General features: G+C 36.0%; 1 protein-coding gene, 2 long non-coding RNA genes and 1 other non-coding gene across 6 annotated transcripts; 2 read left to right on the plus strand and 2 right to left on the minus strand.

The window, feature by feature from the left end:
• The first annotated feature begins 16,063 nt into the window (after window positions 1-16,063).
• On the plus strand, window positions 16,064-16,531 carry LOC110943649 (extensin-like). Its single transcript, XM_022185385.1, has one exon. It carries the CDS (start codon window positions 16,064-16,066, stop codon window positions 16,529-16,531), a length of 468 nt encoding a protein of 155 aa, XP_022041077.1.
• Window positions 16,532-20,293: 3,762 nt separating this feature from the next.
• On the minus strand, window positions 20,294-20,400 carry LOC118492779. Its single transcript, XR_004894781.1, has one exon. It is a non-coding gene; the product is annotated as a small nucleolar RNA R71 (small nucleolar RNA).
• Window positions 20,401-30,062: 9,662 nt separating this feature from the next.
• On the minus strand, window positions 30,063-34,018 carry LOC110939198. Of its 3 annotated transcripts, none has more exons than XR_004893281.1 (7): window positions 33,779-34,018; window positions 33,107-33,404; window positions 32,825-32,889; window positions 32,531-32,601; window positions 31,823-31,946; window positions 30,864-31,676; window positions 30,063-30,448 (listed from the first exon to the last, which is right to left on the minus strand). It is a non-coding gene; the product is annotated as an uncharacterized LOC110939198 (long non-coding RNA). The 3 variants fall into 3 exon arrangements; XR_002592055.2 differs by having other exon boundaries at window positions 30,064-30,448; window positions 32,531-32,593; window positions 33,779-34,016; XR_004893280.1 differs by lacking the exon at window positions 32,531-32,601 and having other exon boundaries at window positions 30,064-30,448; window positions 33,779-34,016.
• Window positions 34,019-41,794: 7,776 nt separating this feature from the next.
• Window positions 41,795-59,638, plus strand: LOC118492344. Its single transcript, XR_004893282.1, has 3 exons — window positions 41,795-41,833; window positions 59,160-59,213; window positions 59,520-59,638. It is a non-coding gene; the product is annotated as an uncharacterized LOC118492344 (long non-coding RNA).
• The last annotated feature ends 12,451 nt before the right edge of the window (window positions 59,639-72,089 follow it).

Below are 72,089 nucleotides of genomic sequence, written 5' to 3' on the forward strand. Positions count from 1 at the left end.
TTTTCAGTAGGTTAAGTATCAACTTCTCAGATCTGTACTTTGAATGTTAATTTACTTGATTGAATAAAAGTTATCTTGTTAAAATTGTTAATGAAAGAGAATGTCCTTTTTGATAATAGTGGTGTATACACATGCTATTTTTTCATTACTCAGCTACTTGTTATTTTGTACATTTAGAAGTAGTGTTGTAATGGCTGATGCAAACCACTCAGAATTCAAGAGGATTCAAGAGCTTCTATAATTGAGCCAAATTCGACAGATTCTACGGAGTTGTGGCTCATACAATGGGCTAAAGATCAAGTAAGATGTATTCCTGTTCGCTCAGAAAAATTGTTTTACTTATTGTTATAGTGTTTCATGCATCTCTTATGTGTAAAAAATACAAAAAGTTCAAAAATATATAATTTGTAATGTAAACGAGTTGGCTCGACGAGCAACGAGCTGGCTCGAGCTTTTGACGAGCTGTGATCCAACCCAACATTTTAGCTTCTTATGATAAACGAGCCCAACTTGGCCCTGCTCGTTTATAGCTCTTTTACCAGGCTTAACTATAGTTTCGAGTTGGCAAGTAGTTTTTAGTACCACACAGGCACAAGGCTGATCCCACGATGTTGTGTGTCGTTTTCATATTTCCGGGTTATTACAAGAATCAATCATCCCCTGCCCGACTTGCGCTTGTAGCACAAGCTCCAGCATTGTTTCTTCCAGCCCAGGCTTTACTTAACCTGTCTGAGAACTGGACCGAACTCTTGACAGCTTGGGCTAGAATCCAACGCCGAACCGTCCCAAAGTCGTAACCCTATGGGGACCACTGTGGGTTTAACATGATAAAGTTTATTGTACAAAACTTATTTTAACATTTTTGGTCAAATAAAGTCGAATCAAGTTTCGTTGATCAATGCAAACTTTTCTTTAACATGTTAAATTAATTTATTTTAATATTTTGAGTCCGCATAAACTACACACAAAACTTTATTTTAATATTTTGGACTCTACGCCGCAATTCAATATATAATTTGTTTAAATATAGTTGAATCGCACCTAGTTGATCAATTTAAACTCTCATTTAACATGTTAAAGTTTATCGTACAAAACTTATCTTAAAATGTTTGGTCAAATAAATTCGAATCGAGTTTAGTTGATCAATGTAAACGCCCATTTAACATGTTAGATTTATTTATTTTAATATTTTTAGCCAACATAAACTCTACACAAAACTTTATTTTAGTATTTTAAACTCTAATCCAAAGTTTAATTTATAATTTGGTCAAATAAAGTTAAATTGAACCTTGTAGATCAAGGCAAACTCTCATTTAACGTGTTAAAGTTTATTGTACAAAACTTATTTTAACATGTTTGGTCAAATAAAGTCGAATCAAGTTTAGTTGATCAATGCAAACTTTTCTTTAACATGTTAAATTAATTTATTTTAATATTTTGAGCCCGCATAAACTCCATACAAAACTTTATTTTAGTATTTTAAACTCTTATCCAGAATTTAATATATAATTTGGTCAAAGAAATTTAAATCGAACCTAGTAGAACAAGTCAACCTTTCATCATGTTAAAGTTTATTGTACCAAACTTATTTTAACACATTTGGTCAAATCAAGATTAGTTGATCAATGCAAACTTTTTTTTAACATGTTAAATTAATTTATTTTAGTACTTTTAGCCCGCATAGACTACACATAAAACTTTATTTAAGTATTCTGAACTCTAGGCTGAAATTCAATATAAAATTTGGTTAAATAAAGTTGAATCGCACCAAGTTGATCAACGCAAACTCTCATTTAACATGTTAAAGTTTATCGTACAAAAACTATTTTAACATGTTTGGTCAAATAAATTCCAATCGAGTTTAATTGATCAATGTAAACACTCATTTAACATGTTAAATTTATTTATTTTAATATTTTAATCCTGCATAAACTCCACACAAAACTTTATTTTAGTATTTTATACTCTAATCCAAAATTTAATATATAATTTGGTCAAATAAAGTTAAATCGAACATAGTAGATCAAGGCAAACTCTCATTTAACATGATAAAGTTTATTGCACAAAACTTATTTTAACATGTTTGGTCAAATAAAGTCGAATCAAGTTTAGTTGATCAATGCAAACTTTTCTTTAACATGTTAAATTAATTTATTTTAATATTTTGAGTCCGCATAAACAACACACAAAACTTTATTTTAATATTTTGGACTCTACACCGAAATTCAATATATAATTTGTTTAAATAAAGTTGAATCGCACCTAGTTGATCAACTTAAACTCTCATTTAACATGTTAAACTTTATCGTACAAAACTTATCTTAAAATGTTTGGTCAAATAAATTCGAATCGAGTTTAGTTGATCAATGTAAACGCTCATTTAACATCTTAGAATTATTTATATTTTTAGCCAGCATAAACTCTACACAAAACTTTATTTTAGTATTTTAAACTCTAATCTAAAGTTTAATATATAATTTGGTCAAATAAAGTTAAATTGAACCTTGTAGATCAAGGCAAACTCTCATTTAACGTGTTAAAGTTTATTGTACAAAACTTATTTTAACATGTTTGGTCAAATAAAGTCGAATCAAGTTTAGTTGATCAATGAAAACTTTTCTTTAACATGTTAAATTAATTTATTTTAATATTTTGAGCCCGCATAAACTCCATACAAAACTTTATTTTAGTATTTTAAACTCTTATCCAGAATTTAATATATAATTTGGTCAAATAAATTTAAATCGAACCTAGTAGAATAAGTCAATCTTTCATCATGTTAAAGTTTATTTTACCAAACTTATTTTAACATATTTGGTCAAATCAACATTAGTTGATCAATGCAAACGTTTTTTTTAACACGTTAAATTAATTTATTTTAGTATTTTTAGCCCGCGTAGACTACACATAAAACTTTATTTAAGTATTTTGAACTCTAGGCTGAAATTCAATATAAAATTTGGTTAAATAAAGTTGAATCGCACCTAGTTGATCAACGCAAACTCTCATTTAACATGTTAAAGTTTATCGTACAAAAACTATTTTAACATGTTTGGTCAAATAAATTCCAATTGAGTTTAGCTGATCAATGTAAACACTCATTTAACATGTTAAAGTTTATCGTACAAAACTTATCTTAAAATGTTTGGTCAAATAAATTTGAATCGAGTTTAGTTGATCAATGTAAACGCTCATTTAACATGTTAGAATTATTTATTTTTATATTTTTAGCCAGCATAAACTCTACACAAAACTTTATTTTAGTATTTTAAACTCTAATCCAAAGTTTAATTTATAATTTGGTCAAATAAAGTTAAATTAAACCTTGTAGATCAAGGCAAACTCTCATTTAACGTGTTAAAGTTTATTGTACAAAACTTATTTTAACATGTTTGGTCAAATAAAGCCGAATCAAATTTAGTTGATCAATGCAAACATTTCTTTAACATGTTAAATTAATTTATTTTAATATTTTCAGCCCGCATAAACTCCTTACAAAACTTTATTTTAGTATTTTAAACTCTTATCCAGAATTTAATAAATAATTTGGTCAAATAAATTTAAATCAACCTAGTAGAACAAGTCAACCTTTCATCATGTTAAAGTTTATTGTACCAAACTTATTTTAATATATATGGTTAAATAAAGTCAAATCAAGTTTAGTTGATCAATGCAAACGTTTTTTAACATGTTAAATTAATTTATTTTAGTATTTTAAGTCCACATAGACTATACATAAAACTTTATTTATGTATTTTGAACTATAGGGTGAAATTTAATATAAAATTTGGTTAAATAAAGTTGAATCGCTCCTAGTTGATCAACGCAAACTCTCATTTAACATGTTAAAGTTTATCGTATAAAAATTATTTTAACATGTTCGGTCAAATAAATTCCAATCGAGTTTAGTTGATCAATGTAAACACTCATTTAACCTGTTCAATTTATTTATTTTAATATTTTAAGCCCACATAAACTCCACACAAATCTTTATTTTAGTATTTTATACTCTAATCCAAAATTTAATATATAATTTGGTCAAATAAAGTTAAATCGAACCTAGTAGATCAAGGCAAACTCTCATTTAACATGATAAAGTTTGTTGTATAAAACTTATTTTAACATGCTTGGTCAAATAAAGTCGAATCAAGTTTAGTTGATCAATGCAAACTTTTCTTTAACATGTTAAATTAATTTATTTTAATATTTTGAGTCCGCATAAACTACACACAAAACTTTATTTTAATATTTTGGACTATACGCCGAAATTCAATATATAATTTGTTTAAATAAAGTTGAATCGTACCTAGTTGATCAATTTAAACTCTCCTTTAACATGTTAAAGTTCATCGTACAAAACTTATCTTAAAATGTTTGGTCAAATAAATTCGAATCGAGTTTAGTTGATCAATTCAAACGCTCATTTAACATGTTAGATTTATTTATTTTAATATTTTTAGCCAGCATAAACTCTACACAAAACTTTATTTTAGTATATTAAACTCTAATCCAAAGTTTAATTTATAAGTTGGTCAAATAAAGTTAAATTGAGCCTTGTAGATCCAGGCAAACTCTCATTTAACGTGTTATAGTTTATTGTACAAAACTTATTTTAACATGTTTGGTCAAATAAAGTCGAATCAAGTTTAGTTTATCAATGCAAACTTTTTTTTAACATGTTAAATTAATTCATTTTAATATTTTGAGCCCGCATAAACTCCATACAAAACTTTATTTTAGTATTTTAAACTCTTATCCAGAATTTAATATTTAATTTGGTCAAATAAATTTAAATCGAACCTAGTAGAACAAGTTAACCTTTCATCATGTTAAAGTTTATTGTACAAAACTTATTTTAATATATTTGGTCAAATAAAGTCAAATCAAGTTTAGTTGATCAATGCAAACGTTTTTTTAACATGTTAAATTAATTTATTTTAGTATTTTAAGCCCCCATAGACTACACATAAAACTTTATTTAAGTGTTTTGAACTCTAGGCTGAAATTCAATATAAAATTTGGTTAAATAAAGTTAAATCGCACTTAGTTGATCAACGCAAACTCTCATTTAACATGTTAAAGTTTATCGCACAAAAATTATTTTAACATGTTTGGTCAAATAAATTCCAATCGAGTTTAGTTGATCAATGTAAACAATCATTTAACATGTTAAATTTATTTATTTTAATATTTTAAGCCCGCATAAACTCCACACAAATCTTTATTTTAGTATGTTATACTATAATCCAAAATTTAATATATAATTTGGTCAAATGAAGTTAAATCGAACCTAGTAGATCAAGGCAAACTCTCATTTAACATGATAAAGTTTGTTGTACAAAACTTATTTTAATATGTTTGGTCAAATAAAGTCGAATCAAGTTTAGTTGATCAATGCAAACTTTTCTTTAACATGTTAAATTAATTTATTTTAGTATTTTGAGTCCGCATAAACTACACACAAAACTTTATTTTAATATTTTGGACTCTACGCCGAACTTCAATATATAATTTGTTTAAATAAAGTTGAAGCGCACCTAGTTGATCAATTTAAACTCTCATTTAACATGTTAAAGTTTATTGTACAAAACTTATCTTAAAATGTTTGGTCAAATAAATTCGAATCGAGTTTAGTTGATCAATGTAAACGCTCATTTAACATGTTAGACTTATTTATTTCAATATTTTTAGCCAGCATAAACTCTACACAAAATTTTATTTTAGTATTTTAAACTCTAATCCAAAGTTTAATTTATAATTTGTCAAATAAAATTAAATTGAACCTTGTAGATCCAGGCAAACTCTCATTTAACGTGTTATAGTTTATTGTACAAAACTTATTTTAACATGTTTAGTCAAATAAAGTCGAATAAAGTTTAGTTGATCAATGCAAACTTTTCTTTAACATGTTAAATTAATTTATTTTAAATAAACCAATAAAATGTATTTAACATGTTACGAAAATATTTTAATATGTTAAAAAATATTTAACATGTTAAGAATTTATTTTTTATTTATAAGCAAATGTTTAGTCTTTTTATATTATTTAACGTGTCATAAATATTCACAATGGTATATTGTCGGGAAAGCTACTAACCTTCTACGAGGTGATGTATCTCCGATCTCACCCAGATCACTCGTGATCTAGGAAATCATGGTGACACAAGACGTAGATTGCGATTAATAAAAAATAAAACAATAAATTCAATGTGCTCATATCAGATACAACACATAAAGTTGAAAAATCAAATTATATTTCATATTAATCTGAAACAATTATTATTTTTTAAATAAACCGATAAAATATATTTAACATGTTAAGAAAATAATTTATTATGTTAAAAAAATATTTAACATGTTAAGAATTTATTTTTTATTTATAAACAAATGTTTAGTCTTTTTATATTATTTAACGTGTCATAAATATTTACAATGGTATATTGTCGGGAAAGCTCCTATCCTTCTACGAGGTGATGTATCTCCGATCTCACCTAGATCACTCGTGATCTAGGAAATCATGGTGACACAAGACTTACCTTGCGATTAATAATAACTAAAATAATCAATCAATATAATTCGTTGTGCTTGTATTAGATACACCACATAAAGTTGAAAAATCAAATTATATTTCATATTAATCAAAAATAATTAATTTCTTAAAATAAACAAATAAAATATATTTAACATGTTAAGAAAATATTTTATTATGTTAAACAATATTTAACATGTTAAGAATTTGTTTTTTATTTAAATGAAGTGTAACTTGGAACGATTCCTTTCCCGACAACCCGTTTTTCAAAAAACACTTCCGCCATTTTGATATCATTTCTGTTGATATACGCTGCAAGGATCAAATTCGGGATCCGTGAATCGCCAATTACGGAAGTGGATTTCCGTTCAGTGTATAGATCTTCAACTTCTTTAAGCTTGTTAAGTTTTATCAATGACGAAATCATGCAGTGGTATTCTGCATCGTTTAGCCCCATTCATGCAATAATTCTCTGCAGTAAGTATATGAAATCATTCGGAATAGCCCCACTTGAGCCACCCCTTTAGGGGATACACATTCAAAAACATTCTTCAAAAGTAAAAAATGATGAGCAAAGAAACCTACGGAATAGTTAACACATGCAATGCACAGATTGGAAATGATTGTCAAATGCTCATCCCTACCCATAACACAACATAGAATCCTACATACATTTTTGTTCACTATGTCCCTTCACTGTCATAAATTCTATTAATTGAGCATGTAAAAAGTTCACCAAAAAATATATTTTTGCTAGCACCTACTGATCCAAATTACCAACTAAAACCAATAGACCAAAATTTGGCACACAACACATGGTGTTATGTTGGAGATTACGACAAATAATTGGGGCCAAAGATGAACAAAGTCGAATTAGCAAATAACCACATCTTAATAACTTAAATAACATCAAAATAAACAATTAATCCCAGACAAACTTTTATGAAAACTATCCAATTAACTTTTTAGTAAACAACTAGAACTAACTTTTATTCATAAGGACCAACTATTACATAAAGATAGCCCAACAAGTTGATAGTAGCATCAGAACCCCAAAAAGACCATATACTCCAAAATCAAAACACATGAAATGGAGATAAGCCTAGACAAATGAACCTCTTAAGTTTACAAGCTCGCATGATTCTATGGAAAATTATATATCAGTGGAGCCTCCATAACGCTTAAAATCCTGCAAAGGTCTGTTGCACCAACCATAGAAGATTAATACTGGGTTTTTTTTTAACTCTTTGGACCAATATCACCATGAAGTCAAGAACTGAATCACCAAAGGAAGGTTTGACTAGACTCATGTTCTAGCCTGCTCTATTCGCTTAAAAAACTTTGATTAAGCACCTGGATGACAACTACGTCTCCTGTATTTGTAGGGTATGAATTTGATCAAATGATTTCAAACATAGAGTCGGGAAAACTTGCTTACTTTAAGAACAAAAACGAAAGCAACCTCTTGAATGACCATGAAATGAATTTGATTGAAATAGTAATGGGAGAACTTGGTTACTTCGGAAGCAACCCTGCGAGATAAATAACACCCCCAAGAAAAGAAATAAACTCACACCTCACGAAAAAGATACCAAAATGACATACTCTATAGCAATTCACAACCAATTTCAGAAATAATCGTCGTACAGAACACTAGTAAGCCCAGACCCACACCAAAACACACATTGAAAACCCCCCTGTTGCAGGTCGAGAACTCACTAAGACTCACTCACCCCAAGTAATGAAACCTAGGCGTTGCGTATATAATCAGCCACCATGAGAATACCATAATGGCAATAGGAACACAACAACCCAAGACTAGAGACCAGACTATGATTTGATCTAATGATGCGATAAATAGTTTAAAATTTTATAGAACCCACACATTCAAAAAGACTCACACCAAAACAAAAAAGGGAAAAGACTCAAACACGAGCAAAAAGACTAATTTTGATATTATCTAATTTATTTTACATGTAAATATTTATTCTCACCAGCGAGAAACGAGTCTGATATCATGTCTGATTCCTATGAACTCGATTCATGGTAGCAGCGACGACGGCAACGAGATCTGCTGACACCGGCGGTGATGAGGAATTACGTCGGCGATTGGCATCCATTTTCCAGACGAAGGTTGTGAAATCCAGATGAATTCAGCATTAATACACTTTAAAATACAATTCAAAATGAGGCATTATTACATACAACATCGATAGATCATGCATTTTCAGAGCATCATAATAAACTTAAAATCAAATCACACACACTCACCTATCAGAGTCAAGTTAACTGCAATTAGAATAATGATATTACACACAACTGAATCAACTTAATAGCAAAATCTGATATGTTGTATCTGATATAACCAGATAAATTATTCAATTTAGCATGTTAAATAATTACAAACTAACATGTCATATATATATAACTATTTCAAATAGATATCTACTATTAAAAATTTACTTCAATTTCAAAAAAAAATAGTTATTGATAGTTAATGGCAGTTATTGATAGTTAATGGCAAGATTTAACCTATATAACACGAAGAGAGCTTTATCATAATTAAAAACGCAATTTAGATGATGTATTCCTGACAGCAAACCACCAAAACGTACAGCTCTGACGGAAAACAACAAAAAGCATTTGCAATGAAAAGAAAAATGAAATTACACACAACTGAATCAAGTTAAGAGCAAAATCTAGAAGTTAGATCGCAAAGAGTCGATGAAAAGAATGAAACGTACAGAAAATATAGAGATTAAATCTTACAGAGATGATGCTAGGGCTTCTATTAAGTCGGAGTGGTTGTTTCCAGCAGTGTTTGATGTTAGCTTTTGCTGTGCTGGTGCCGTATAGCGGTGGCGGAGGTGGTGGTGGAGATGGTGGCGACGTCGGCGGTGGTTGAGAGAAGCTAGGGTTTGAAAGTGAGATGTAATTCTGTTTGAAACACCGTGTCAATTATTAGATATTTTTTGGACAAAAATGCCCCTGTTCCCTAGTTCCCCACTTTTTTAGTGTTCCCCAATGAACTCTCCCCTATATATATATATATATATATATATATATATTATATGTCATAAATAATCACCTAAACTTTCCTCATATATCTTTTCTAAATCTCCACTGAAATCAACGTCATAACATTTAGATTAGATAAAATTTGAGATTCCATTCCACTATTAGATATGTAGGGGTTTATATTCGTAGTAATCGTTCCTTGCTTTAAGAGTAAATTACACTTTGTGTCCTTTAAGTATATTAGGAATTATGAAACGTGCCCTTTAAAAGCGTTAATTTCAGTTTATGTCCAAAAATCACATGTTATGTAACAGTTTATATCTTTTTAAGCAAACTGAGTTAAACCAACTCAAGGGAAAAACTGGTATTTCACACTCCCTTACATCAGACTCCCTTTTATATTCCACACTCAACACAAACCCTCGGTAACACCCCGTGTTTCGAAAGTCAAAGTCAAAGTCAAGATTGAAGTCAAAGGAAGAAAAGATTGCTAATTGCGATCTGTCACTCCTAGCTCAACTACTGTTTTGACTACTCTGACTTGTAATCGAATCTTTATTTTAATTGCTTTAGTTGTATTATGTGGAGTACTTGTTAATAATGTTTAATCGATATTTATCGCATGTTTTATCGCTTTATCGCTTATCGCATCGCAGTCGCATTCGCAACCCGAATTATGCGTTCTGAATATTGTTTTACGTGTGTGTGCTATTTACGTGTTACTTGTGCATGTTATTTATGTTTATGTTGTGGTGAATAATCGAAAAGCAATCGCAACTCTATCGCAATCGAATAGCAAACGCTAAACGCCAGTTATTTAGGATGATTGTATGTTAGATATAGTACTTGGGTGTTTATTATTAATCTATCGCACCGCTCGCTCGAAACGTATCGCAACGCTCAACACGCGAATCAAAACGACAGAACTCAACACGCCGGACACCAGGATCGAGTGGCCATCTGATCGAGTCGCCATCCGATCGGTGGCCAATCCGATCCATGCACACTTTCCTCTTTTGGAAAACCTATAAATACCCTCCTGTCACATCATTTGTGATGTGACAGCTCCTCTGCTCGACCAGCCGCCCTCAAGCTCTATTTCTCTCGATTCCTCGCGATTCTTGTAAGTTTTCAACCTAAATCTTGTACTTCTATGATCTACACGCACCCCTTCATCTTTTTCGCCTTTGAATCTTAACTTTTAACCGTGAAATCAACGGATTTGAGGTGTTCTATGATGATGTCATCATGGAGTTCTTATGAACTTCAAGTATTGGCCTCATTCCACCAAGTACAACTCAGATATGAAGGATTTCCACATGAATCAACAACGATTTCGCATAGATCTGCACAGATTCATGGTTAAAAGGATTGGAAGATGGTTTTCCAACCTTCTTTCAACTCTTTTACAGTCAATGCACTCAAAACCGATAGAATCGGAGCTTGTTCTGATCTTCTACTCTTTCTTAGTGATGTATTGGTTCAAGATCTGAATTATATCCACGAGACAACCGATCTCGAGTTAAACATAAACAACTGTCTCGAACCGTGAACTGACCGGACTAGGGTGATTCCTGTTCGATCGGGTCACTTGGGACAGGATGGGGTTTCTGTTGTTTAGCCTGTTACCACAACGTCTCGATCAAAACTGCAAAACTTTCAAAACAATCAAGTGATAAAGACGATCAGGTCGATGGGACGGATTGTCGTCTATCCGATCGGATTGCCATTTGATCGAACAGCCACCCGATCGGCTTACACTTGGTTCCATATTTAAACTTTTATTTCACTTATTCAAGGATATGAACGTCGAACGGATTGCCATCCGATCGGATTGCCATCCGATCGAACGACCATCCGACCATGTGACGTTGGAACTTCAACACTTAAACAATTTTCAACATGTTCAATGCATAGCCATGTTCTAACGAATTGCCACCCGATCGAGTGACAATCCTGCTGTGAACTTGTTCTCACTAAGTGCCTCCCAATCGGGTCGTTGTCCGATCGAACGACCGTTCGATCGATCGACCTGAAGAGTAGAGATACTTCTATGTTTTCAAAACGCTACAACGAAAACTTCAAAGCCATCATACACAAACACATCCTTACCAAACAAGATGTCAATCCAATCGAATGGCCATCCGATCGGATTACCATCCGACACTTGGTACTTTGCACCGTTTTACGCGCCGCTTATTGTTTATGCTATCGTTAACTGTTCAGGCTAATCTCTTTCAGCGCCCCCTTCAATCCAAGAGAGTGTTTACTTGTTAAACACAATATGTGAGTATACTCGATCCCTTTTTGCTTTACGCACTTTTGGGTGTTACATACGTTACTTATTCAAATCACAATTGACACACAACGCAAACACTATTTATACGCTGACCGTTATTGCATGTTACATGTTACTCGATGAATGCTTGTATGTTATGTTAACACAGTGATTGTTGCCTGACACCTTAGCAACGATAGTACTATAGTTTGGACTCAGCACCTGTCGTGGACCGGGTTTGTTAAGGGCTTTACTTCACGTATCCTAGTGGGGATATGTGTTGCGCATTCTACAACTCGCAGTCACGTCTGTGCATATTTCTCTGTCGATAACCTACTTGCCTTCACTTTATACATGTTACATGCTAGTTATGCGTAAACGATTTCGAACTCTATTATACTATATCAAACTTGTATGCTCACCTTTACACTATGTGTATTGACCTCTATTTTAACGTATGTGACAGGTGCTTAGGATGTTGTGCTTTAACTGCTTTTGTGGAATCAAGTAGTATGGAGTCTAGAAACAAAGACAATTTATTTATTTGAATCTGAGTTGTCGGAACATGTTTTGTTTTGAGAATATCTATGTATGTAATAATTATATTACTTAATGGGTTATGGTATGGGACATAATATTAACTATTTGGTAATTTAGTCGTTATGAAATTTTTCTTGACAATCTGTTTCGCTCAGTGCCATGCCCCGATGTTTCCGCCATCGGTTGGGGTGTGACAGATTGGTATCAGAGCCATAACTATAGGGAATTAGGCAAGACTCGACCTAGTCCGGGGCAAGGTGTTGAACTCTTGTTTGGTGTTTCGTTTCCGGTGATGATGATTTTCGAGTGGGTTTAATTTACTCAAAAACAAATATGGTTTTCTAAAGGGGTATCTGATGCAAAAGAGTATGAAATACCAATTTTGCCCTTGAGCTAATTTAACCTAACTGAAATAATTAACTCAGTTTGCTTAAAAGGATATAAAGTGTTACATAACATGCGATTTTTGGACATAAACTGAAATTAAATCTTTTAAAGGACATGTGTCATAATTCCTGATATACTTAAAGGCCACAAAGTGTAATTTACTCTTACTTTAATTATCAAAAGTTAATCCATAATCATATGTAAGTCTAAATATTAATAAAAGACTCCATTTAATGTTACATGACATTTTCCCCCTAATCTTTGATTTTTTATTTAAATTTTATGTAATAGATAATTGAATTGAATTTAACTCACCTCATTCAATTTAAATTTATAGAAAAATAATTATCATTGTCGTTTATCCTTTTCTATTATTATAATTATAGTTCATATATTGATTAATTTTTGTTTGTTTTTTATTACTGTTATTAAGAAGTGTTGCATTTCTTTTGGAAATAACTTTATTATATGCTAATTTTTCTACTTTTAGCATAGTAATACACGATTATAATTTTTATGGGTTTTCATATTTGTTTACATTTTATTAATACAAAATAAATAATATAAATTACACCGTAACAAAATTTGCGTACAAGTTTTCTATACTTTTAGAAGAACAAATCTTACTTCTAATACACGATTTTAATGAATGTCACAGTTTAACATCATATCATCCCTAAAAATCGTTTCTAATCAAAATTGATTTTTATTTTTATTTTTTTAAATCATGTTAATATAATATAATGACAATATTGCTTCTATTAAAATCATTACCTTAATATCCGCGCCTACTTCGTATATATTTATAATTTATAATGATAATGATACCTTTGTATTAAAACTTACTAAACACGGTTAATTTTTATTATATTTATAATAGTAATAATAATGATACTTTTGAATCAAATTACCGAGAAAATGAAGAAGCTACGGATATTTAAGTATTATGATAGACAACATGATATGTTTGAAACAAACTTTGTGTTACTTTGGAGAATAATCAAATCTAAACTCAAGTATGAGTTTAAATATTTTTCATATTTACCATATTACGTGATTTAACACTTTAATAGTTTTGTTAGAAAAATTTGTACGTTTATTAATATAACTTAACAATTTACTAATAAAGCCTAACATTTTTCAAAATTATACATGAGGCAAGGTAGGTTAATTTGTATTACAAAATAAGGGAAAATAAACTTCTGAGTTGTAAAAAAATTATGTTTTTAGTGTTCACCTAAACGATGTAAAAATAAGTACAAAGCTTCCTAGAGAATTGATGATTAAGCACTTTAGAAGCAAGTTGGGTATTGTTTACTATGACCAAAAGATTGTAAGTTTGTGAGATGATTATCAGACACAACTATTTGTCTTATTGTGTTGTGTAAACGAATAGTTTTCCTTATTCAAATCGTGTATTCACGAGGCTGTAACCTGGTCTAATTCTAATAAAAAAAACTCTAACTAATGCCATATGACATTTTCTTATTCAAAATTCTAACTAATGTCACATGGCATTTTCTTCTTCAAATCATTAATAATATTACTTAATTAATATATAATTCTAATTAATGATTATTAAGAAATACAATGCTATTAATATTAATTAAAATTCAAGATTGATAATTAAAAAAGTACTTAAAGTTTTTATTAAAAGAATAATTAAACCTTTTCTTTAACTTTTTAACGTCAGCTATCTATAATTTTAAAACATATGATTTTAATAGTTTTTTAAATGAATAATTATGCTTATTTCACATATTGGTTGTAGTTTTCGATTTATTCTTGTATTTCAAAATAATTTATGTTTAAGTTGAATATTACGAACTACTCAGGTCAATCACATATTTGTAATAGGATTTTTATTTCTTTTTTAAAGGGAAGTGTTTAAATCCGTGTAATACGCGGGTCTATAACCTAGTATATTTATAAAATATTAAACATTAAACATTCAGATTTAAAGTGCTGAGGATAATATTATTTATATCAACTTATTAGTTTTTATTACATTTTGTTTTGTTTTTTTGAGTTATTTACAGTTATTCAAAAGATAATTACTAGAGACAGACTCACATAAGCAACGCCCCGCTGGCGGTATGCGCATATAATGTATATATATGTGTGGGCGGTCGGGGTGCAAAAGTGAAAGTGTATTAATTTTAACATTTTTCATGAAAATAACGTTAAACGAGGGGGATGGTTAATCATGCATCATGTGGTGGCGTTGATAACCGAAAGACAAGGGAGTACCTGCACTAATTGGCATTTGTCTTAATGGCCGAGTGTTATGTGCATTATGTCCAAGGATTGATGCAAAACTACTATCGAGTCGGGGGGTCTCACTGGAAGCAGCCTCTATGTTCCTAACGGGTAGAGGTAAGGCTGTCTACATCTTAACCTCCTCAGACCATACCTTAGATTTACTATTGGTGAGATTTACTGAGTATGATGATGATGAGACTCGCATAAGCAATACATGTAATATCTAACTTTAAGAAGTTACATGTTCGAATGGTCAAACATTAATTTTAGTAATAAAAAAATAGAGAAACTGTTAAAATGGTCTCTAAGGTTTGGTTACTTTTGCCACTTTAATCTAAAACTCAAGTCTTTTGAATCTGGATTCTTGTGGTTTCAATTTTGTTGTCATTTTCATCCAAAATCAAAATCTGTCAGAGTTGTCAGTTAACATATAATTTTTTTTTCTTTTTCTTCCTTTTTAATGAAGGGCAAAATGGTCTCTTAACGTTTTATTATAACAAATTAAAAAAATCTGACAATTTTGCATTTTATTAAAATGGAGGAAAATGATTAAAAAAAACTGAATGTTAACTGAAAAATCTGATCAGATTTTGCTTTTGGATGAAAATGACAACAAAACTAAAATCACATGACCCGGATTCAAAAAAATTGAGTTTTCGACTATAGTGACGAAAGTGAACAAATATAAGGAACCATTTTGGAATATGATACTTCACAAACCATGTGTACACATATGGACTACAAATCGTGATGGTGTGATACACCAAGAAGAAGACAAAATGGAACGGCTATTTTTTTTAACAGTTTATGTTTTTTTTTTTAATTAAAGGGGTATACTCGTCCATTTCATATGACCGAAACATATAATAAGTTGAAATTAAGATAGTGTTTGGTATGTAGGAATGGGAAGTGAAATCTAATGAACTATTGCGAGGGAATGAAAAAAAGCGTGTTTGGTTGGTCAACGTAATGGAATCACTCATTACATAAGTCATTGCATTCCCTCAAATTTATTCCATCCACTCCTCTTGTTTTTTTCCATTTCATTCATGTCACAAACACCGCTCATCACCTCCACCATCTACCATCTACCACCTGTCGTCGTCACCACCCGCCACCAACCTCCGCCGACCACCACCACCGTCCTCCACCGCCACCGCCGCCCGCCGCCACCGCCATCGACTACCATCGTTGCCACCCGCCATCGCAAACCACCACCACCTCGACCACTACCGCCACCCTCCGCCGACCACCACCACCACCACCACCATCCTCCACTGCCACCACCCGCTACCATCGACCACCACCACCCATCGTCGCCGCCGACACCACCATCTGTCGCCACCACCATCGCCGCCACCTGCCACCGCAGACCACCGCCAACCCCTACCATCGCCGCCGCCACCGCTAACAACCGTCATCCACCGACCACCGCCACCCATCACTGCTACCACCGACCACCGCCACCCATCGCTGCCACCGCCATCGATCACCGCCACCGCCCATTGCCAATTTAATTCATTCCTCTTTTCTTACCTACCAAACAACACAATTTAATGAATGATTTATTCATTTCCTCCATGGTAACCAAACAAGACTATGAAATGTAATGATCAATTTCATTCCTTTATCCATTCTATTATCTCGTCCATTTCATTCGCTCATCTATTCTATTACGTCATACCAAACAGACCATAAAGATCTAAAAATCACAACTTTTTATTATTTGACCACACATATGCTACTTTTACTAAATTACAAAGAGTATTTGTAATTAATTCTTATATCAACTAGATGATTATTTTCTACATATTTATTTGCTGATTTGTTAACTTTTTTTCACATTTGACATTTATGTGAGTTCTGTCTTGATTCCTTTATCTGGTCAACTTATTCTAAAATGGTTGAACTCCTACCAGGTGTTTCCTATGTTATTCAAGGACTTCATATTTGGATATATATGAAGTAATTGGCAAAAGGTTTGACTGGTATCGTTTTTTTGTTATAGTTTAAAACATAATTCAAATATGCATGAAAACATAGATAGGCCATAAACTTAATCTGTCATATACAAATAGAAAACAACAAAAAGAAAACCAACCTTGGTTTTATATATAGTATATGTATATGTGTATGTATAGATGAGGTTCAGAACTAAAACCATCCCAAAATAAGAATAATTTGGTTGATAAAAAAACTACTACACTGTAGGGGTAAAATCGACTTACGATAAATTCAAAAGAAAGACCATAACAAAATACACTGAAACAAATGGGAACAAAATCAAAATAGATATTACAAATTAAAAAATCGAGACAAAATTGCACAAATCAACCTTTGTGTTTAACCTAAAGTGCAGACCATACTTTCCACTTTAAATCTGTTAAAAACAACCTTTATGTTCATATTTTGATACAGGGTCCACGTTTATTTTCTTGGTTCACATGTGTTGCACATGAGGGTATTAATGTCATTTCCCATTTGTTTTTAATGATATTTTATTGTACAAACCCTAAACGCATATAAGCATGCTTTCTTCCCCAAATCTTTCCTTCAAACCCCTTGAAACCCTAATTTCACAAATCATGGTTTCCCAACATATTGAAGGTGTGGTAGGGAGGCTATAATTCGAACATCAACAACTCGTAAAAATCTAGGCCGAAGGTTTTACTCATGTTTTGGTTATCAGTGTACAGGATTCCTTGGATGGGTTGATCCGAATTTTTCGCAATGGGAAACAATACAACAATTGGAAGCATTGATGTGTGTAAAATGCAACATATAAATTACATCAAATGAGGCATAAAACTAACCCTTTTTAAGTACTAATGTTGGAAAAAGTGTGTTTTTGTCTTCCTTTTATATTTTCAGGATTAAATGAGCTCAAATTAATAAAAGAAGCAAAAAGACAGCTAAATCTAACATAAATACAAGAAAGGAAACAAAAGTGGACTGCCCGACCCCTCGACAGCATCCTCCCAAGCAAAACAGAGAAGACAGAAGAGTGAACACGCCCCGTGCTCAGCGAGCACGGGGCCGTGCCCAAGAAGCAGCGTAAAAGACAAACCTGTAGAAGCTTCTATTGCTCACAACGGGGCCGTGCCCAAAGTACTGCAGGCGCATTAATTGTAATTGCGAATTACAATTAATGAAGAGAGATAGTGTCAGACGGGCACGGGGCCGTGCCCAGCGGACACGGGGCCGTGCCCAGGCTTCTGTTCAGCCTATAAATAGGAGTGCTTGGAGCCATTGCAACTCATCTCTTGGCACACCACCTCTCTCACACTTCATCCACCACCCACCACCATCACAACACCATCATCCACTACCATCATCCATTGTCCATCATAGAGTGTGTGAGTCGTCTCGGGATCCAAGATTGATCGTAAGAGTTCTTGACAATCAAGGCCATGTTTGCCTAAGTCTCTTACATCACTTGGTGAAGACAAGTGTTTAGTATAATACTTTTTATTTTTAATCTTTTGCACTTTTTAATTGGTTTTGTATTAATGACTTTAATAACTAGTTGCTTATGTTGAAGGTGATTCTTCCTTATCGTTTGTCTGTGGTGTCTTGGCATTATTTTACTGTTTATATAAAATAAAAGATTTTCACCATTCATATCTCCACGGTCTATATGGAGGTATGTTGGCTACCTGGTCGGGGGTTAAGGGAACAGTTTGGTAAGGGTCTTGCTCTTGTTCAGCGTTTAGAGGTCCTGCAAGGGACCTGGGTCAAATTTAGTAGGACCTCCTTCAATACCCAAAGGTATTGGATGGCGGGGGTCCAAACTCTTTGATCCCCTCATAAGTTAAATACTATTAATACTATAACCCGGCTATTTAGGACTGTATAAGAGGGGCCTACCATAATTTGCATTAATAACTTAATTAATTATCTTTCAATAATCCAACCCTTTAGGATTGTATCCTTGCTGACTCAAACTACTGGGATGAGGGTAACGTCGCCTTCAAAAGAGGGGCCTACTACAATAACTAAGATAATCTCTTAAACAAGTGTAAAAGTGCGAAAATAATCAAAGGTTATACTAACACACGAGTCGGATCCAAGTGACTCATCTTGTCTATCTGTTTTTATTTTTATTTTATTTTTCAGCATTTAGTTAGTTTTATTTTCTTAGTTTAAAAATCTTTTTCTAACATTTTGATTTGATTAGACGTTGAGGATAAACCGGTACTAAAAGTTCTTGTGTCCTTGGACGACCTCGGTATCTTACCAACACTATACTACGTCCACGATGGGTGCACTTGCCCATATGTGTGTTTAGTGTTAGTAAATATCGTGTTTTATAAATTTAAAACTTGGCTAAAGTGTAAAAAGGGCTTAAAATATATACTTAAAACATATACACACTAGCACGAATCAAGTTTTTGGCGCCGTTGCCGGGGACACAAAGATTTTAAGAAAGTTAGGAATCAACGGCCTAATCATTTTTTTATTTTCTTTTTATTTTTTTAGGATTTTCTTAAATTTTTCAGCTTCTGCAGAGCTCAGCACGGGTCGTGCCTGGTCGGACACGGGCCGTGCCCAGCAGTATTACTGGCAGTTTTTAGTTTTCCAAGTTACAGAAGGCTGACCACGGGGCCGTGTCGGTGCAACACAGGGCCGTGTCCAACTCTCCAGTAACAGGGATCCGGAAAACAATCACTGTAACTCCGACCACGGGCCGTGTTCACTGAGCACGGGGCCGTGGGGAACCTTCTGACCAACATTCTTTTCTGTTTTTGTTGCAGGACTTGGAACTAGACGCCACCTCTACGTAGTGTATGAGCTCCAGTTCTAATAAAGACATAAAAGAACCTCTAGAAGAACCCGAACGCTTTCTCAGAAAAAGGCTAAAAGCTAAAAACCAAGAGAAGGTTTCGGGGAACCCACTCCCAATGGCGGACTAACATACCCTCATGGATTATCTACGACCCACCGTAGGTAATCTCGGCGCCGCTATCAATGCACCGAATGTTGAAGCCAATAACTTCGAACTTCGGCCGCATTTGATACAGATGCTTCAAAACTCTGCAACCTTCCATGGGCTTGCGGACGAGGATCCCCATCTACATATTACTAATTTCTTAGAAATATGTGATACCTTTCGGATCAATGGAGCATCAAATGACGCCATCCGCCTCCGAATGTTTCCTTTTTCACTAAAAGACCGAGCAAAAGCTTGGCTTAACACCCTCCCAGCTGGATCAGTAAACACCTGGGATGAACTAGCCCAAAAATTTCTATATAAGTACTTCCCTCCCGCTAAAACGGCTAAATTAATGACTGAAATTAATACATATTCACAAGAGGACGGGGAATCCTTATATGAAACTTGGGAAAGGTTCAAGGAGCTATTGCGAAAGTGTCCACATCACGGCCTTGCGATATGGCAACAAGTATCCACTTTCTATAATGGGTTGTTGCCACACACAAGGCAGACACTTGACTCTAGCTCCGGGGGACTTTTAGGTAATCGCCGCCCGCATGAAATATATAATCAAATTGAGGAAATTGCTCAAACCAATTTCCAGTGGCACACTCCCTGAGGCAATAAATCTATTGCCCCGGGTGCCCATAAGGTTGATGAAAGCACTTCTTTACAAGCCCAAATCGAGGCCCTTTCTTCAAAAATAAAAAAAATTGGAAATGACAAAAACGGTCTCGGTTATGGCTTGTGAAGGGTGTGGTGGGCCACATGAAAATTGGAGTTGTATGAAAGAAACAGACGATCAACAAGAATCGGTAAACTACATTGATAATAGACCTAGGCCGTCGGGTCCTCCAACGGGCTCCTACAACCAAGGATGGCGAAATCACCCTAACCTTGGTTGGAGAGAACCCGGCAATGGTAGTAACCAACAAAGCGTAAACCAACGAACAAACTTTCAACAACCAAGAAATGAGTCACAAAATTTCCCTTAACAACAAGGTGGACGAGAAAGGCTTGAAGATACTATATCTCGCCTCATCTCCTACACTGAAAAGAAAAACTCGGATAGATTTCTACAATTAGAATCAAATTTTAGGAATCAACAAGCTAGTATTCAAAACATTGGAAAACAAATAAACCAACTAGCCCAAAATTTCTCCGAGAGACCGCAAGGCGCGCTACTAAGTAATACCGAGTCAAACCCAAAGGCACAAGTTCATCTCATCACTCTACGGAACCGTACCGTGGGTCCCGCAGAAGGAAGGGCCAGCACCTATTGAGGAGGTCACATCTCCGCCACAGCAAGAGAAGGTCACTCCTCCACCTCCAGAGCCCACCAAGGCTCCTCCGGTTCCATACCCCGGTAGGTTAATCCGTCAAAAGACCAATGAGCAATTCGCAAAATTCGAAAGTTTGCTAAAACAATTGCATGTCAACATTCCTTTCATTGATGTCCTAACCCAAATGCCTAAATACTCTAAGTTCATGAGGGACTTCCTCACTCATAAAAGGAAAATTGAAACATTGCAATTAGTTAACTTAGGCGAAGAATGCTCCGCCCTCGTACTCAACAAATTCCCCCAAAAGAAAATTGATCCCGGAAGCTTCACAATTCCTTGCTCGATCGGGGACTCCCCCGTTCGTAATGCACTAGCCGACCTCGGGGCTAGAATTAACCTCATGCCCGCATCAATGTTCAAAAGACTCGGCCTAGGAAAAACGAGTCCTACAAAAATGAGTATACAACTTGCTGATCGATCCGTCAAGTTCCCGCAAGGTGTCATTGAAAATCTCCTAGTCAAGGTCGACAATTTCGTCTACCCGGCCGACTTTGTCATACTTGATATGGAAGAAGACACTGAAGTCCCCCTCATACTAGGGAGACCATTTCTCGCCACCGCACAGGCAGTGGTGGACATGAATGACGGAACACTCACTTTAAAATATGGGGATAATGAAGTAAAGTTCGGGGTTGGGAAGAGAATAGAGGACGATGACCCGGTCAATTACATGAAGGTTATTGATTCGAGTTTGGATGATGCTCTCCGACGGTGCAACATGGGATGCAAAACATCCCGCTCAGAAAACATATAACCTTGCCTTGGGTCTAGCCAAGGACCCTTATAAACGTGGCGCACCACGGAGGCAATCCGCGGAACTATCCTTAGTTTAAGTTTAATCTTTTAGTTTTAATTTGCAGGAATAAAACACACTCATAGTGGTCAAGGATGACAAGGGAAACGAGAAACATAGCCCCATGCACAAAAACAAGGCCATCCGACAACAATTTCTCCATTACAGTAAGCTCAGCACGGGCCGTGCCCAGCCAACACGGCCCCGTGCTGAACATCCTGCAGACAAATGCCCAGTTCAGGTAACTAGACACGGGCCGTGTTCACCGAACACGCCCCCGTGTCCAGGCTTCTGTTTCTTTTCTTTAATTATTGTTACTGGCACCTGAACACAGGGTCGTGCCCGGTCACCACGGGGCCGTGTCCAGACTGCCAATAGCCTAAAATTTTGCTTTTAACACCATTTTACACATTCAATCAACCTAAAAATTTATTTTTGGGACACATTGAGGACAATGTGTAATTTAAGTGTGGGGGGGATGCTAAAACCTTGAATTTTGCAAGTCCTAATAACAAGCCTTACACAAAACTCTATTGGAACCGTTAATCACCCCAATTTTTTTCAAAAAAATTTCATTTTTTCTACTTGTCTAAGTTTAAGTTGGGAATTCTAAGACTAACAAGGCTATAATTTTATAAGTTTACAACCGATAGCGTCGTGATAAAAAGAACCAACATAAGAAAATTATGAAACGGCATGACAAGCTTAGTTAAAATTCGATTATATATACTTGATCACATAAAAACTCATTCCCACAAAAGTGAGTTTTGAGCCTTTATTGAGCATACAAATATACATTTTTATGCTAAATGCTCATTTTTCGTTTCTTGTGTGAATAGCCGCTTGGTTCTTACGACTCTAGAACTTGCCACGACAATTCATTCCCAGTCCTTACCAACTTAAACCCAAGTAAGTAAATAATGGAGGCATTAGGACTAACTCTTTTTCTTTCAACACCATTATTTTTATTTTTCTTTTCACCTACCCAAAAATTCCCCCTAGTTAACCCCTTTGAGCCTAAACCTTTTCATTTCTTAACCCAAAACCCTTTTACCCACCAAAAACCCTTTTTTATTTTTACCCTTTTATTTTAGTAACAAGCTCGGTTTTCGTGTGACAAAATATATATATATATATATATATTTTATAATGAAGTTTGAAATAAACAAACAAAGCTCCTCAAACAAAAACTTGTTTCAATAAATACTTCATTGAAAATAGAAAGTCACAAAAACAAAATGTTTTACGAAAACCGACGTTTTTTACGCTTTTCGCCCTTTTCTACTAACCACTAACCCAACCACCCATCTTTAGCCCAAGCCTAACCCTTCACCCAAAAAGTCCTCTTGATACTTACAAAGGTATAAAGTTAAAAAGGAGGAGGATTGATTGCTTGGCAAGCTTATGGTAGGAATAAGTTCCATGCCGCTCTCGAGTGATTCACTAAAAATACACCTTCGGCCGAGTGTGAGGGATTTCTCCCGTGAGGTATGTGAACTTGTATATAAATGGAATTTTAGAAAGGTATGTTATGCCTTAATAAATAATTTACCTTATGAAAAGTTTTTAATAAATCATGACGAATAGGATTGTAAATAAGTAAAAATAAAACCTAAACAATCTTGGAAAATCCCGACACTCTATGACAAGCCCAAAACCTTCTCTTCTACCCATTCCATTTGGGAGTGTAAGCCACATATTAAAGAGTTTTGCTTGAGGACAAGCAAAAATTCAAGTGTGGGGATATTTGATATGTGTAAAATGCAACAAATAAATTACATCAAATGAGGCATAAAACTAACCCTTTTAAGTACTAATGTTGGAAAAGGTGTGTTTTTGTCTTCCTTTTGTATTTTCAGGATTAAATGAGCTCAAATTAACAAAAGAAGCAAAAAGACAGCTAAATCTAACATAAATACAAGAAAGGAAACAAAAGTGGGCTGCCCGACCCCTCGACAGCATCCTCCCAAACAAAATAGAGAAGGCAGAAGACTGAACACGCCCCGTGCTCAGCGAGCACGGGGCCGTGCCCAAGAAGCAGCAGAAAAGACAAACCTGTAGAAGCTTCTATTGCTCACCACGGGGCCGTGCCCAGTGAACACGGGGGCGTGCCCAAAGTACTGCAGGCGCATTAATTGTAATTGCGAATTACAATTAATGAAGAGAGATAGTGTCAGACGGGCACGGGGCCGTGCCCAGCGGACACGGGGCCGTGCCCAGGCTTCTGTTCAGCCTATAAATAGGAGTGCTTGGAGCCATTGCAACTCATCCCTTGGCACACCACCTCTCTCACACTTCATCCACCACCCACCACCATCACAACACCATCATCCACCACCATCATCCATTGTCCATCATAGAGTGTGTGAGTCGTCTCGGGATCCAAGATTGATCGTAAGAGTTCTTAACAATCAAGGCCATGTTTGCCTAAGTCTTTTACATCACTTGGTGAAGACAAGTGTTTAGTATAATACTTTTTATTTTTAATCTTTTGCACTTTTTAATTAGTTTTGTATTAATGACTTTAATAACTAGTTGCTTATGTTGAAGGTGATTCTTCCTTATCGTTTGTCCGTGGTGTCTTGGCATTATTTTACTGTCTATATAAAATAAAAGATTTTCACCATTCATATCTCCACGGTCTATATGGAGGTATGTTGGCTACCTGGTCGGGGGTTAAGGGAACAGTTTGGTAAGGGTCTTGCTCTTGTTCAGCGTTTAGAGGTCCTGCAAGGGACCTGGGTCAAATTTAGTAGGACCTCCTTCAATACCCAAAGGTATTGGATGGCGGGGGTCCAAACTCTTTGATCCCCTCATAAGTTAACTACTATTAATACTATAATCCGGCTATTTAGGACTGTATCCCTGCTGACTCAGACTACTTAGTCGAGGGTAACGTCACCTCCAAAAGAGGGGCCTACCATAATTTGCATTAATAACTTAATTAATTATCTTTCAATAATCCAACCCTTTAGGATTGTATCCTCGCTGACTCAAACTACTGGGTTGAGGGTAACGTCGCCTTCAAAAGAGGGGCCTACTACAATAACTAAGATAATCTCTTAAACAAGTGCAAAAGTGTGAAAATAATCAAAGGTTATATTAACACACGAGTCGGATCCAAGTGACTCATCTTGTCTATCTGTTTTTATTTTTATTTTTCAGCATTTAGTTAGTTTTATTTTCTTAGTTTAAAATTTTTTTTCTAACATTTTGATTTGATTAGACGTTGAGGATAAACCGGTACTAAAAGCTCTTGTGTCCTTGGACGACCTCGGTATCTTACCAACACTATACTACGTCCACGATGGGTGCACTTGCCCATATGTGTGTTTAGTGTTAGTAAATATCGTGTTTTGTAAATTTAAAACTTGGCTAAAGTGTAAAAAGGGCTTAAAATATATACTTAAAAGATATACACACTAGCACGCATCAAGCATCAAAACGTCACACCCTGATTTCCCGGTGGGCCCGGACTTCGGGTTTATGTGTGACGATTGATATTGGTATTCATAAAGCACAACATAAAATAGGATTTTAAATTAAATTATTACAAGGTACAAATAGTGTTCGAAAGTTCAGAAATAATTATATGGACGGAATTGTACTAAAAAGATCCACATACGGATCAAATATAACAAAAAGAGACTTAAGACTAATAGGTCTTTCGTGGAGTTGCAAATTCCAAATCTCCTAGACCGAGCAGCTCCAGCCTATTCCGTATATGCTATATAACATGCGCTTAGCCTTTTAAAAATACGTCAGTTTTCACTGGTAAATACAATTAACCAACACATTTTGAAAATCTTTTCAAAAATGTTTGGATACCATTTGACATATCATTTTAAAATATAACTTGGGACAAGATAATGTTTCTTGTTACCAGTTTTACATGTTTGTCAATACATATGGGGACCGAGGATGAAAACCAATACATGATTAACCGACACGCCACATTTTCAATAATATATATATATATATATATATATATATATATATATATATATATATATATATATAGGACAAAGGTACGTTAGGAACCACCCTTTATTGCGAGAACTGCGAGAACCAATGTGAACACAACCAAAAATAGCTAAAAACACATGATTTTTTTTATATAAAAATCGCTACTTTTAGTAGCCAAACAAATTTTTTTTTTTTAAAAAAAAGTTTTTTTTTGGCTACTAAAAGTAGCGATTTTAACATAAAAAATATTAAAAAAAAAATTTTTAGATTTTTTTTTATTTTTTTAGATTTTTTTTATATTTTTTAAGGTTTTTTGGGGGTTTAGTTTTTAGCGTTTTAGCTTGGGGGGGGGGTTAGGTTTTTTGGGGGTTTTAGTTTTTAGCATTTAGCTTGGGGGTCGTTCTCACAATAAAGGTGGTTCTCGCATGAACCTTACCCTATATATATATAATGGCATTAGCGTCTGTTAGGTGTACGTCTATACCCCGCGCTTAGGTCGAGACCACTTGTAATTAAGTGAGCCGAGGATATCCAGGACACGGTCGTATTAACCCCCAATGTTTAAGTCATCAAGGAAAATGGATTGAAACGGGTTATTTAAATTTCGGACATCATTCGTTATCGATTTAATATCTAACCAAGCGGCTAGTGCCGTATCCCAAGCCCGTATAGGGAAAATACGCTAAGAGTATATACCTGCGCTAGTCTTTACAAATCAAAGATGCTAAGTACAACCGTAATCAAAACAACCTAATCACAGGCGCAATTTACTAGAGGATCCTAGTCTGGAATGAACAGAAATATGATCTGTTAGAACGTTAACGGGTCTTATACAAGTCATTTGACTTTGTCCGGTTAACTTAAATAAATACGTACGATTCACTAGATTAAGCGGAGACCGGATAGAATGTGGGTTATACCCTTCCGAGTACGAGGACTCGTATAATATGGGTCAAACTGTAACACCCCGTGTTTCGGAGTCAAGGTCAAAGTCAAGATTGAAGTCAAAGGAAGAAAAGATTGCTAGTTTCAATCTGTCTCTCCTTGCTCAATCCCTGTTTTGACTTCTTTGACGTATAGTTAGTCTAATTTATGTTTCATGTTAGTTGTATTTTGTGGAGTAATTAATTATAATCGCAGTAATCGAAGAATATTTATTACTACGAATCGCTTTACGACTGTGAACAATAGGAAGTATCAATGCGATAAAGTTACCTAAACGCTAATCGAACTAATCTAATCAACATCACGCTCGCAAACTCGAATTTCGCATTTTGGTTATTGTTATACGTGTGTGTGTGCGCCTTATGTGTTAACTGTGCATGTTTATTTATGTTATGTGTGGGGATCAATAGAAAGCAATCGAACTCAATCGTAATCGCAATCGAATCGCAATCGCAAAACGAATACGAAATAAGGATGATTGTATGTTGATATAGTATGATAATTAGTGGAGAAGAGATAGCGTGAGATATGAGTAGTTGGGATTAAAAGTAATTTGACTAGGAAACTCTATCGCATCGCAACACTCGCAATCGAAATCGAAACAGCAAAACTCGTCGCACCGAACACTCGAACTAGGCGACCGATCAATCAGGCAACCAGCCGATCGATCAGCCGTCCACCCGGACTGCCGTCCGATTGGACAGGCTGTCCGATCGAGCTGCCTGGCCGATCGGCCAGCCCTTTCCTCTTTTGGAACTCTATAAATACCCATGTCACTTTCATCCTATCTACTTTTGGCAACTCTCTGACCGAACAGCACGCTCTCCTCACCTTTTCTTCGATTTCTCCCGATTTCGGTAAGATCTCGTCCTAAATCTTGTACTTTCTTAATCTACACGCACTCCTACACCTTTCTATCTTTTGAATCTTAACTTTTAACCGTAAAATCATCAAGATTCAAGGTGTTCTAGGATGACGTCATCATCTGTTCTTGAAGAACTTCATGTTTTGGCCTCAATCCACCAAGAACAACTTAGATCTAATCGATTTCCACATAAACTAACAAAGATCTTTTATAGATCTAAACATATACATAATAAAAAGGATTGAAAGATGGTTTTCTAACTTTCTTTCAACTCTTTTACACTCAATGCACTCAAAACCGATAGAACCAGACCTTGTTCTAGTCTTCTACTCATTCTTAGTGTTGTGCTAGTTCAAGATCTGGATTCTACTCATGAGACCACCAATTTCGGGTTAACCAAGAACGGTTGTCTTGAACCGGTTAACTAGTCGAACTAGGGTGATTCCTGTTTGATCGGATCGCTTGGGTTAAGACAGGGCTCTGTTGGTTAACACGTTGTCACACCGTCTCGATAAAACGACAAACAATCAAAACAACCAAGTGTAAGACGACCAGGACGACCAGGACGGGGTGCCGTCCGATCGGACTGCTGTCCGAACGGACAGTCACCCGAACGACCGGTCAGCCGAACGGCTTGCACCTTGGGTCCCACACTTAACCAACTTTATCTGAAGTTTGAGTATTAAACGAATTGCTATCCGATTGGACTACCATCCGACCGGATTGCCCTTCGGATCATGAGATACTTGGACTTTAACACTTAATCGATTTTTCAAACATGTTCAATGCACTAAGGATGCCACCCGATCGGACTGCTGTCCGATCGAGTGACAACCTGCTGAGAACTTGTTCTCACTGAGGCGCCTAACCGAACGGGTTGCCGGCCGATCGACCGACCTGAAAGGTAGAGACACTTCCATGTTTTCAAAATGCTACAACAAAAACTTCAAAAGTTAAACCATCATACACAAACACATCCTTCCTAAAGGAAGAGACAATCCACTTGAACGGTCCTCCGAGTGGACAACCGTCCGAACGGACTACCAACCGCACGATCAGCTGTCCGATCGGACTACCGTCCGATCGACCAGCTGTTCGAACCACCGACACTTGCTCTCGTTTTACGCGTTACTTATCGTTATGCTATCGAACTATTCAGGCTAACCTTACTCTCAAGCGCTCCCTTCAATCCATCAACCGCTGTGAGTATACTCGATCTCTTTTTGCTTTATGCACTTTTGGGTGTTACATACGTTACTTATATGAAATCACATCTTTACACACTACGCAATACTTTTAACGCTAACCGCTACCGCATGTATTGCGTGACTTAATGAATGCTTGTTTGTTATGTTTACACATGGAATGCTGTCTACCTCCCTTAGCAACGATAGTACTATAGTTTGGACTCAGCACCCGTTCACACGGGGGTTGTTAAGGACAATTACTTGCATGGATTACAGTGGTGATCATGTATTGCGAACTGCCTTGGGTAGTCAACCCGCAGTCATTGGGATCGATAGGTTCATGTCGATAACTAACATGCTTCGTTTTCCTCTGTGTACGTGCTGGTTATGCGTAAACTATTTCGAACTCTATGTGCTATTATCAAACTTGTATACTCGCCTTTACACTATGTGTATTGACTTTATTTTAACGTATGTGACAGGTATTTAGGATGCTTATCTGCTAGAAAAGCAAGGCTAGAATAAGGTCCTAGAGGCCAACAAATAGTTGTCTGTACAAATGAAATCTGAGTTGTCGGAACAGAACTATTTGCTTAGATTTTGTCTGTAATAATTGTACTATCTCTTATGACATGGTATGGGACATGTTGTTTTAAGTAATTGATAACTATAATTGTTTTGGAAACTTCTGGACAATCTGTTTCGCTCAGTGCCACGCCTCGATGTTTCCGCCATCGGTTGGGGTGTGACACAAACAACCATACATTCTGATTAGAACTGATTTAGAAAGGTTTTGACCCAATTCGGCTAACTTATATATATATATATATATATATATATTATGCTACTAGGTTATTCCCCGGGTAGATACCCGGGTAGGAAAATTTAAATTACAATCAAAAGCAACAATAATAGAAAATAATGGTAACAATTATCAATGAAAATTGTTTATTACAGATTATTATTTGATTATGACAATTTAATATCACATAACAACCTTTCGAATCCACATCAAATACACCCCAAACCCAAGTGTTCAAGAATCACGAAGTACAATACAACGGGTAACTTCTAAGTCTGTTAACCATGCGTTTGCAGGTTCAAAACCCAACATTTCCCTTGAAAAAAAACATGATTTCGTATAAACAACACCACATACCTGTGTAACCTCTGTATCTTTGTTCCATACAATCTCCTTTAGTATGTTTCAAGGAGTATCCCCTTCATTCTGTAACCGAAACTCCAACTGACAAAATTCATGCAAAGGAACCCGTTGACGACCGTCTTCTATCCAAATACTCTGAGTTGCAACTATCTAGTCTTTTAAAACCCCAATTTTCCAATCTTTACCCACTGTAGCACTGGTTGCAACAGCAATCAAAGCCCCATCCTTTGTTCAAGACTACAATATAATCAATTAAAAAAATTAATCATCTCTTTAGATAAAAACCTTAGTCATCTTAAAATTTATAAACTATCCAAATCAATAGCAATCAAAGCCCCATCATAGTTGATTGACATCTTTTGAATGCTTTTTACAACGGAGGTACCTAAAAATGACTTCTGCAATAACTACTCATTGTCCTCCACAAGTCTTTACTAAAAAAGTGGTTTACTAAATTTTACTTCATGGAATATTCATATACCTGATGCCCCAATATCGTAATGAGGATCTGCAGTGATTACATGCTAGCCATCTATTGTGAATCTTATATTTTGTTTAGCAAAATCAAAATGTCCACGTGGATTTCCTTCATAAATTAAGTGTGCACAATTTGGACATATGAAGTTTGGATTTTAGGAGAACCAACACTTACCACGTTCACCTTGTCAAAGTACTTGGGCCCATTCTGCACACATAAATTTTGTTAGTCTAAAAAACAAAGGTTTGTATGTGATAGTAGCCTACGTATTTTCACTAAAAAGGTTTTATCCAGCCCTGCAACTTTGTTTTCGAGTCAGTGACTGATTTCGGCATCAATGATTTTTAGGTTGATTTTTGATACATCCTTATATAAGTAAAAAATTTGCATATGTTCTCCTATTTTATTCAAAGAAATCAGGTGTTATTAAGTAACTGGTTTATTTTATTTACCCCATAAAGAGAAAAAAAAACAAAAAATATGTTGTTTGAAACCATAGATAAAGAAACCCTTAAAATATTAAGTTCATACCTCCATTTTTTTAAAACCAATGCATATACCTAACACGAGCCAAACTTGAGGTTTTGTCACCTAAAAGATGTGTGGGTTCTATGCTAGTAGTACATCCATCGCTACAAAAAGCATATTCATCTGATTTTGAGACACATATGCAAGAAAAATTTGCAGCTAAATCCTTAGAATCGATCCGCTTTCCAACAAAACGGGCTACATCCTCTTCATGCCAACAACATGTGATAAATTGTGAAGAAAAGTACATTACTTCTTTTGTACATCATCTCTAACTAAGATCTTATGATACAATTTCTTAAGAATCAATGGCGATTATAATAGAAGGAATAAGAAACACCAGACTGAACCATGATAAATATCATTTATGTTGAGTCAACATTCTAGGGTTGGTGTTTCGCATGTTCTCCACTTACTGATGAGTATCCTTCTTGCAATCGTTTATTGCAGAGCTTGCACCTGTTAATCCATGATAAAGTCAATCAGCGCAAATCGACTATTCGAATGAATTGAAATCAAAGAACAAACATGATAAAATTAAATTACCTGATGAAATCGAAGAAAAAATCTTGTAAAAATATTAGAAATAACAAAATAAACCTTACCTAATCAGAGTACATATGAGGTTGTGATAATCATCTTCTATTTCCTTGGTAGGTTAGTGTCAGAGGTATGTTGATCCAGCCAATCAGTAGTCTTTTTCTTGTAACCATTTAGAGGCAGACGAATCTGCAAATGATTTAGTTAATTAACTGAACAAATGGCGTCGTTGCATATACTAACAATAATCATCATATATAAAATGACTAAAAAAGTATTAATCAAGAAACACACATTCAAGTTCCTATATGTGGATAAGGATTGGTAGAATCAACGACAAAAGAGGGTAACCAACATTGCAACATTGGCCGATTATTTATTTACTATGCATCTAACTACTCACTATTTTTAGGCCATAAACAACAATTAAAGTTAAAAATATAAATTATATAAGGTGACTCTTTCAAGTAAACTGGTTTCCAGGTGCCAAGTATGAAAAGGTCAACTCATCATAGTTACTGCACATCATCATTCTCATCAGATTATTGTGTATGGTTACCTTAAATCAAAGTATAAATATTGTTAGTTTTAATCAGAACTTGAAGAAGTTTGATGGTTTTCTTTTGAGGAAAAAAAGTGCTTACCTACAACAGACATTGGACCAAAAATGAGTAATCTTTTATGAAATTAGCCCATTATCATAATCCCGGGTCACCAATAAATGCTTCTCAAACATATACCATAACAAAAGTTATGGCAACTTATGTACTCACTTTTCCTTGACATGGATTCAGTTCATCATCCTTTGTCACCAATACCTAGGCCTGCTCAGTGATCTATTTAACTACAAATGAGAACACATAGTTAACATGCACATTTACTTGCTGATGGGTGACTCATGGGTCGATGCAACCCAGCCCGTTTGAACTCTCATTATTAATTAGTCAAAAAATTCAGTATGCCACCTCTACATGGCAACACAAAGTTGGTACTATTTTCTTATCATAAAATTGTTTCGTCTAAAAATTAAGATTTATAATGCCATTGTTCTGTTTTTTTAGTCATACCTGCGTACTGAATGGTGGTTGCTTTTGTCGTAGCTTATAATCCAATCCTTGTAGAAGAACGAAGTCTATCATTGAGAAGACAACATAAAACAATTGAAACTATCAAATAAATCATAAACTACAACAAATGGAAATTAAAACATAATTGCTGCATTAAATTCAGGTCAATAATAAATCAAAGCCCTGTTGAAAAATACTCTTAACGTAGAAAAATCCTGGCTATAAGTAAAAAACTAACAAAGAAACTTAAAGACCAAACAAAACAAACAGAGAAGAGCATACCGTTTCCTTAAGCGAAATTGGGACGACGACTCCGTATCACTACTAACTTCGCCGGAACCCTGGCTTTCGCCAGAATTTGTTTCTATCTGCATTTTCATCAACAAAACCTAAAAAAATCTTGACTATATGTAACAAATAACAAAGAAAATTAAATAAACCAAACAAACAAAGAAGAGCATGCCGTTTCCTTCAGCAAAATCAGTGACGACGACTCCAGATCACTACTAACTTCGCCGGAACCCTAGCTTTCGCCGGAATCAGTTTCTATCGGCATTTTCATCCATTAAACCTATCAAATCTAGAAAAAAATGAAGAACCATTTATATCTAAAATCTATGAAATCTTAAAAATCAAAATGAAAACACTCAGATTACATGTAACCGAACGAATCATGGATGAATGATAGAAGAATCATAAGAAATTGAATGAAATCATCGATGAAACATACAAGAAATCATATATAGGAAAATAAGAATAGATTCATTGACTTATCAGATGCTAATGAAATAAAAAAAGATGGTTGTAGATTTGCTTGTCGGCGATGAACAAAATTAGGGTTTTGTAAGCTTGAATGAAAGCGTGAATGAGAACTGTACATAGACAATCAGAACCAAAAATCTGATGCAAAAGAGTACACTACAAAAATAGAAAATAATGGTAGCCGGAACATACCTATGATTAATATTAATGCATCAATGAAGGAAGAACTGGATGAAGGAAAGGATCGTTTAAGGTTTGGAGAAAAGAGAAAGCGTGAAGGAGAAGAATGGAAGCGGCTGAAGGTTTAGGTCAAAAAGATGCGGAGCGGTGAAAGAGATAGAGAATTAGGTTTTCAGACATTTAAATAGCGGGTCATAATATGGATCCCGTGTGTACCCATATAATGAATAAAAATACCCGAAATTTTGGAGCCAAAACCCACATTTAGATGCCCTCATAGCTTGACACATCAGCAAAATTTAACACATTTATTATATATAATAGATATAAGTCAACCGTGCGCGCATTTGCGGCACCGGGTGGTCAAATAGAACTATGATAAGTCCATAATACCAAAATACACTTTATTATATTACAACATCAGTTTCATAATCAGATTACAAGTTTATCTTGCACACCTGACGTCTAAATTATTTCTCTTGTAAAAAATTTAGTTCTCACATTTGTGGTGGTTATCATTTGAACACATATCTTGCATATATACGTGTGTATAGTCAAATGAGAGTCACTAAAAAAGCAATTTACAAAATGTGAACTACCTTATCACCATCGCACATACATTCTTGATGAATATTTTTCTTACAAAGTGGTCTACTATAATTAAGGCGAGAACACATTGTAGCATATACATATACTGTGTTCTCCGGCAAAATATGGTATAAAATGATTGTAGTCATCGATGTTTACTTGTATTTTCCGGTGAAAACACATATTTGCATATGGTGTATATATTGATTAACTGTATCGAGAGTTCAGGTGCCATGTGTTTCTAAAAAAATTAAATGAGCCTCTAAGATTTATTCTTATTTATATGAAAAACTAATAAGGGTTTAGAGTTTAGATGTGCCAAAAGACCAAAAAGGTTATTGGGTTTGTTTAATTGGTTTAGTGTCTTTTTTTTTAAAGTTAATTAATGGGTTGTAAAATCGTATTGTGTTTTAACTATCATAGGTTTGTTTTGAAGTAGTTTTTTTTATTTAAAATATATATTTACAAAATAATAAATAGGTTTGTTTTGAAGTAGTTTTTTTATTTAAAATATATATTTACAAAATAATAAAATTGCCCCCTGCGGATGGGCCGTATGCGATTGCACCTATCGCACATGCCCAAAGTTGTTCGTGATATTGACGAATAAAACATGTGTTTTATGTTAATTCTAAAACACCATTCATGTATTCACCGGTAATTATATTTGTATTCATCGATTCATACAATTTGCTTTTATGTTCAACTAGTTTTTTGACGTCGCGCGTTGCGGCGAAACTGAACAAATGATAATGTAAAACAAATATGATTTGAAAATAAAACATGTTGTTTAGAAAATCATACCATTAGAACGGTTTAGTTTATCATTGTATCGTTTTATGATACAAAATAAATACTTTATCTTGATTACAACTTCGTTTTAAGAAAACTTATAACGGAATGTCGAGGGAAAAAATCACTCACAACTACATACTTAATTTTTTTAAAAAAAAAGTTATAAACGTAAATTATTAAAGAAGTATAAAAGAAAAAAGAATTATTAAAAAATGGTAAAGGATATATATATGGTTTTAAAATAAGAAAAAAAATAAAAATATGTTATTAAAAGTAATAAATTATTATAATATATTAAATAAAAAAAATAATAAAAAGCTATACATTATTTTAAAAATAAAGTTACTATTCAACCTCTTTTGTGATTAATATATACAGTATAAAATATATATAAAATTGCGATAATGAAAACGTGTAAAAATTTTCATCCTAGAAAATGATTCTCATTTTTTGTTGGATAGTTCTCAATGGTTCCATCTAAACCTACACAGTACACACAACAACAAAGGTAACAAATGAGGCCCCATGCCCCCTAGTGAGTCACTGGTGCGCCCTCTTGCTCGAGCATGGGTCTTGTTCCGATAAAGACATCAAACACTTGCTTTAAAATATCAATTTATTGTCCTCCTCATACATTTAAATCTTTTCAAGTGGCTTCTAACCTATCAATATCAAAGTAAACTACCAATTAAATTATCTTCTCATTTCAACTATTTGTCTCATCACAAAACCAAAATTATAAAATACATTTTTCATTTTTCTAAAATTCTTCTCTTATACTGTCTGACCCGGTTTTGTAAATTGGATATACGAGTTTAAACGGGCCAAACCTGGACAAGCAGATGGTGTGGTCTGGTCTTGATCATGGCCGACCCTGAGGGTGGCGGGGAGGATCACCGGTTATGACCCGATATTCCGAAAGGCACGTTATTCTAAAAAAATCCGATATGCATATGTAAAAAAATAAATTAATAGGGTATACCCATACAAACACCAACATAGGCCCACTTACAAAACTATTTTTATGGCCTAAAAGCACGTTTTTTCGAGTTCGAACAGGGTACACGAATTCTCAGGGCCGGCCCTGGTCTTGATATTGCTCAAAAACCATCCGCTCTAGTCCAAACCGTCCGAGCTGGACCAAACCCAGAACTGACTCTTGATAGTTGAAGATTTTTTGTTAGGGGGGTTTGTGTCTGAGATCTTGGTTGGTACCCTATCTTATAATGAGTCCAAAGGTAAAGCTACACTTTTTATATATAACAAATAATTTAGATACAACCAAGATTCTGTTTGATATGCCATCATCAGAAATTACCAACAATCATGACTCAACTTTGTATTAATAGGCAATTATGGACGATTCTTGGTTTTCGGCCTCTATCTTCGTCTTGGTGATAGTTGTCGGTTTTGGTTGGTTTAATGAAAGTCTCTTTTCAAAAAAAAAAAAAAAAAAAAAGGCAATTATGGACGATATAAAAACCCAACGTAAATAACAATTTGAGATTGATTTATATTTTGTTCGAGATTGTAGATACGGTCTTTTATGTGTTATCATAGTTGATGAGATTGCTGGTATTTTGACCAAAGGGTTATATATCCTCTACTACGTCAACTAAATCTTCTTTTTTTTTGGTGGCTAAAGTTGTTTTTAATATTTAGATCCTTTCTAAAAAAATGTTTTATTTACCTATAATCTTAAAGTTTATTAGATTTAAATAACCCTAACTTTAATCGTTTGGCTGATGGCACTTTCAACTAACGAATTGTATCAAGCTTTCAACTTATTTTCTTGTAGTACTCATAAACTAACGGAAACCTAACTCGATTAGTTTTTTTTTTGCTGATGTGACACTTGTTTAGTCATTAGTGACGTGACATCTAACGTGACCATTTTAATGACGTGACATCCAATGTGACTTTTTTTTGAAGATGTGGCACATGTATAGCAACATGGCATCTGACGTCAACTAATTGAGTTAAGGTTCAGTTAGTTTGGAAGTGTCAGAGGAAAATAAGTTGAAAGTTGAGAGTGACATAGTACAATTCATAAGTTAGGAGTGTTATCGACTAAATGGTGAAAAGTTGAAGTTATTGTATGAACCGTTCGCGTAAATAAATAAAATAAAGCAAATTTTATTCACTAATTACAATACAAGAAAGAAAGAAAGCTGGAAAAATAAAATACTATTACAACTGAAATAAACGAATACAAGAAATGGAGAAGAAACAGAAAACAAGTTGGCTGAGTCACGTGTTCAACACGCTTCCCTTAAAACAAATTCCGAGTCTCCCAGGAGTACTCGTTTTGTTTCCCAGGGTACAACAACCAGAGCAGTAGTACTACCGGAGCTGACCTACAACCCGAAGGCTACCTTGAAGTGAGCAAGAAGAAGATCAGAAGATTGCAAAGAATTATTTGCATATGCTATGTGGTTGCTGGTGTTCTTCTACAGTGACTATGAGGCTGTATTTATGTAGCCTCTGTTTCGAAATAGTCAAAAGGAATTAAAGAAGAGGTTTAAATTGCATTAAACGTCTTCAATGCAATTTAATACGTCATTTAACTCGCAGTTAAAACCGTTGAATCGTCAGTTTCGAATGCTGAACTGAAACTGCTTCGTCATTAAATGCCGGAAGCTTCTGCGCGCGCGCAGGTCTGCACGCTCATGCGCACGTGCGCCACACTGACTCAGGTCCATGCGCGCCACGTCACCTGTGAGCCTATACGAGCACGCAACACAATCGCGCCGTATTGGCTCACTCTGGTGCGCCGTGCATGACACATCAGGGCCCATGCACCATGCGCGCAACCGCGCGCCTTCATGCCACGTGTACTCGCGCGCGGACTACCACGTCACGCACCTCGAACCCGCACGCCACTTCAACCACTTGGTCCTTGCAGCCCCTGTGATCCACCATGCGCACGTGGTAAAAAATACAAAGGCGGCTCTCAAGCGGCGATGCGAAGTGCAAAGTGCGCCATCAAAGCGCCACATTGCGTCTCATCGCCCGCGCCGCACCCTTCGCGGGTACACTTAGTGTGTGCTTCCATAAAACAATAAGGATGGAGAGTTCCCACTTAAATACCCCTTTAAGTTTCATCTCTCCTCATATGTGGGACAAAGTGCCACTTTCCCTTTTGTTTCAGCATTCAATGTTTCAAACACCAAACTTTGAGCATGGATATCTCATTCATCTTAGCTCCGTTTTGGACGTGGTTTAGTTCGTTACGAAGCTCTTTCAACATAGAATACAAACCCACAAATAAATATATAAAGAAACCTCTGTTTCTTATATTTATTTCTAGTCCAAAATAGGAAAAAATCATTTTCCTATATTTATGAAAAATGCTATTTTCACCAAATTTCCAACAGTTATTATCCAATAATCCAAATCTTAACATCTGAAAATATATTACACATTTTATGTAAACGATTTGTTTTAAAGAGAGTAATACCTTTAATGTTAAAGCCCAAAGCCCTAGCTTAATCGCTTACGCTAGTGGGTCGATCCTAACCTCTTCTCGGTTTCACACACTTCGTTTCAAGCTTAATGTTGCTACGAATGCTTTGCTTGCGGAGGAATGTTAGAACCTAAAGTAAAACTGGTCAATAGTTTAGGTTGGGTAACAAATTTTTAGTTTAGCATGTTACATTTTATGTGATGCAAATTCTACAAATATAGATTATGATGTAATGTTCAAAACAATACCAACAGATTCTCTCCCAACTCATATTTTATATTATATTACTGAGTTAAGATATCGTATCTGAGTTTTTGTTTAGAATATTGGATTTCGATATTGGTGGCAGTGATGGTGGTTTGGGTCTTTGGGATATGAACTTGATTGTTGAAGATTTGAATATTATTCCATGATATTTGAAAGCTAACGAACATAAGCAACGTGTCATAAAAAATATAATAATCATAGATGTGTAATAAAAAAATATTTAATTTAATCATCATCAGGTAATTCGAAGTGTGTAAGGGGAGGAGGGGTGGTGCGTTATTTTTCCGTGATAGGCTCCTATCACTCGTTATTTTTTTTTTGCATACCGCCGCCACCACCTTGGTAACGAGTGATAGGATTAACTCGTTTATATCACGCGTTGAAGAATTATTGAGGTATGTGTATGACTTGTACATTGTGTATTAATACTTGTACATTGGAATCTCATCACTAGTGATGACCACTCCCACTACAATTTTATCACTAGTGATAGAATATTGGGTGATGACATGGCATGAGTTGATTGAATATTGAGAGTGATAGAATTCTATCACTACTGATCACCCCCCTCCCTTAACTATATCTATCTATACTTTCTATAAAAGGAGAAACCTCAGTGACATAAGGGTGGGCGGGGTACCCACCGAAAACCATTCGGGTACCCCTCTTGCCGATTAGTGATGGTGATGCCAACATACCGGTGAGGTAGAGAGAGAAAGGAAACCGGTGGGGAGCTGCCGAAGAGAGGGGGAGGAGAGAGAGAGGAGAGAGGGAGAGGGGACCAATCAAAAGTTTCCTTTTTTTAAAAAAAAAAAAAAAAAACCAATTCACCTAAGAGGGGAGTGCCGCCATCAATTTAGGGTGTTAGGGGAGTTTAAGAGGGGAGTTGACGTGGCACACGAGGATTGGTTGGGCGTAAAAGAGGGGACTCACCTCTTAGGTGAGCACCCCTTACACCCTAAGAAAAGTTGATGTGTCAGCAGGAGAGGCTGTCCAACAAGGCTTTTCTAATGTCATTTTTACATCATAAAGCCTAATATAAAATATCATTTAAAATTTTGTCTAAACATCTGCCCTCAACATTTTATAATCAAACATCTGTTCCCAATAAACATCTGTCCAAATTCAAAATTGTGGCTCCACATTCAAAATTCAAAATTCAAACCATATATTCTAATCCTATAAATAAGATATAATTATCTGGCTCCACATTCAAATCTCTCTCGCTCATATCTGTGAGCGTATCTCTCTCTCTCTCTCAAATGCATCTTTCTCGTGATTCAGCCGCTAATCTCCGATTACACTTCTTTGTTCGAATGTTTGTTGATTATGTTTACATGTTATCGTTCCAGTATCATTGTTCCAACATCGTCGTTTCAATGAAGCTTCCCATCACACATCAACCTTTCAATATCGATGTTGCAGTATCATTGTTGCAACATCATGAAAAGTTGCATGTGCTACCTTCTTTGATGGGAGAGTTGCATTGTTCGATTTTCGTTAAATTGAAAGTCAGGTTTTCTTGCGTCAGTAAGATTTTCTTCTTTTATAGAAAGTATAGATTCGTGCAATATCGTGAAAAGTCAGATGTGCTACAACAGTTGAGAGGAGACCTTTGCATTTTAGGTTTGTTTCTTATTTTGATTAACTGTTGATGATGTTGAGAGTTTTTATTGACACTGACATTTTAGAATATGTTAAGATGCATGTTCATATTATTAAAATGAACTACTACATAGAAAAATAGAAATTTAATGAAATATTTATAAAGTATTACACGCTAGAGTTAACACTTGCTAGGATTTCGTAGACTCTGGCCTTTCTCCATGTGATTTCATGCTCTCTTTTGAATTTCAGGTCAGTTAGCACGTTGCAGATTTTCTGATCCTGTTTTAGAAGTTGTGTCAGAAACTCTTCTGCATTGTAACACCCCAAAATATGCAATTTATTTATGCTACCTTAAATGTCTAATTTTGTAAAATTAACTAAGTTAAAATAATGTGATGTTAGTTTAGAAAGAATGGAAGTTAGTATGTTAATATAAAGCAATTAGAATTAAAAAGGCTGAACTTGTAAATAATGAATGGAAATTATTAATTAAGAAATTAAAACATAAAACACACTGTGTGTTCTCTGGGAATCGACCAGAGCCAAAGGAGGGCCAAGAGAAAACCCAAAGTTCACAAATTCTCAAAATCAGAAGGAAATTAAGAGTTCTAATGGATGCATGAACCCTAAGTCGAGTAATCTAAGCTTGTTCAACCATTGGTAAGTCAAAATTTCTGTTTTGATGTGTTGTAGAAAGTGGGTTTCAACCCAATCTTGAAGTAAGTGTGAATAATTATGTAGTTATGAGTTAGGATTGCACAATAGAACAAGGAATATGTTTGATTCTAGGTAGTTGGATGATTTGAAGCATAAACCGACTTGAATTCGAGAGATAATGAAGAACATGAAGGAAATTATATGCAAATTATTGTAAAGGGAAGTATGAGAATTGTTATTGATGAATTAGTGATAGTTAAAAAACTGATTTGGAATGATTATTGTGGGAAATATTGGTTGTTTTTAATGATCTAAGAATGAACTAGTAGAACCATGCTTTAAACACTTGTACCTTATGCTTCGTTCATGTTATGCACACCAAGTGTTTGACAAAATGCCTCAATAAAGATGTTAGTCTTGTAAGTCATAAACTTTATGTGAATTGAATGTGTTTATGAAGTATGAGTAAATTGTATGATGTTTTATCAATTGGTGTGTGTAATTGGGTATGAGACATAAATTAAAAGAATGAATGGTTATGTATATGTTGGGATTGAACCCTATCAGAGGAACAGATAATTAAAGCCAAAACTGGAATACAATCAGAATCAAACTCAGATCCAACAGTATAGGTGTTAAGGAAGAGAGTTTAAGTCAAGCGAAGCAACAAGGGAATCAAGACCGAGGTATGCGACATGTACAATTCATGATTTTATCATATTGTTGTGTTTAACATTAGATGTGTTGAATGGAATCGTGTATGAAAGTAGTACTTGTGTGGACCCTTTTATGAACGGGTCGAAGGATGAGAATGTAAGAATAGAAAGAATGGTATGACGTTCCATTTGGAACATACTTGTGTGAAAGAATGAAAGTATGTAGTAATTTACAAGTTTGCGGATGTCATAATGGTTACAAGTCGATAAGTTGGATTCTTGAGTTAAAGGAAAGAATTTTAGTGCTAATAAGTTTACTTTGTTGTGGCAATGTAGGTAAATCACAAGTTTAGCTTTCAAGCTTCGCTCGGTTCGAACACACTTCAAGCCCCGTCTCATGTTCCGCTACTTTTGTAAAGAAGACAAATGTTTAATATTATGGTTGCTTTGTCTATAACTAGTAGTTAAAACTTAGTTCTTGTTATGTATTTTGAACTTAATGATTTTCGTATGTGTGTCAAAGTTGTTTGATGGTATTTATTATGTCCTTTAAAAAAAGTGTCGTGTTAAACATATATTTTGAATGTGAAAAACAGGGGACTGCTCGTTTTACGAACGGGTCATGCCCAAATTTCGTTAGATAAAGCAGGTCATTATTTAAATAATTTAAAAGAAAAATTTAGGCGTTACAAGTTGGTATCAGAGCCTAGGTTTGAGGGATTTAAGCATCAAATGCGTGAACTCAAACCGAAAGCTCGTGTGAAGTGTGTGTTCGTTCCGCGGCGCGAAGCAAGTAAGTACCTTTAAACTTAGAATTTTGCATTATGAATAATTTAGTTACAAAATGTTATGGAAGGGTGTGGGATGAATCGGATCAGTTTGGGTTAGAACGGGTAGGAAAATGGCTGCAAAAATATAAAAAAAAAATCACCCATAGTACGTTGGGCGTCACCGTAAGCTACGGTGGCTACCGTAGCTTACGGTAGACCCTAAGACAGAATTGCCACCGTAAGACAGTAGCTTTGTGGCGTAAGGAAAAAGGGCCACCGTAAGCTACGGTAACCAACGTAGCTTACGGTGGGGACCATTTTCAGCCAATTTCAAATGCATTGTTCTGTTTGATGTTTTTATCACCCGGGGAGTATTGAAGACGTTATAATAAGACTCTAAAGAATGATATTATGTATGAATGTTGAGCCTTCAAAGGAAGTTATGTATTACTAGTATGATTATGTGATGGAAAGGATGAATGAATGCTTGAATTAAAGAATGATGTTTATGTGTAGATGGCGGATACGAATGAGGATGAAGCGACACAACAAGAACAACTAAAAACTATGATTTCGGAAGAGATTGGAAAGGCAATGCAGGCAAATATTCCTCATTTAGCCCAAGAAGTGGAAAGTCATGTGTTGGAAGTGGTGGAAACATTGATGGCGAATAAGATGGATTAGTTGAAGGGGATGATTGGAGAAATGCAAGGAAAGAAAGGAACTCGCAAATGCACATACAAAGAATTTATGGCGTGCAACCCATTACCTTTCAAAGGAGAAATTTATCCTATAGCATGTCAAAGGTGGATTGCAAGTACCGAGGCGGTGTTCGTAAGGAGTCATTGTGAAAAGGAGGATCAAGTGATTAGGTTAAAGAAGGTGTTGGATAAAGTCATTTCCTTTTCTCAGTCCGCGTTCATCAGTGGCAGGTTAATCCTAGATGGGCCGCTGATCATCAATGAGACTTTGAATTGGGCTAAAAAATCTAATAAAAAGCTTTTTTTTCTCAAGATTGACTTTGAGAAGGCTTACGACAATATTAATTGGAATTTTGTCATCGACATGCTCTCCCAGTTGGGTTTCTCGGATAAATGGAAGAATTGGATTAAGGGGGTTCTGTCGTCTGCTAGGGCCTCGGTTTTGGTAAATGGTGCTCCAACGTTTGAATTTCAGTGTTTCAAAGGCATGCGTCAAGGTGATCCGTTGTCTCCGTTTCTCTTTGTTATCGCGATGGAAGCTCTATCATGCATGATTAGAAAGGCATGCAATTTGGAGATTGTGAAGGGGGTTCTTCTTCCGAACGGAGGTCCTGTCATTTCCCATTTACTCTATGCTGATGACGCGGTTATTTTGGGCGAGTGGTCTAGTAATAACATTATGAACGTGGTCAGAATCTTGAGATGTTTCCATCTCTGCTCGGGTCTTAAGATTAACCTCTTGAAGTCGAATTTGTACGGGGTCGGGGTGCATCCTAATGATATAAATGATATGGCAGGTGTTATTGGGTGTAATGCGGACTCTTTCCCGTTTAAATTTCTCGGGTTAAATGTGGGGGCTAACATGAATCGCTTAGAGAATTGGAGACCGGTTTTTGATTCGTTGGAAAAACGGCTTTCTCTTTGGAAAGCCTCGTTGCTCTCTATCGGTGGGAGAGTCACCTTGATTCGCTCGGTTCTTGAAAGTTTGCCTAATTATTATTTCTCCCTATATAGAGCTCCGGTCAAGGTAGTGAAGGATTTGGAAGCCTTGATTAGGAAATTCTTGTGGGGAGGGTCCCCGGAGGTCAAAAAGGTCCATTGGGTTGCGTGGGATCGGGTGGCCTCGCCGCTCGACTCGGGTGGATTAGGGCTCCAACGCCTCAGAGACGTTAACGTTGCTCTTTTATCCAAATGGGGGTGGAGGTTTAAGAATGAGCAAGACAGTTTATGGGTGAAGGTCGTGAACGCCATCCATTCCGGTGGGTCGGCCTGGGACTTCCTGCCTTTGAAGAAATCGCTTGGTGGAGTCTGGAGTAATATTGTGTCGGTTTTCAAGCGGCCGGTTATTGGCAGCTCGCCGCTTCGGAATTTTTTTAAAGGGGAGGTAAAGAGTGGCGATAAAATTCTGTTTTGGTTGGACCCGTGGCTGTATGATATCCCGTTAAAGGAGAAGTTCCCGTACCTCTTTAAGCTCGAGTTGGTGAAGACGTGCAGTGTGCGGGATCGTTTGGATGGAGAAGGGCTCTGGCTTTGGAGACATGACCCGGAAACAAGCCAGGAACTTGCTGAATGGCAGGTGTTATCCGCTGCCTTGGGTTCGGTTTCGCTCGATACGGGTGAAGATAGGTGGTCTTGGCTGGGTAATGGGTCGAAGGATTTTTCGGTTGCGGCTGTTAAGAACCTCATTAGCTCCTCGCGTGACTTTAGTAACCGTTACGTGATGGAATGGTGCAAGTGGGTTCCCAAAAAGTGTAACATTTTCGCGTGGCGCGCCGACTTGAACAGGATCCCTACGTGCGACGCTCTCGGCAGAAGGGGTATGACAGTGATCGACGACATGTGCAGTCTTTGTGGTGATGAGTTAGAGACGGTTTCTCACATCTTCTCGGCCTGCCCGATTTCTTTGGGTGTTTGGGAGAAAGTTAGCCTCTGGTGCCGTATACCGAGATTTTTCATATTTTCGTTCAGAGATTTAATTGAGATGCACAATGTGGGGGATAGTAGGAAGGCGGCTCGTGAGGCCCTCCAAGGTATTGTGATGACGACTTGTTGGTTGCTTTGGAAGGCTAGAAATAACGTGAGATTTAACGGCATTAGGAGTAGTGTGGAGGAGATATTTAGTGAAGTTAGAGTTGTTAGTTTTTTCTGGTTCAAACATAGAGCAAAGAAAGGGGTTTTTGAATGGGGGGACTGGTGTAAATTTGTGAGTATGTAATTTTTGTTTGTTTTGTTCTCCTGCCCCGGTTTTCGGGTGCGGTGCTGTGAATGAATTTCTCCTTTCAAAAAAAAAAAGTGATGTTTGCCACCGGTTTGTTACAACTCCAAGCTAAAGACTGGTGGGATGCTTATAGTAAAGAGATTGGGGAAGACAAAGTTCAAGTCTTCACGTGGCAAGAGTTCAAGGAACCTTTTCTAAAGTAACACTGTCCGCAATCTGCCATTGACAGGATCGAAGAAGATTTCTTACATCTCCGCCAGAAAGACGAAACCATTGATGAAATCACCAACACTTTTCTTGACAAGCTGAAATTCTGTAAAGAAATAGCGGGAACGGAAAGAATGAAGATAAACCGCTATCATGGTATGTTGAAGGCTGAATATCGGGAGTTCATAATTCCCGCTAAATGTGAAACCTTGAATGAGCTCATTAACTTGGCCCGAGATAGGGAGATTGAACTAAGAAGACAGGCAGAAAGAGGTGAGAAGAGAGTGTCTGAGAATGTTCCTAGCTCGAGCCCGTCAAAGAAACAGAAATTTCAAGATCAGGGCAAGAAGGATAAGGCGAAGGGTAGCATTCCGAAATGCAAAACTTGTGGAAAGTTACACACGGGGGAGTGCTTGAAAGGGAAGAAGGGCTGTTACAATTGTGGTCAAGAGGGACATCCATACTATAGATGTCCTAATCCTACCAGAATGTGCTATAACTGTTTTCAACCGGGTCATATTAAGGCTGAATGTCCCAAGCTTCAACAGAAAACCGACAAGGAAGCAAGAAAGGAGGAAGCCCCAAGAGCTAAGGGGATGATGTTTCAGATCTCGACTGAAGAAGCAAAGGACCACCCGAATGTTGTGTCAGGTATATTCTTATTGAACTTGATGCCTACGTACGTGTTATTTGATACTGGAGCCAGTAGATCGTTTGTATCAAGTGAATTAGTGTCACACCCCTCTTTTAGAATCGAGAGAATGCACGTGCCATTAGAAGTAGAGATAGCGGATAGTAAGAGTTATTTGCTGCACGAAGTTTGTAGAAATTGTGAAATTATCATTGAAGACGAGAAGTTTACCATTGACCTTATTCCCATGGTATTGGGGGAATTCAAGGTTGTAATTGGCATAGATTGGCTAGCCAAACATCATGCCGAAATTCAAGGCGAGAAAAAGGTAATTCATGTGTTAACACCGGGAGGAAAACGAGTGAATATACAAGGGGAAATGAATGTTAATTCGAAGCTTTGTCCTATAGTCCAAGCATTCAAGTATGTGCGAAATGGAAGCAAGGCGTTTCTAGCCTACGTGGTGGATACTAAGCAGAATACCCCTAAGATAGAAGAGGTTGAAGTTGTGAACGAGTTTCTTGATGGATTTCCGGAAGATTTGCCGGGCCTTCCACCAGAACGTGAGGTGGATTTTAAGATTGAATTGTATCCCGATGCCAAACCTGTAGCCAAAGCTCCTTATAAGTTGGCCCCAACTGAAATGCGGGAGTTAATGGTTCAGATACAAGAGTTACTCGACAAGGGATTTATACGCTCGAGCGTATCGCCCTGGGGTGCGCCTGTACTTTTTGTCAAAAAGAAAGATGGTTCGATGCGCATGTGCATCGACTATCGAGAGTTGAATAAGCTGACGGTGAAAAACCGATACCCGTTGCCCCGAATCGATGATCTCTTCGATCAGTTACAAGGGGAAAGTTGGTTTTCAAAAATTGAGTTACGGTCCGGATACCATCAGTTAAGGGTACGGGATGAGAATGTGGCGAAGACGGCATTTAGAACGCGATATGGACATTACGCGTTATTAGTAATGTCCTTTGGGTTAAAGAACGCGCCCGCCATGTTCATGGACCATATGAATCGAGTTTGTCGGGCCATGTTAGACAAATTCGTTATAGTTTTTATTGATGATATCTTGGTTTATTCCCGAAGTAAAGCCGAACATGCATGCCATTTGCGCGAAATTCTTGAAGTGCTCCGTAAGGAGAAATTGTACGCGAAATACTCTAAGTGTGCTTTCTGGCTTAGAGAAGTACAATTTCTCGGTCATGTGATTAAAGCGGATGGTATCTTAGTAGATCCGTCAAAAGTGGAAGCTGTTATGAAATGGGTACCTCCAAAGAACTCAAGTGAAGTGAGAAGCTTTTTGGGTTTAGCAGGCTATTATAGGAGGTTTATTCAAGACTTTTCTAAATTGGCCCTGCCGTTGACCAAGTTAACCAAGAAGAATGAGAAGTTTACATGGGGTACAGATCAAGAAAAGGCGTTTCAAACTTTGAAGGAAAAGCTGTCGAGCTCCCCGGTACTAACCTTACCTGATGGAATGGAAGACTAAGTGGTGTTTACTGATGCATCACACCAAGGGTTGGGATGTGTTTTAATGCAAAGGGGTAGAGTCATTGCTTATGCTTCAAGGAAATTGAAAACACATGAAAGTAATTATCCAACCCATGACTTGGAATTAGCAGCAGCAGTGTTCGCTTTGAAGATATGGAGGCATTATCTATACGGTACAAAAAGCACAATTTATTCTGACCACAAAAGCCTTAAATACTTTTTTCGAGCAAAAAGATTTAAATATGAGGCAACGAAGGTGGTTAGAACTTCTTAAAGATTATCATTGTGAAATCCTTTACCATCCGGGTAAGGCAAATGTAGTGGCCGATGCCCTGAGCCGAAAGGATTATCCGCCTCCAATTCAAGTAAAATCCATGAAAATGGTGGTTACACCTCGATTTCTCGAAATGATTAAGGAAGCCCAAGTCAAGTCGCTGAGTGAAATGGATTCAACAAAGGAAAGAACAAATGGGTTTGTTGATAAATTAGAAGAAGGACCAAGTGGAATTAAATCAATGTACGGCCGGATATGGATACCTCGGTTTAGTGAAGCAAAAGACGTGTTACTCAAAGAAGCTCACAAATCCTGATTTTCGGTTCATCCAGGAGCTACAAAAATGTATTTGGATTTGAAGAAAAGTTATTGGTGGCCCGGTATGAAACGTGATATCGTCAAGTATGTTGCAAAATGTTTGACCTATTTGCAGGTAAAGGCAGAACATCAGAAACTATACGGAAAGTTGCAACCGTTAGAAATTCCGGTATGGAAATGGGAAGAAGTGACGATGGACCTAGTGACCAAACTTCCTAAGACAAGGAAAGGTCACGATGCTATATGGATGATCGTGGATCGCCTCACCAAGAGCGCACACTTATTACCCATTCGGGAGATTTTCTCTTCTGAAAGGATGGCTGAGATCTATGTTAACGAGATAATATCTCGACATGGAGTCCCTGTATCTATTGTGTCGGATCGAGATACCCGATTCACATCTTGATATTGGCAAGGTTTTCATGAGAGTATGGGTACAAAATTACATTTCAGTACCGCCTATCACCCCCAAACGGATGGTCAGTCTGAGCGAACCATTCAAACACTCATCGACATGCTGCGAGCGTGTGTGATAGATTTCGGGGGAAGTTGGGATGACCACTTGCCATTGGTGGAATTTTCATACAACAATAGCTACCATAATAGCATTCAAATGGCACCGTATGAAATGTTGTACGGGAGGAAGTGTAGAACTCCAATTTGTTGGGGAGAGGTGGGGCAAAGAGAAATTACGCCGAATGATGTAGTAGATAAAACTAACGAAAAGATCGATCTTGTGCGAGACCGTTTAAAAGCTGCTCAAGATCGACAAAAGGCCTACGCAGATCGAAGAACAACCTATCGAGTTTCAGATAGGTGATATGTGTTATAAAAGGTTTTCCCATGGAAAGGTATAATCCTTTTCCGTAAACGAGGAAAGCTAGGCCCACGTTACATAGGACCTTTCAAGATTTTAGCCCGGGTTGGGAAGGTAGCATATCGGTTGGAATTACCGTTAACCTTAGATGGAATACATGACACATTCCATGTGTCGCAATTGAGAAAGTACTTAGCGGATGAGACGGCATACGTGCCCCTCGACGATATTGAATTGGACGAAAGATTGAATTACATTGAAAGACCGATAGCTATCAAGGATTCCAAGGTAACGCACCTTCGGAACAAAACTATAAAGCAAGTCTTGGTGCAATGGCAACATCGGAAAGGATCAGATCTTACATGGGAGTTAGAAGATGAAATGAGGGAGCACTACCCGACATTATTTGGTACGTGTTAAGGTTTCAGGGACGAAACCTCTTTTAAGGGGGGTAGACTTGTAACACCCCAAAATATGTAATTTATTTATGCTACCTTAAATGTCTAATTTTGTAAAATTAACTAAGTTAAAATAATGTGATGTTAGTTTAGATAGAATGGAAGTTAGTATGTTAATATAAAGCAATTAGAATTAAAAGGGCCGAACTTGTAAATAATGAATAGTGTAGGATCGTGTTTCGACCTAAACGAGTCGTTCGGAAGAGCTCAAATCCGTTTCAGAGGCGGAAACAAAGAAACGGACGTGAATACAGCTAGAATCACACTTTAAACCTCTTGTATATTGATTTTACAGCATTTATAGTTACAAGGAACACCGGCAATACCTCGGTATCAAATCTGGAATCGTTACAACTGAAATGAAATAACAACCTATTTATACTAAATCTGGTCCGCTTATAGTGACAACAACCATAAAAGCGGACCTCACAATTTCATAAAAGCGAACCTTCAATGTTTGCCATAAAAGCGAACCTCCACATTGCAGAAAAAGCGAATCTTCATTGTTATGATTTGACCTTCAAGTGAACCCTTCCATGTGATTGAACCTTCAAACATAAGCACTTCATTGGACCTTCTCATCAAAACTTCTCATTGGACCCTTTAATGGTCCAATCATCAAATAGCTTTCTAATGAACTAGAAAACTACAAACGGCCAATTTCAATATTCATGATTCATGATGTCACATGTGATGTCATCAAGGTGATGTCACATGTGATGTCATGCTTGATCAGATCTGCAACGAGACTGAGACTCGACATAAGACGAAGACGACAGATGACTGCACAAACAGACTCCCCCTCAGATGTTGACGAGTCTTAAGTGTCGAGTCTTCAACGACTTCAGTTTTTCTCACAGTGTAAGCATCCTCAAATCTTTCTCTTCTCTTTTCATCATCATCAACAGACTCTCCACGACCAATCTCTACTCAGATGTCTTCAGACTCCCCCTTTCGATATATTGGGATCGCAGTCTAGCATGTTGAAATCTCAAATTCTTCAGGTATCGGAACCTGGTTCTCTATCACTTAGAAACCTGCACATCCTCTACCCAAAAATAAATTTTCTGATGATAACTTGTAAAGATCTAATGATTCACTTGCAGAAATTATACAATCAAAGATAATGTTACAATGTTAATCTTTGATAAACCACTTGAAGATATATCATTTTAATTTTCAAAACAACACACTCTCCCAAACCATCTGTTCATCAAGTTTAGCACCCGGAATTTTGAAAATCAGCTTTTCAATACCAGTTGTCGAAAATATTTTTGTATTTTTTTTCAAAAATTTATGCTAAAACACACTAAAATCTTTTTGGATTTTTGACATAAGAGAAATAAAACGCAATAAAGAAATATTTACAAACATTATTTTTGAGAGTTTGTGTAAGAGGATCATATCAGCTTATGAGACAAATCACCAACACCGTTAAGCTACATTTCATTTTAAGTTTTAAACAATTTACCTAGATTGTCAGCATACTGGTCCACTTAAATTTTCACACAAAGTTCAACTATTCTGAGATATGATATTAATGTTTTAGAAACTAAAACTTATCCGTGTGTCCCACTACTTGAATATACTCCCGTATCCAGATCCCAATATTCAGTCTTACAAGTGAGTATACCACAGATGATATCTGTAAGGGGTTAGGTGCGAAACCGTGAGAGCTCAGGTCAGAACTTCCGTTCAGCAGAGAGATGACGGCTCGACTTTTGGTGGGTCCCCTTTAGAGGATCTTTTTTACAACAGCAATGACTATCAATTTTATTGTTTCATCGATTTGTTGAGGGCGGCGCTTTTTCAAGCATTTGCAGAAAGTATTATCCGGGGACTAGGTCAGTACTTCCATACAGCAGAAGTCCCGGGATAATACCCCAGATATCACTGAGCATAAAGACCTAGTATCTCAGAATAAGGGACCTTTCAAACAAGATTTCAGGGGTTACCTATATATCCAAGTTTGTGTTAACCCACAGAACAAGCAAGTTTGAAATTTCGGTTTATATCTCGTCACAGTTTATTAAATGTGCAAAAATCTACTGACACATCCACAATAAGATTGTTTAATACTTTTAAACTTTCCAAATCTTTAGCATGTTGTGATAGTCCACTGATGTACTATCATTTCCTCTTTTTCACAACAAACTCATTTTTGGTTTTTATCATGTTTTTGTCTTTTTCAAATTTTCTAATGTTTTTGGATTTTCAGAAATTTTCTACTCCCCCTAAAATGCAAACACATTAATGAAAATTGAAAACAAACTGTACAGAAACATGACAACCGATATCAAATTGCATCAATTCGCCATTCACTTGGCATAAACAATCAGAACTCCCCCTATCAACAAACTATTTTCTCATTTAGATTTCAAAACACTTAAGTTTGTTTTAATCAAAATGATTTTTCCGGAAAATAAGTTTGTTTGATTTTACCACTTGTAGGAATATCAATGCTAAATTCGGGGATGTGGTTCATCATCTTGTCTCTCAATCACTTGTAGGAAAATGCAAGTACAAATTAATGTCCTTGATTTACCATATGCACAAGTTATGCACAAACAAATCTACTAACCACTTGTAAACAAACACAAACAAACCTTTTTACCGTTTGCATGATTGACATTACCGTAGCAAATTCCTAAAGAAAAATGCCGATACCTGCTCCTCGCTTACCAACCTGGAAGCTCCGGCATAGTCCTTAAACCTGTAAAATTTTGACAATTTTAAACACTTTCAAATCATCCTAATTAAACATGAAAGATGCCGATTCCTGATCCACGATTACCAACTTGGGATCTCCGGCAAGTCCGGTGTTTTACTCAAACATAATGTCCACCCAAGCCTCACCAGCCTTGGGTGACTTTGGAACACATCTGTCCCACCAACATTTTGATTTATAAAATTCTTTAGCACCCTTTACCTTCTTATCAACCATCTTCCCAAAAATATGTTTGACTTTCCCGTTGAAAGCCTTTTCAACATCAAATTCTCCTTTATCAGCGAAGAATTGATTTGAAATCTCAGTCTTTCCAACTTTCTTCATCAAATTTTCTTTTGACAATTTCGGAAAATTCTCATCGTTCACCACTGGAACGGAATTCACAATCTTTTTATCAACCAATGACTCCTCTGATTTTATGGAATCAGATTCATTGTCAGAATTACTCTCAGATTTAACAACCCATTTTTGTTTACTCAAATCGACTTGTCTTTTGTAAAACCGTTTTGAAGTTTCACCAACTTCCAAAGTCGATTTATCAACACATTTCTTTTTCATATCAGAGTTAGAAGACACTCCCTGTTTTGAATAAATGGACTCTTGGCAGTTCCAAGCAATGTGTCCAACTTTTTGACACTTGAAACAGGTTCTTCTATCAACTCTCGAAGCAAACTTCCTCACATTCTTCTTTACTTCAGCAAGAAACTCTTGATTGGACTGCTTCCAGAACGGTTTCTTCTGTTCATCCTCTGAACTTTCTCCTGAAACGAATTTTGTTTTTGGTTTATAAGTTTTCTGATTTTTATAATTTTCTGAAGAATTGAAACCAAGACCTTTCTTTTTGAGATTACCATTATGGTTTGGTTTCTTTCGATAACCTGAACCATAATCATAACCCTTTTTCTTGTTCAATCTCTGTTGAACTCTTGAAGTGTACTTTTTAGGTTTTTCAGTAAGATTTACATCTTTTATTTCAGAAATATTAATTTCTGTTAATTTGGAAACCTGTTTGATCATTTCAGTTTTGACACTTCTTATTGGGAATTCCTCATCAGAATATAATTTGTCTGAATCATTCAATGTATATGCTACTTTGATTGATCCATCATTCAAATTAGATTTTGATAACAGAAATTCTTTATTGTAAACCCTCTTAACCGGCGAACTCGGACTTTTCTCAGACAAACTCAAACTATCCAACTTAGACTCCAACTTTGACTCTTCATCCATATCCAACACCTGATCGACAACTTTCTTAACTAACTCGGACTCATGATCAGTGTCAGACGCTGTGAATGTAACATCAATATTGTCTGGTAATTCATCAGTGATTTCAGACTTTAATTTGATGCTTAGAGCCTTGTCTACTTGTTCCTCATTTGGTTTCCTGGGGGAATAACTCTCAAAGATAGGAGGCGGACATCTGTTATACTTGACACTTGGTTTCTTACCATTATCCTCTTCTTTATCTTTTTCTTTCTTCTTGAACGCTTCAAGACCTGCAACAGTAGGATAAACCCGATCAATCAGATAATCACAAGTAGTGTAACTCAACAACAATCGGTTAATCCTTTCACTTTCTATTTTCTCAAGTTCCAACTCCTTCTTCAAGTTAGCACAGTCTTCAATATAATCATTTATGACACTTTGCTTTGTCATCAAAGTTGCACTCATCTTGTCATTTGCTTTTTCAAATTCTGCATTTGCTCTTTTCAAACTGTCAACTGTCCTGTTCAATACGTCGTATGACTCTTTCACATACTTCACATCAAACAGTAGATCTTCCTTAATCTTTTCTAAGTCGACAATCTTTTTGTCTTTCTCAGCACACTCTTTGCAAGGTTCTGAACATTTCTCACAAGGCTTAGTAACTTCAACCACCTTTTCAACTATCTTTTCGACTTCGACAGTCTTTTCAACTTCTACAAGTTTCTCGACCTCAACAATCTTTTCGACAATCTTTTCTACTTCGACCACCTTTTCAACTTCAACTATTTTCTCAATTTCCACGAGTTTCTCGACTTCGACAACTTTCTCCACTACTTTCTCTACTTCAACAATCTTCTCTGTTGCAATCTCAGCAGTTGCTTCATCTTTTGTTTCTACAGCTTCAGTCTTCGCCTTTTCATCAGCGAGTAACTTTGCTGCTTCTAGCTCTTTCTGCAATCGAGCAATCTTCTTCTGATTCAGCATTTCAACTTTATCTGCATAGAAAAAATTAAAACTGTCAGGATCAATGCTTTTTCTACATTTGTTAAGATACTCTTCCTCATCATCCGTATCAACATCACTTCCAAGATCTGGAAATATCGGAATCCTTTTCTGACAATCTTCATTTTGATCCAGAATCCTGGTAACAAGTGCAACATCAGATTTAGTTCCACTAGGTATATACTTGTCCCAGCTAAATCCCTGTGCAACAAACTCATCACTTTGATCTATTATCCCATAATAAGCTTTCCTATTGGCTTCTTCAATCATTTTCCCATGAGCAGATTGCGGTTCCTTTTGTTGAGGTTTTTGATCGATTTGATGAAAGATTGATTTCTGATAGTAATTGCTTTTTTCTTGACTACCAGTTGACTCTTGGTTCTTACATTCCCGTTTAAAGTGACCTTTTCCTTTACATCGGAAACAGGTAACCTTTGACTTGTCAAAACCAAGTGGAGAAGCAGCCATTCCTTGGAACTCGTCTCTGCCCGTAATCTGTTCAAATTTTTCAGCTCTCCTGCAGGCACTAGCTAAGCACCACTTCACATCCATCAGCTCTAGCTCTTCTGCATCGATTTGGTTGTAATCTTCTTTTGTGAGCATCGGATTACCAATCCTTCCGGCAATCAAACTCTTATACGACTCTAACATGGCGACAAGAGATGCCATGTGTTGCTTTGCCACCTCAGGAGAAAAAGGTTGACCATTCTGAATGTTCAAGGTCACATTACACTGCAGATTTGTAGAATTTTGCTTCTGAGGGCTAGGTGTGTTACTGTTTGGATCAAAGCTTGAGAATGATGAAGTAGATCCACCACTTTGAGTTGTAGTACTTGCATTTGGACTTGCAGAACCATCAGCACTAAATGCAGTACTAATCTTTGGACTTTGACTGGGAGTGGTCTCAAACTTATTCCCTCGATAGTACAGACTGACATCTTGCTTTGCATTTGGATTTGTCATGATAGCTGTCTTTTGAATATCCAGCTCCTGCTCTTCGATTTTCTGAATAAACTGAGCCAAATTCATATTTTCGGACTTTCTCATAAGTTTCACAACCATCAAATATGTTCCCCACTTGTGCTGTGGTAACGCCTCAGCTAGTTTATCGACCCACTCATCGTCCTCTTTCTTTATATCCAACCTACCCATTTCCAATACCAGATGACAATATCTATCAATGGTTTGTTTCGTAGTTTCATGATCAAATGTAGTAAACATGTCAAACGATTTCTTCAATAATGCCTTCTTGTTTTTGATCATGTCAGTACTCCCTCTGAATTTCTGAATCAACGCTTCCCAGATTGATCTAGCTGTACCATTATGTTGAAGTAAGACAAAGATATCTTCTTTAACCGCTTGCTGAAGGATGCTGATCATCACTTTCTCACTAGTGTACTTCAACTTATCAGCTTCAGTAAAATCATTGAAACCCTTTTCCAAACCGCGTTCATTCTTTGGTTTCTCGTAGTCTTTCAGTAAAGAACACCATGCGTCGAATCTGTAAGCTTGAACCCAATTCTCGAATCGGTTCTTCCAACCTTGAAAATCTTCAATGTACATGAGTTTCGGTGGTTTTTGATGAGTTCCCGTCTCATTCTCATTATACAACGCTTCAGCAGGAGTTACAGGGGCAACGGGTGTCGCGAACGCATTGTAGAACTCTTCAGCCATGTTTCAAAACTCAGATGATGCTTCGGGAAATACCTGACAACACACAAACAAAAAACACAATCAGTTTAAAGATTTATCAATTAATGGAAACGAACTGGTACTCGAACTGATGAATTTTCTGTGCGGACTGAAAGTTGACACATTGAGCGGACAGCTATGATTTTTTTCAAATGATCTCACTACACTTCACGACCTTGACCGAGTTTGAAATCAAACGAACTGACAAATTATGAACGTGTGTAATGGTTGAATCGAACTCGTGTCGAAAATTTGCGGACTCGTTCCAATATGGTTTGAATGAAATCACCACTGAATGAATGAGCTTGATATGATGAACCAGGTAATATGGGCTTTGAATGAATACAACTCTAAACTCCAACTGTTAACTGAGCCTTTCGAGTGATTTGGGCCGTTTAACAACAACAAATCAACATTTATATCAAATAATGACAAAAACAAGTTGATTTTTAAAGATGATTGGATAGTTTTTAGGTTGGTGGGTCGGTTATAACAAAATGATGGGATTGGGCCAAATTGTTAATGGGTGATGACAATTTTAGTGGGACGGTGCCTTTGACTTTTCATTAAGATAACTTTTAATTGGGCCTTTTGGGCGGTGAACATGATTAACAACACATGGGCCAATGAATAACATCACTATTAAACCGATTTGTTTTGATAAGTTTTTGATAGGGCCGCCCAATACACTCAACAATAAAAGTTCAACTCAAATGATTACATGCAGCCGACATTTGACATTTATCATCCACTGATTGCACCGATTTATAACTAATGAATTATTGGGCCTCTAATATAATGAAACTTCAAATACTTTCAACATCACCAAAAACAGTGGCCGACAATTATAACAGTGAATTATTATAACCGATTTATCAGACTGTGTGAATTATTGCACCGATTTGACTTTGTATTTATTATAACAGTAGCCGACAATTGATTTATTATAACAGTGCCAGATCAAAACACTTGTCTAAAATCGATAATAACACTCAATATCCAACAGCCTTTTTCAATCGGTTCACACAACTCAATGCATTATCACGTGAAATACTGAAACACTTTAGATCTGAATTAGACTATGATGGTCACAAAAGCGAACCAGATTAATGTCTTTATAAGCGGACCACAAATGTTACTAAAAGCGGACCATATGTTCCTAAAAGCGGACCACAAATGTTACTATGAGCGGACCAAGAACTATGAAACCATTTGAGCGAACCTTGGTATTTATAAGTGAATCTATATGACGTCAGCAAAGAACGAACAACTTTCAAGCGAACGTTCAATTTGAATCGATTTTAAGCCGATTTTGGTTCTGAAATTTTCCAGGTTTTGTTAATACATGATTACGCATACACTGTGTGAGTTTAAAGCGATTCTAACCGTAAAAAGTTCTGTTTTTTCGAAAAAGAAAGGTGTAGAAGCAGAAAAAGTGATGAAAACGAGCTGTATATGCGAGATCTCCTCCTCCTTGGCTCTGATACCAATTGTAGGATCGTGTTTCGACCTAAACGAGTCTTTCGGAAGAGCTCAAATCCGTTTCAGAGGCGGAAACAAAGAAACGGACGTGAATACAGCTAGAATCACACTTTAAACCTCTTGTATATTGATTTTACAGCATTTATAGTTACAAGGAACACCGGCAATACCTCGGTATCAAATCTGGAATCGTTACAACTGAAATGAAATAACAACCTATTTATACTAAATCTGGTCCGCTTATAGTGACAACAACCATAAAAGCGGACCTCATAATTTCATAAAAGCGAACCTTCAATGTTTGCCGTAAAAGCGAACTTCCACATTGCAGAAAAAGCGAATCTTCATTGTTATGATTTGACCTTCAAGTGAACCCTTCCATGTGATTGAACCTTCAAACATAAGCACTTCATTGGACCTTCTCATCAAAACTTCTCATTGGACCCTTTAATGGTCCAATCATCAAATAGCTTTCTAATGAACTAGAAAACTACAAACGGCCAATTTCAATATTCATGATTCATGATGTCACATGTGATGTCATCAATGTGATGTCACATGTGATGTCATGCTTGATCGGATCTGCAACGAGACTGAGACTCGACATAAGACGAAGACGACAGATGACTGCACCAACAAATAGAAATTATTAATTAAGAAATTAAAACATAAAACACACTATGTGTGTTCTATGGGAATCGACCAGAGCCAAAGGAGGGCCAAGAGAAAACCCTAAGTTCACAAATCCTCAAAATCAGAAGGAAATTAAGAGTTCTATTGGATGCATGAACCCTAAGTCGAGTAATCTAAGCTTGTTCAACCATTGTTAAGTCGAAATTTCTGTTTTGATGTTTTGTAGAAAGTGGGTTTCAACCCAATCTTGAAGTAAATGTGAATAATTATGTAGTTATAAGTAGTTATAAGTTAGGATTGCACAATAGAACAAGTAATATGTTTGATTCTAGATAGTTGGATGATTTGAAGCATAAACCCACTTGAATTAGAGAGATAATGAAGAACATGAATGAAATTATATGCAAATTATTGTAGTGGGAAGTATGAGAATTGTTATTGATGAATTAGTGATAGTTAAAAACTGATTTGGAATGATTATTGTGGGAAATATTGGTTGTTTTTAATGATCTAAGAATGAACTAGTAGAACCATGCTTTGAACACTTATACCTTATGCTTCGTTCATGTTATGCACACCAAGTGTTTGACAAAATGCCTCAATAAAGATGTTAGTCTTAATGTGTTTATGAAGTATGAGTAAATTGTATGATGTTTTATCAATTGGTGTGTCTAATTGGGTATGAGACATAAATTAAAAGAATGAATGGTTATATATAGGTGTTAAGGAAGAGAGTTCAAGTCAAGCGAAGCAACAAGGGAATCAAGACCGAGGTACGCTACTTGTACAATTCATGATTTTATTATATTGTTGTGTTTAACATTAGATGTGTTGAATGGAATCGTGTATGAAAGTAGTACTTGTGTGGACCCTTTTATGAACGGGTCGAAGGATGAGAATGCAAGAATAGAAAGAATGGTATGACGTTCCATTTGGAACATACTTGTGAGAAAGAATGAAAGTATGTAGTAATTTACAAGTTTGCGGATGTCATAATGGTTACAAGTCGGTAAGTTGGATTCTTGAGTTAAAGGAAAGAATTTTAGTGCTAATAAGTTTACTTTGTTGTGGTGATGTAGGTAAATCACAAGTTTAGCTTTCAAGCTTCGCTCGGTTCGAACACACTTCAAGGCCCGTCTCATGTTCCGCTACTTTTGTAAAGAAGACAAATGTTTAATATTATGGTTGCTTTGTCTATAACTAGTAGTTAAAACTTAGTTCTTGTTATGTATTTTGAACTTAATGATTTTCATATGTGTGTCAAAGTTGTTTGATGGTATTTATTATGTCCTTTAAAAAAGTGTCGTGTTAAACATATATTTTGAATGTGAAAAACAAGGGACCGCTCGTTTTACGAATGGGTCATGCCCAAATTTCGTTAGATAAAGCAGGTCATTATTTAAATAATTTAAAAGAAAAATTTGGGCGTTACATGCATTCTTCTGGAACTCTGATGGAGGAGAGTGGAAGACTTCATCGAGCAATGCTATGCTGTTCCAGGTTTTGTTATAATTAGTGTAATTGATTATGTCGACTTTCCTGTTTAGTTCTTCGTCTGTTCTTTGTTCTTTGAGTGACCACATCGAGAATTGTGTTTTAACAACGCTGGTGTCTGACCAGTGGTAGAAGCTGAAGTTTACCATGTAGATTTTTTGTTGGTTTTTCTGATTTGGAAGAATTTTTGACAGAAAGTGATTTGTAGGACAATTTGTTGATGTTTTGAATCAAAAGTAATCATCGTTCTTTTATAGAGTTTAAAAACGCGTCTAATGGTAAATGAAGAGGTTAATTGTAATTGTGATAATCTGCTTTTGTTCTTTGAACTTCGAAATTTTGTCCCTTGGGTTTCTTGGTACTTAATTTTACAGTTTTCCCATAAAAGTTGGGGTTTGAAAAGGTTTTTGCATTAAAAGACTGCTGTTTTGAAATATACATTAATATGTTTATATTAAATCTACACGTTTTCACTGTTACATATTTCAGTATATAAACTCATAGTCACTTCACCTGTTTTTCATCACGTTTTCCTACTCAGATATCATACTTTCAGGAAAGTCGAGTAATATAGTTTATTCAAATGGTGTCATTCACTTTTGCAAAATCAGATGATTTAAAGCAGCGTTTTGTCAGGCAAATCGAGGAACAGGTGTATGAAGATAGGGCTACTCTTCAAGAGCTGAAGAGATGTTTTGATGGATTGCAAGTTGGCCTGTTCACGAGAGAGCAGGTTTCAAGAGATCTTATGCGGATGCCTTCAACTTCCGTTCGTGAGCTTTGTGTTGTCAGTAATATAGAGTGCAGTGATAGAGACGTGGAGTTCATGGCGATGCTGAAGGACATACATCGAGAGGTTCAACAATCGATGGAGTTGAAGCTAAAGTTTCTTAATTCTTGCTGTTATTGTTAGATTTGAACTATAATGTTGTTCAGTATGTGATATAATTATTGGACTTTTAATTTTAATGTCATGAATAAATGAATAAATTTTAATATTATGAATCTATGTTGTGTTTTAGTTTTACTTATTTAGTGTTTGAGTAAGATTTAGATTATGTTGATGTTGAATTGTGTCTGAACATCTGTTTGGTAAGTTAACAGAGGTTTAATAGTGTCAAGGGTTGGTTTGATGGTGAACAGCTTATGTTGATGTTGAATTGTGTCTAAACATCTGTTTGGTAAGTCAACAGAGGTTTAATGGTATCAAGGGTTGGTTTGATGGTGAACAGATGAGTGCAAAGATAAAAGAAATGTTCAGAATTTGATCATTGATAGCAGTTTTTTGAAGAATCTATGCTCCTGCAAATTACAGAGAGTCAATATTTGGAGTTGTAAAAGGTCTGTTGTAGTTAAAGTTTGGTAAAAGAGAACATCTGTTGTTGTTGTCATATATTCGAACCTTCTTATGAAACAACTATGTATGCTAACGACTCTTGATTTACCAATGTTGACTAAATGAATAAATTTTAATACTATTAATCTTTGTTGTCGCATCTTCTTTTTAATTATTTCAGTCATTCCTAAGTATTATTATATAATTTTTTTTTATCAATGACAATTTTTTGGAAGAATTTCTGGTAAGACCTAATTACAAGGAGTCGATATTTGTTGTTGTAAAAGGTGTGTTGTAGCTAAAGTCGGACAAAAGAGAGCATCTGCTGATGAATAAATGTCTGAAGATGCAAAGGTCTGCTATGGGTCAACAGACGTTAACGAACAACAGATGATATTCAATCTTAAAATGCTCAACAGAGGTTTTGATACTAACAGTGGTTTGGCTAATAGCAGATGTTAGACTTACTGCTGTTGAGTTACACCGATTGAAAACAACTATTTTTGAAACTTCTGCTTGCCTAAAAATACATCCACTGCTAAAGGGTACCGTCTGTTGTCATAATTATTTCAGTCACTCCTAAGTATCATTATATAATTTTGTTTATCAATAACAGTTTTTTGGGAGAATTTACGGTATATTTTGCTGTTATAAAAGGTGTGTTGTAGCTAAAGTTTGACAAAAGAGAGTATCTGCTGATGAATAAATGTTAACGAATAGATGTTAACGAACAACAGATGGTATTCATCTTAAAATGCTTAACAGAGGATTTGATACTAACAGTGGTTGGGCTAATAGCAGATGTTAGACTTACGACCGTTGAGTTACACTGATTGAAAACAACTATTTTTGAAACTTCTGCTTGCCTAAAAATACATCCACTGCTAAAGGGTACCGCCTGTTGTCATAATTTTTGTTTATCCTAATGACCGTTGATTTACTATACTGCTGACTGTCATCCATTATGACAACAGAGGTTCTGACGTGGACAGATGTTAGCTAAAAATAAAACAACTGCTGAAAGTAATCATCTGTTCTCATAACTTCTGTTTATCTAACGACTGTTTGACTCACACTGTTCCCAACGACCAACAGAGGTTTCCAAACAACTGTCATCGGTTGTCGCAAGAGAGGTTCTGACGTGGACAGATCTTAGCCATCAAATATTTGTAACTACTACCACGTCAGCATTCACTTCTTCTCTCTATATAAAAGCTGTTTCATCCCTAAATCGAGGTTCTACCACTGCCGTCTCAAATTCAAAATTCTCAAAAACAGTTTCCAACATATTAAAAACCCTCCAACTTAAACCCTGTTTCATCCCCAAATCACCTTCTTCTCTAATCATGTCTCTGAACATCAAAAACCCTCACAACTATCTCCCCATCTTCGAGAAAACCAACAAAAATACCAGCTATCACTCAGTAATTGACCTTTTAACGTCATCAAAATACAAATCAATTCTTACTGCTGATGCTCCGGTTCATACAGAAACACTCCGACAATTTTGGTTTAATGCTGAAATAGAGTCTGAAGATAATAATCCAGTTGCCATCACATCTAAGGTCGGGGAAAGTGTGGTACGAATTTCTCCCTTTACAATTTACACTACATTTGCATTGGACGACTTGGGAGGTAAGACCAACTTTGAAAAACTTGAACTTCATACAGAGTTCATTGAAAGAGGGTATGATGCACAATTAAAGGAAGTTACTATCTACAAACTAAACTCCCTCCGCCAATGAAATTTTTGTTTCATACTCTTTTAACTTGTCTCTCAGCCAAGACCACCGCATTTAATGAGATACCTTTGAACATTTAGTATTTGGGTTATGCTATTTTAACAAAATCTGATTACAATTTATCACAAGCACTGTTTTCTGATTTGTTGAATAATGTGAAAAATGTGAAAAAATTGAAAAAAGGTGTTCGTAGTAATGCTTTTCTGTTGTATCCAAGACTTCTAAGCTACTATCTACGAAAATAAGTGTCACAAACAAATTTTGAACAAGGTGTAGCTTTTCAAATAAATAGTCTTACAAGTAAAACTTTTACTAAACTTATGGATAAAGAGTCAAAAGTTTCAACAACGGAAACAAAGGAGGATGAGCCTGTTTTAGATGCGTCCGCATCAGTTGCTCAAACTTCTGTTGTTGAGCCAACTGCTCCTGGTGATCATGACACCATAACCGGTGTTGTGAAACACACACTAGGAAAACGCAAAAAGAAAGTTGTCACATCCAAAAAGCCCACCAAAAGCAAACAAAATAAAAAGGTTCCTTTGGAAGATGAGATCCCAGAGGTTAATGCAGTGACAACACAAATGTCACTTGAAACCACTGCTGCTACTTCCTCACAGTTGTTGGAAAGATCTCAACCTATCCAAACTCCTCATGTATCCTCACAAAAGGATCATGTTGTAAGCACAGGGACACCACAACATGAAGTAGACCTTTCATATGAAAGTATGTTTAAAAGTCCCTCTCCCAGGGCAATCACGCTTTCTACACCACAACCCTCGACTCAGGTTCCATCAACAATATTACCTATGTTTGAAGCAATTGAATTTTAGAAAGAAAACAGTTCCTCTAATGCACACATTACTGAGAGTAGATCACAACAAATGACTGTGTGTGAACCAATTCAATCTGCTATCCTACAAACAGTTGAGGAGGTTATCCCCGTTGAGTATTACGAAACTCTTGGTGGTAGTTCAAGTGGAGCAGCCACTACAACTGTTGAACCCATTGGTGACCAGTTGGACAGTGGTTATATCATTAAGACTCCCTTGAGGGCAACTACTGATGAGGTTACAACTGTAATCTCTGCTTCAGTGGGAAGTCCCCAGAACCAAAAAAAAAGGGGCATCTGTTTCTGATGATACGGAGACTTCTCCTATTATCAAAACTAATACAACCACTACAGGTGGGAATTCAGATGATCCTGTTAAAGTAGGTGATGAATTAACTTATAAGGATTTGACGGTTAGAGTGTTTACCATTGAAACAGATGTTGCTGAAATGAAAGAATTGATTAAGCAGATGATAGAGCTTTTTAAAAGTCAACCTACCAGACAGGAAATTGCCAATGAGCTTTGGAGTTCTATGCAACCCATTCTTCAAGCTCAGAGGAATTTGGCTGAAAGTAACCGCAATTTCAGTTTGGAATTTATCAGAAATTTGGTTGATGCCAGGTATAAAGACACACAAGCAGATTATGAACATTAAGGAACATCTATTGAAACTTACTGGCTCCACCTCTACATCAATCTTTGAGAAAGATGATGATGATGATGATGATGATGATAATGATGCCAAAAAGGGGGAGAAAGATTCACTGAGAAAGTTGCCACCAGATTCAAAAGCTAATCCTACAGAAATTGTATCCCCTGCTCAACCTAAATCTCAACCTTCTTAAAAAAAACCACTACAAAAGAAGGAGAAAATAGCTTCCACACCATCATCACCCATTCTGTCAATAGATGCTGGGAACACAAAAGTATTAACAGATGTTTACCAAACAGCTGCTGAGACACCAGTTGTTTCAGCAGAAGTTTGTCAAACATCTGCCAAGATCATTTTGACTACACCAACCACAATCCAACCATCTCCAACGTCACAAAGATTTCCCATACGTTCATCTTCAGTACCAAAACATTCTCCTTCACCATAAATCACCTCCACACGTAAGAGAAAAACTCATATTGTGTTAGAAGATGATGAGGAGATTAAATCAGCAATCCCGGTATCATCTGCCTCCATTCAAAACAGTCAATGTTCGTCATTTCCACCCAGAGAACCTACTTCATCTCTTACAATTGCTACACCACCGTCAGTCATTCCTCTGGAAGCTCAATATTTGCTAGAGTTAGTTATTGTTAAAGTTGAAATTGAACCATTCTTCACAATAGAGGATCCATCTAAAAGATCTTTCCCATCTTTATATGGCTATAAGAAGCCTAAAAACTTAGATGAGTATCTGAAATTAAAAGTATCACAGGCTGAGGTTATAGCAACGGAGAAAAGCATAGGGATGGATGACAGGGAATACCAGAGGTTTTTATCATTTCAGCTTAGCAAAGTCGTAAAACTTGAAGACTATGCTAGAGACGTCAGTAAATCCATGTCTAAGAGGCCAGTAAATCCTGAACTTCAGATGAAACCGAGGGATGTTTATGTTGCACAAATTATGAAGTACAAACCATATAAGGCAACTGAAGATCAATTCAAAAACTTGTTAGTAGATGCTCTTAGAGAAGAGATCGATAGAATCACAAAAATGAACAATGATCCTCTGGTAAAGCCAACTCCACCTAATTGGAAGAAAGTCAAAATAGTGGATTCAGATGAGGTATTGAAGTTTAAAAGAATGAGAGCAGAGCTTGTGGCTGCTGGTTATGGTCCAGTTAGATCCATTGCCAGATGGTCTAAACTGAAGATAGTTGAGCCTACAAAAAGCTGGAAGAAGTTAGAGCTGAACATTCAAATGTTCTTCAAAACCCAGTCTATCCTACAACTGCTGCTCTGTCTCTAAGAATCGGTACTTTGAAAAACCTTCTCTCATCATCTGATTTGTCTGAATCAATTGCAAATTTAGTTAGCAGACCACAATCACCAAACTCATCTTCAGTAATTCTTTGCCCAAGAAAACCAACTGATCCAAAAATAGTAAAGTGGAAGTCATGCTCAAAAACCCAAGTATTGACTTTGATCAGATCAGATGGTAGTGTTGAAGAGATTAAAATGGATAGTGCATATAATCTGAATGCATACGATCTCCAAGATTTGTTAGACCTTCAACTTGAGAGGGATGATGAAGAAGACATGTTCTCCCTGGACTTTGAACTACAATTCAAAGGACAAATCAGGGAGATGTTGATGAGAAATAAAAATCAGTAATAAAGAAGGGTTTTCGTATCATCTGTTGTATAGGGAGATTGTTGGATCATCAGCTGTTACATTGTTTGCAGTAGCATATTTAACCAGATCACAACATGTAGCAAAGGACATGTTGCTACGTAACAAATTCTTGAGTGAGGTTTGGTGTGTGTTGTTTAGGCAGGTGATCGTATGTTCTTAGTTAATGTTTGTTAAAGTTAAGTTGTATTCGAATTTTATTAAGTTTGTTAGACATCTTTTATATGTACTTATGTTTATAACAATTTACATTGTCAATGGGTGGATACTCTCTTTTTTGAATAAGAGAACGGAAATAATCATATGTAACTGATGAATTTTTTTAAGTTTGTTAGACATCTTTTATTACGTTTGTTAAATATTTTTTATATTTACTTATAGTTGTCTTTTAGCTATAATAGATAACACATTTTCGTACAATATCTATACACATATCTATATGTTCTATCAATATGTGTTATGCATGGTTTTCTAAGAAACGACTTGTGTTTGCACACGGGTCTTACCGCTAGTCTGGTATAATAAAAGAAACCAACTTTTGGACACGTGTCATTCATTAAAGGTATCCTCAAATTTATACTTATCTTATATTAATTAAATAAATTTATATAATCTTAAAACAAAAGGTCGGTGGCTACAGTGCCACCAACACAATTACAAGTTTACCCTTTCTCTCTCTAAAGCTTCGTTTCAACGGACCTACATACAAATAAACACAGTCTACACACGCCAAGAAACATACACACAAATACAGTTTTCACAGACCACCTCCTGCAGATGATGGCTTCGTCATCATCGTCGTCCGCCTAGGCGATGAACCACCTTCGAGGTCAACCAATGGGTTCTACCGCCACCGTCGCTGCTGAGAGGCGGTTTCACCACCGTACCCACAACCACTTTATCGCCAGGTACTACAGCCACCACCACTCTCCGGTCTTTCAGATTTGGTCTTTCAGTAGGTTGATGTGCTAAAAGTTTGGGTGTTTAGAGAGAAAAATAGGGTTTTCAAAGAGAGATAGAAGCTAGAGAATCGTAGGAGAAAATATTGGAACTTGGTGAGCGATTGTGGTAATGGTTGCGGCGGACTTGGAGTGGTGGAGGTGGTGTGGCTATGGCGATGTTAGTGTGGGGAGAAGTAGAGTGAGGGAAAGAGAGGAGAACAATACGGTGGTAATTCAAGAGAGAGAGTTAAGACAGTTTTGTTTGATGGTTTTCAAAATCCAACTGTACATAGAAGTATAGAACCTAATAATATATATTTAAAATCCTGATAAAAATTATAAATTCTCAAAGAATCGTAATTCATTAGTTTCTTATAATTATAAAAAATGACTGTTTTAAAAGCATGTATCCTCATTTTCACTTCGTAGTTTTTCTTTTGATAAAAATAAAATGAATTAAAAAAGATATCTGGATATATTACAGACATACAATATTTTTAATTTTTGTGTTATCAAAAATAGAAGATTTAGGTTATTTTATAAGATATGTTAAAATAATGTTTTTATTAAGTAAAATCATTGACTTTAGAGGCGTGTATAGATTTTTTTAATTTTATTGAAATCCTATACTAACAAATGCGAACGCTAAGTGTAATTATTGAAAAAAAAGAAAAGAAAACTAAGCAATTATTTTACGACATTAATGTAGTCGCAAACACGTTGTTGCCGCCGCAACGCGCGGCACGGGTAAAAATCTAGTAAAAAATTAATATTAAATCTTATCATACTTTAATAAAATATTATCCTCAAATCTAAATTGTTAATTTAAGGAAAATTGGTAAGATTATAGATTTAAAACAAATACCTCTCTTTTCTACTTATCTTATATTAAATATATAAATAATAAATTAATATTAAATCTTATCCAAATTTATTAAAAATATAACTTTTTTTATTATTTGGTATACAAAATTATATTTATTCAACTCGTGTAAAACGCGGGGTTTTTAAAAATATTTTTTTATTATTTACTATACAAAGTTACATTTATATTACCCGTGTAATACACGAAGTTTTTAAGGATATAACTTTTTATCATTTGCTATGTAAAATTAGATTTATTCAACGCGTGTAATACACAGGGTTTTAAGGATATATTTTTTATTATTTGGTAGATTTTTCAACCCGATCATACATGAGTTTTCTAAAGATACGACGTTTTTAGTATCTAATATACAAAATTACATTTATTTAATCTGTGTAATACACATGGTTTTTAAAGATATAATTCTTTTTAGATCTATTTGACACGTGTAATATATGGGGTTTTTAAGGAAGTAATTTTTTTTATTATTTGGTAGATTTATTCAACCCGATTATACATGGGTTTTTTAAAGATACGACGTTTTTAGTATTTATTATACAAAATTGCATTTATTTAATCTGTGTAATACACATGATTTTTAAAGATATAACTTTTTTTATTATTTGATATATAAAATTACATTTATTTAACACGTACAATATATGGGGTTCATAAAAATCTAACTTTTTATTGTTTAATGTATAAAATTACATTTATTCAACCCGTGTAATACACAGGGTTCTAACCTAATTCAATTATAATACAAAAGAAATATATTTTATTTTGAATACAATTCTACTTCCAACAATCTTTTTACTTATATTTTATAAAAAGAAATAATATAAACAACCTTAAAGCAATTACCTCATAAAAAAATATTTAGTTAACATACTCGTCAAATTCAAAATAAATAAATACCTAGTTCATTCTCTTTGATAGCCAAAATGCGTAATTATATTTCGTGAGAGTTACGATGCAAGCACGTGCAAAAGTTGTTTAAAACAAGGATTAGATCGGCATCGTAGGAATACGAAAACCAAAGATGAGTAAAAACACAACAAAACGCAAACCGAATACCATACTAATTATGGCGGTACAATACCGGTAGTTAAAATACGAAGAATACCAAACCTGTATCGAAACAGAAAACCATAAAAATAAATACCGATACCAATGTTGTTCGATCGGTATCGATTTGGTTCGGTACGGTATGGGTACAACACCGATACTTAGTATAAAAATGTTAATTTATAGTTTACGATACAAACGAGTGCATTATTTTGAATACAACTATGTTTTCAAAAAATTCATTGAAATGCTGACAATCTTTTTAATAGAATTGTGCATTTTAGATTTTTTCTTAAAAGGTTGACGGAGGCAAGTTATTAGTATAAAAAATCAAATGAAATAAGTGAAATATTATTAAGAAAATAATGGAAATGAAGGACCATTGTTGCCATTTGAGTATGCTTGAGGGGTATATGAAATATGAACATCACCAGCCTTGGTATTGTAGTAGTGTTAACTAGTGGGTGAAACCCACTCGTTGCGGCAGAGATGTTAAAATTTGTTAGGCTCGGTTTCGACGACTAAAAAAAGTTTATTTGCATATTACACAAATTGTATGATGTAATCCAAAAAAGAAAGTCTAAGTTTTGCATCAATCAAAAATCATAGAAAACGAATACCGGTTCTGATAACAAGGATATTGTTGTTCGGTCAGTACCTGCTCGGTTTGTCACCGTACCACTATTGAATACAACTTTTTTTGCAATAAAATTTATATCGGCATGGCATGTTAAGAAAAAAACTAGAATGGCGAACAAAAAAATTCAATGCAACCACGTATTTAGTTTTATGAGAAAAAACTAACAAATTAAAGGTATAAGTGAAAAATAATACTATAAGATAAAATACGCATATTATTTTTGAGCGTGTCTAGGACTCCAAAAGATTTCATATGTTGGGATTGCAATTAAGTTGTACACGTTAGGAATTACGCATATTATTTTTGAGCGTGTCTAGGACTCCAAAAGATTTCATATGTTGGGATTGCAATTAAGTTGTACACGTTAGGAATCAGTGTTTAGAACATAAGAAAGAAATTAACTCTGTGGAAGACCGCAATACCAATGATGAATGATGGAAGATCGCAATACTAATGATGATGATGCATTAATTTGTAACGTGGAGAGCAGTGTGGATTCCTGGTCATGGATTTTTGAAGCTTCATCTCACGCTACACACTGCAGCAAAGCACCGTGGAATCTCAAAGAATGTGACTTTGGAAAGGTAAAATTAGCGAATGATGAGGTACTTGATGTTACGAGCATGGTGAAGTACCATCAATTATACATAATTTATATGCATATTTACCCCATTTTTATGGTACTTTTTAGAACTTATTATTAGAATCACCACCTAAATCGTTCATATTTGATAATTACAGGTTTTTAGGGGCCATAGATGAAAAGAAGTGAAAAATGACTAAAAACGAGGCAAAAATTTGGAATTTTGAAGAAATCAGCAAAAGACACAAATGCGCACGTCCATGCCAGGATATAGGCACAGCCGTGCACTACCAAGTCATCACCAAAAGTCAGGAAGTTAACCCAAGATGGCCAACAAAAGTCGAAATATGTGTCGAAGCACGCCTGTGCTCACTTAAGCACGACCGTGGGAGAACAAGACAAACCTCCGAAGCTTCGAGATCCAACATAATTTACCCAAACTTTCATCTACGGTGACCTTTCATCCCCGATGGCCACCAATGACAACCATTTTGGTTTCAGCTCATTCTTCTCGGTTTCAACCAACTGTAACATCACTTATATGAGGCTGAAATTGGAACACGCAACTATCTATGTATAGACACAACCTACTGTCACCATTGTCGAAGATATGGCAGCGGCTCGTCGCCATGATAATGAACCCGAAACACTATCCCTAATAACCGACTCGCTTTCAATTTTATCAACGATCTTATCATAAAACCCTTAATCGCCGATTGATTTCGTGTTAACTCGTTAAGAAATAAATTGATCTATATCTATGACTTCTAAAGCCACAAGAACCTCTAACCATCATCAGATCCGATCGATTTTGCCACCAGACACAAGTGCCTGCATTAGAACACCATTAGCTTTTGATTTATTCTCCCTAGTGAACACGTTATCATATTGTATGCCTTCACTTAGACTATGGGGTATGGGGCGTGGCCATTGGGGCTTGGGTTTGAAGCCGGGCATGGGGCGGGCTAGCGGTCCGATGTGGCGGCCTCCTATTCGCTTTGTTGGCCATGTCATAGCGGGGTGTTTGAGTTTGAATTTTAAATTGTAACCGTTTGGCCAAGCCAAGCGGTCACCTCAACCCCCAACAGTCAACATCCCCTATATATACAACCCCAACCCCACCAGCTACCCCAACCCAAACCATTGCTGTCCAACCCCAACCCCACTTGATCCCACGAACCCGCTACCCCAACCCGAAGAAGATGGCCTCTTGGACCCACGAAGAAGAGTTAGCTCTCGTCACAAGCGCCGTTAACGCTATGAATGGGCGACAACCCGGCCAAACACGATATTGGCCGGAAGCCTTCGCAAGCTACCGACATAACGTCGGACACGATCCGCACAACTTAAACGCGTGCCAACATAAATGGCGCGAGCTACGGGCCAAGCTCGATCGTTTCAAGGCCTACTACGAAGCCATTCCGAGCGGCGACTTAAGCCACGAGGACCGGGTGGCGGTGGCGAACATTGAGTTTCGGGGCAAGGAGCGAAGGCAGTTCGACAAGCTCGCGCTTTTGAAATTTACCTAACGCTCTAGGTTTTTTTTATTTTGTAATCGTTTTTAGTTTTTTTTTGTAATTTTTAGGTTTTTTTTTTTAATTTTGTAATCGTTTTTAGGGTTTTTTTTTATTTTGTAATTAATAAAATTTTAGGTTTTTTTAATGTTGTGTGTATTTTTTAAATTTTTTGCAATTTCTTTTAATAAACTGCCAAGCCACGCCCCCAACTCAAGCCCCGCCATACCCCACGGATATGTCACTCACCGGTGGGGGGGGGGGGTCTCCAACTCCACGTGTCAACTCATGC

The sequence above is a fragment of the Helianthus annuus genome, chromosome 5 (assembly GCF_002127325.2).
Source record: "Helianthus annuus cultivar XRQ/B chromosome 5, HanXRQr2.0-SUNRISE, whole genome shotgun sequence".
Classification (NCBI taxonomy): domain Eukaryota; kingdom Viridiplantae; phylum Streptophyta; class Magnoliopsida; order Asterales; family Asteraceae; genus Helianthus; species Helianthus annuus.

Bases quoted from the DNA above. Each gene is read 5' to 3' on its own strand.
- LOC110943649 (XM_022185385.1), top strand. From the start codon at position 16,064: ATGTCACAAACACCGCTCATCACCTCCACCATCTACCATCTACCACCT.